General features: G+C 42.1%; 1 protein-coding gene across 2 annotated transcripts; it reads left to right on the top strand.

The window, feature by feature from the left end:
- Positions 1-38,907: 38,907 nt before the first annotated feature.
- On the top strand, positions 38,908-68,347 carry LOC124788015 (collagen alpha-1(XVI) chain-like). Of its 2 annotated transcripts, none has more exons than XM_047255067.1 (3): positions 38,908-39,080; positions 63,058-63,230; positions 66,990-68,347. In XM_047255067.1, the coding sequence occupies exons 1-3, from the start codon at positions 38,951-38,953 to the stop codon at positions 67,164-67,166; spliced, it is 480 nt and encodes a 159-aa protein (XP_047111023.1). In that variant the 5' UTR covers positions 38,908-38,950; the 3' UTR covers positions 67,167-68,347. The 2 variants fall into 2 exon arrangements, with proteins under 2 accessions (XP_047111023.1, XP_047111022.1); XM_047255066.1 differs by having other exon boundaries at positions 38,912-39,080; positions 63,058-63,245.
- The last annotated feature ends 3,742 nt before the right edge of the window (positions 68,348-72,089 follow it).

Below are 72,089 nucleotides of genomic sequence, written 5' to 3'. Positions count from 1 at the left end.
ACACTGCCCTCCAATACTATATTCGTTAACCTTTGATGCCTCAGAACATGTCCTACCAACCGATCACTTCTTCTAGTCAAGTTGTGCCACAAATTTCTCTTCTGCCCAATTCTATTCAGTATCTCCTCATTAGTTACGTGATCTACCCAACTAATCTTCAGCATTCTTCTGTAGCACCACATTTCGAAAGCTTGTATTCTCTTCTTGTCTAAACTATTTATCGGCCATGTTTCACTTCCATACATGGCTACACTCTATACAAATAATTTCAGAAACGACTTCTTGACACTTAAACCTATGCTCGATATTAACAAATCTCTCTTCTTCAGAAACGCTCTCTTTTGCCTTACCAATCTGCATTTTGTATCCTCTCTACTTTGACCATCATGTTATTTTGCTCCCCAAATAGCAAAACTCAGCAACTGCTTTAAGTGTCTCATTTACTAATCTAATTCTCTCAGCATCAACCGATTAAATTCGACTATATTCCATGATCCTCGTTTTGCTTTTGTTGATGTTCATCTTATATCCTCCTTGCAAGACAATGTCCATTCCGTTCAACTGCTCTTTCAGCTCCATTGCTGTCTCTGACGGAATTACAATGTCATCGGTAAACCTCAAAAGTTTTTATTTCTCCCCCATGGACTTTAATTCCTGCTCCGAATTTTTCTTTTGTTTGCTTTATTGCTTGCTCAGTATACAAACTGGATAACATCAGGGATAGTAAACAACGCTGTCTCTCCCTTCTCAACCACTGCTTCCCTTTCATTCCCCTTGGCTCTTGTAACTGCCATCTGGTTTTTGTACAAATTGTAAATACCCCTGCCACCTTCAGAATTACACTCCTGGAAATGGAAAAAAGAACACATTGACACCGGTGTGTCAGACCCACCATACTTGCTCCGGACACTGCGAGAGGGCTGTACAAGCAATGATCACACGCACGGCACAGCGGACACACCAGGAACCGCGGTGTTGGCCGTCGAATGGCGCTAGCTGCGCAGCATTTGTGCACCGCCGCCATCAGTGTCAGCCAGTTTGCCGTGGCATACGGAGCTCCATCGCAGTCTTTAACACTGGTAGCATGCCGCGACAACGTGGACGTGAACAGTATGTGCAGTTGACGGACTTTGAGCGAGGGCGTATAGTGGGCATGCGGGAGGCCGGGTGGACGTACCGCCGAATTGCTCAACACGTGGGGCGTGAGGTCTCCACAGTACATCGATGTTGTCGCCAGTGGTCGGTGGAAGGTGCACGTGCCCGTCGACCTGGGACCGGACCGCAGCGACGCACGGATGCACGCCAAGACCGTAGGATCCTACGCAGTGCCATAGGGGACCGCAGCGCCACTTCCCAGCAAATTAGGGACACTGTTGCTCCTGGGGTATCGGCGAGTACCATTCGCAACCGTCTCCATGAAGCTGGGCTACGGTCCCGCACACCGTTAGGCCGTCTTCCGCTCACGCCCCAACATCGTGCAGCCCGCCTCCAGTGGTGTCGCGACAGGTGTGAATGGAGGGACGAATGGAGACGTGTCGTCTTCAGCGATGAGTGTCGCTTCTGCCTTGGTGCCAATGATGGTCGTATGCGTGTTTGGCGCCGTGCAGGTGAGCGCCACAATCAGGACTGCATACGACCGAGGCACACAGGGCCAACACCCGGCATCATGGTGTGGGGAGCGATCTCCTACACTGGCCGTACACCACTGGTGATCGTCGAGGGGACACTGAATAGTGCACGGTACATCCAAACCGTCATGGAACCCATCGTTCTACCATTCCTAGACCGGCAAGGGAACTTGCTGTTCCAATAGGACAATGCACGTCCGTATGTATCCCGTGCCACCCAACGTGCTCTAGAAGGTGTAAGTCAACTACCCTGGCCAGCAAGATCTCCAGATCTGTCCCCCATTGAGCATGTTTGGGACTGGATGACGCGTCGTCTCACGCGGTCTGCACGTCCAGCACGAACGCTGGTCCAACTGAGGCGCCAGGTGGAAATGGCATGGCAAGCCGTTCCACAGGACTACATCCAGCATCTCTACGATCGTCTCCATGGGAGAATAGCTGCCTGCATTGCTGCGAAAGGTGGATATACACTGTACCAGTGCCGACATTGTGTATGCTCTGTTGCCTGTGTCTATGTGCCTGTGGTTCTGTCAGTGTGATCATGTGATGTATCTGACCCCAGGAATGTGTCAATAAAGTTTCCCCTTCCTGGGACAATGAATTCACGGTGTTGTTATTTCAATTTCCAGGAGTATAGAAAGAAAATATTACAGTCAACATTGTCAAAAGCTTTCTCTAAGTCTACAAATGGTAGAAACGAAGATTTGCTTTTCCTTAATCTATCTTCTAAGATAAGTCGTAGGGTCAGTATTGCCTCATGTGTTCCAACATTTCTATGGAATCCAAACTGATCTTCCCCGAGATCGGCTTCTACCACTTTTTCCATTCGTTTGTAAAGAACGTGTGTTAGTATTTTGCAGCTGTGACTTATTAAACTAATAGTTCGGTAATTTTCACATCTGTCAACACATGCTTTCTTTGGGATTGAATTTATTATATTCTTCTTGAAGTCTGAGGGTATTTCGCCTGCCTGATACATCTTGCTCACCAGATGGTGGAGTTCTGTCATGGCTGACCCTTCCAAGGTTATCAGTAGTTATAATGGAATGTTGTTTACTCCCAGGCCCTTGTTTCGAGTTATATCTTTCAGTGCTCTGTCAAACTCTTCACGCAGTATAATATCTCCCATTCCATCTTTATCTACGTCCTCTTCCATTTCTATAATATTTACCTGAAGTACATCGCCCTTGTGTAGACCCTCTATATACTCTTTCCACCTTTCTGCTTTCCCGTCTTTGAATAGAACTGGTTTTCTTGATATTCATACATGTGGTTCTGTTTTCTCCAAAGGTCTCTCTAATTTTCCTGAAGGCAGTATCTATCTTACCCTTAGTGATATATGCCTCTACATCCTTATATCTGTTCTCTAGCCATCCTTACTTGGCCAATTTGCACTTTCTTTCGATCTCATTTCTTAGACATTTGTATTGCTTTTATTTACTGCATTTTTCCCCTCATGAACCATGGACCTTGCCGTTGGTGGGGAGGCTTACGTGCCTCAGCGATACAGATGGCCGTACCGTAGGTGCAACCACAACGGAGGGGTATCTGTTGAGAGGCCAGACAAACATGTGGTTCCTGAAGAGGGGCAGCAGCCTTTTCAGTAGTTGCAGGGGCAACAGTCTGGATGATTGACTGATCTGGCCTTGTAACATTAACCAAAATGGCCTTGCTGTGCTGGTACTGTGAACGACTGAAAGCAAGGGGAAACTACAGCCGTAATTTTTCCCGAGGACGTGCAGCTTTACTGTATGATTAAATGATGATGGCGTCCTCTTGGGTAAAATATTCCGGAGGTAAAATAGTCCCCCATTCGGATCTCCAGGCGGGGACTACTCAAGAGAACGTCATTGTCAGGAGAAAGAAAACCGGCATTCTACGGATCGGAGCATGGAATGTCAGATCCATTAATTGGGCAGGTAGGTTAGAAAATTTAAAAAGGGAAATGGATAGGTTAAAGTTAGATATAGTGGGAATTAGTGAAGTTCGGTGGCAGGAGGAACAAGACTTTTGGTCAGGTGAATAGGGGTAATGCAGGAGTAGGTTTAATAATGAATAAAAAAAATAGGAGTGCGGGTTAGCTACTACAAACAGCATAGTGAACGCATTATTGTGGCTAAGATAGACACAAAGCCCATGCCTACTACAGTAGTACAAGTTTATATGCCAACTAGCTCTGCAGATGATGAAGAAATAGATGAAATGTATGGCGAGATAAAAGAAATTATTCAGGTAGTGAAGGGAGACGAAAATTTAATAGTCATGGGTGACTGGAATTCGTCAGTAGAAAAAGGGAGAGAAGGAAACATAGTACGTGAATATGGATTGGGGGGAAGGAATGAGAGAGGAAGCCGCCTTGTAGAATTTTGCACAGAGCATAACTTAATCATAGCTAACACTTGGTTCAAGAATCATAAAAGAAGGTTGTATACCTGGAAGAATCCTGGAGATACTAAAAGGTATCAGATAGATTATATAATGGTAAGACAGAGATTTAGGAACCAGGTTTTAAATTGTAAGACATTTCCTGGGGCAGATGTGGATTCTGACCACAATATATTGGTTATGAACTGCAGATTGAAACTGAAGAAACTGCAAAAAGGTGGGAATTTAAGGAGATGGGACCTGGATAAACTGAAAGAACCAGAGGTTGTAGAGAGTTTCAGGGAGAGCATAAGGGAACAATTGACAGGAATGGGGGAAAGAAATATAGTAGAAGAAGAATGGGTAGCTCTGACTGATGAAGTAGTGAAGGCAGCAGACGATCAAGTAGGTAAAAAGACGAGGGCTAATAGAAATCCTTGGGTAACAGAAGTAATATTGAATTTAATTGATGAAAGGAGAAAATATAAAAATGCAGTAAATGAAGCAGGCAAAAAGGAATACAAACGTCTCAAAAACGATATCGACAGGAAGTGCAAAATGGCTAAGCAGGGATGGCTAGAGGACAAATGTAAGGATGTAGAGGCTTGTCTCACTAGGGGTAAGATAGATACTGCCTACAGGAAAATTAAAGAGACCTTTGGAGAGAAGAGAACCACTTGTATGAATATCAAGAGCTCAGATGGCATCCCAGTTCTAAGCAAAGAAGGGAAGGCAGAAAGGTGGAAGGAGCATATAGAGGGTTTATACAAGGTCGATGTACTTGAGGACAATATTATGGAAATGGAAGAGGATGTAGATGAAAACGAAATGGGAGATAAGATACTGCGTGAAGAGTTTGACAGAGCACTGAAAGACCTGAGTCGAAACAAGGCCCCGAGAGCAGACAACATTCCATTAGAACTACTGATGGCCTCGGGAGAGCCAGTCATGACAAAACTCTACCATCTGATGAGCACGATGTATGAGACAGGTGAAATACCCTCAGACTTCAAGAAGAATATAATAATTCCAATCCCAAAGAAAGCAGGTGTTGACAGATGTGAAAATTAACGAACTATCAGTTTAATAAGTCACAGCTGCAAAATACTAACATGAATTCTTTACAGACGAATGGTAAAACTGGTAGAAGCCGACCTCGGGGAAGATCAGTTTGGATTCCGTAGAAATGTTGGAACACGTGAGGCAATACTGACATTACGACTTATCTTAGAAGAAAGATTAAGAAAAGGCAAACCTACGTTTCTAGCATTTGTAGACTTAGAGAAAGCTTTTGACAATGTTAACTGGAATACTCTCTTTCAAATTCTGAAGGTGGCAGGGGTAAAATACAGGGAGCGAAAGGCTATTTACAATTTGTACAGAAACCAAATGGCAGTTATACGGGTCGAGGGACATGAAAGGGAAGCAGTGGTTGGGAAAGGAGTGAGATAGGGTTGTAGCCTTTCCCTGATGTTATTCAATCTGTATATTGAGCAAGCAGTAAAGGAAACAAAAGAAAAATTCGGAGTAGGTATTAAAATTCATGGAGAAGAAATAAAAACTTTGAGGTTCGCCGATGACATTGTAATTCTGTCAGAGACAGCAAAGGACTTGGAAGAGCAGTTGAACGGAATGGACAGTATCTTGAAAGGAGGATATAAGATGAACATCAACAAAAGCAAAACGAGGATAATGGAATGTAATCAAATTAAGTCGGGTGATGCTGAGGGAATTAGATTAGGAAATGAGACACTTAAAGTAGTAAAGGAGTTTTGCTATTTAGGGAGTAAAATAACCGATGATGGTCGAAGTAGAGAGGATACAAAATGTAGACTGGCAATGGCAAGGAAATCGTTTCTGAAGAAGAGAAATTTGTTAACATCGAGTATAGATTTAAGTGTCAGAAAGTCGTTTCTGAAAGTATTTGTATGGAGTGTAGCCATGTATAGAAGTGAAACATGGACGATAAGTAGTTTGGACAAGAAGAGAATAGATGCTTTCGAAATGTGGTGCTACAGAAGAATGCTGAAGATAAGGTGGGTAGATCACGTAACTGATGAGGAGGTATTGAATAGGATTGGGGAGAAGAGAAGTTTGTGGCACAACTTGACTAGAAGAAGGGATCAGTTGGTAGGACATGTTTTGAGGCGTCAAGGGATCACAAATTTAGCATTGGAGGGCAGCGTGGAGGGTAAAAATAGTAGAGGGAGACCAAGAGATGAATACACTAAGCAGATTCAGAAGGATGTAGGTTGCAGTAGGTACTGGGAGACGAAGAATCTTGCACAAGATAGAGTAACATGGAGAACTGCATCAAACCAGTCTCAGGACTGAAGACCACAACAACAACAACAACAACAACAACAACAACTGCATTTTTATATTTTCTCCTTTCATCAATTACATTCAATATTTCTTCTGTTGCCCAAAGGATTTCTACCAGAAATATTTTCACCTACTCGATCCTCTGCTGCCTTCACTATTTCATCTCTCAAACGTATCCATTCTTCTTCTACTGTATTTCTTTCCCCCATTCTTGTCAATCGTTCCATAATGCTCTCTCTGAAAGTCTCTACAACCTCTGGTTCTTCAGTTTATACAGGTGTCATCTCCTTAAATTCCCACCTTTTTGCAGTTTCTTCAGTTTTAATGTACGGTTCATAACCAACAGATTGTCGTCAGAATCCACATCCCCTGGAAATGTCTTACAATTTAAAACCTGGTTCTTAAATCCCTGTCTTACCATTATATAATATATCTGAAACCTTCCAATATCTCCAGGCCTCTTCTATGTATACAACCTTCTTTCATAATTCTTGAACCAAGTGTTAGCTATGATTAAGTATGCTCTGTGCAAAATTCTACCAGGCGGATTCCTCTTTCAGTCCTTACCCACATTCCATATTCACTTACTACTTTTCCTTCTCTTCCTTTTTCTACTATCGAATTCCAGTCACCCACGACTATTAAATTTTCGTCTCTCTTCACTATCTCAATAATTTATTTTATCTCATCGTACATTTCTTCAATCTTTTTGTCATCTGCAGAGCTAGTTGGCATCTAAACTTGTACTACTGTGGTAGGCGTGGGCTTCGTGTCTACCTTGGCTATAATAATGCGTTCACTATGCTGTTTGTAGCAGCTTACCCACACTCCTATTTTTTATTCATTATTCAACCTACTCCTGCCTTACCCCTACTTGGGGGACTATTTTACCTCAGGAATATTTTATCCAAGACGACGCCATCATCATTTAACCATACAGTAAAGCTGCACCCCCTTCGGGAACAATTACGGCTCTAGTTTCCCCTTGCTTTCAGTCGTTCACTGTACCACCACAGCAAGGCAGTTTTGGTTAACGTTACAAAGTCACGTCAGTCGATCATCCAGACTGTTGTGCCTGCAACTACGGAAAAGGCTGCCGCCCCTCTTCAGGAACCACACATTTGTCTGGCTTCTCAACAAACACTCCTGCATTGTAGTTGCACCTACAGTACGTCTATGTGTATCGTTGAGGCAATCAAACATCCCCACCAAAGGCAAGGTCCATGGTTCATGAGAGTGTTATTGACATATTTTTCCAAAATAGTCGAAAAAGAAACATACGCAAGAGTAGTCTCACATTTAAGTAGGAACAATTTACTAAGCACATCAGAGTTTGGCTGCAAGAAGGGTTGCTCGACTGAGAATGTTATTTATACATTCACACATCAAATGTTAGAAGTCTTAATTAATAAAATATCGTCAGTTAGTATTTTTGTGATCTTTCCAAGGTTTTTTGTTGTGTAGGTCCTGTAACTTTCTTAGAAAAACTTAACTTTTATGGAATTAATGGCTTAACATGTAATGATTTGAATTGTGCTTAACAAACACAATACAAAAAGTAGTGCTGAATGATTTTAACAATGTTGAATGCAGAGGAATTGTTGCTCATTAGGGAGAAATCAGGAAATGAGTCCCATGGAGGTCAATTTTGGGTTCACTCCCGCTATGAGGATTTGGCTGAGCGTTTGCTATACCCATGAGACGCTACAGAATCTATTCCTGGTGACCTAAAGTGATAGACAGCTTCCTATAAGATCATGCAAATTAGAAGAAAACAAAATCGTACAAAGAAGACAGATAGTGTAATTAAATTCCCGGGGGTGGCCCACCATGAAATATGGATACCGGATCTCACATAAACATACTGGTAATGGGATCCAAGAAACTATCAAAAGAATCTAAGCGTCATTATAACAATCTGCTTTATTGCTAAAAGACTTAAAAATGTTTTATCCACTGGAGCAAGGATACAATTAACTACTGGGGGAACGAGGGCTTGGAAACATTTACAGTAGTCTTGGCACAGGTGGATGGGTACATGATAGAAACAACATAAAAACTCTGATCGTGAATATGGACAACGATTTTCTATGAAATTTCGGGAGAACTGCCGCATGTCTGTAACTTGCTGGTACGATATTTCGGTGAAGAGTCTTCTGGCCATCTTCAGGTGGATCGGCCATGTTTAAGATTCCACATGCACATGTGTGGTGTCTTAGTTGGCATTGTGCATGCCTTGTTGGAGCACATGTGCTTCTACTCTAAGTCTTTGCGCTGCTCTGCGCGTCTCCCGTGGTGAAAGTTCCCCTCTTCAGTATCAAAACGATTGTCTTTGCATGGTAAGATCGTAGGACGACGCTGATTATGCAGAGCACAAAGCTTTTTATATAATCGGGTCCCATACAGAATTTAATTGGAAACCGCCATCTTGATTGATAAGGGATTTAGACAGCTGTACGTCCACACTTCCTGAAAAAGTAATGTGTTGAACGGCAGCTTCACATATCTGCAAAAATAAAGTATAACACTATCTTCGTTATACGTCACTAGTCCATAACAACATAAACCCAAGTCCTGCCACATCAAAAGCCACGTATAACACTAGCCTATCGTGACATAATCTAATATTACCCTCTGAAAGGAGTTTAGAATTTTGACCGCGTGTTTGTCTAACGGATAAGGGTATGGGACTGTAAATTTGAATATATTGCAATTAACAGAAAAAACTAAACAGGCTTTAAAAAATGGTTCAAATGGCTCTCAGCATTATGGGACTTAACATCTGAGGTCATCAGTCCCCTAGAACTTAGAACTACTTAAACCTAACTAACCTAAGGACATCACACACATCCATGCCCGTGGCAGGATTCGAACCTGCGACCGTAGCCGTCGCGCGGTTCCAGACTGAAGCGCCTAGAACCGCTCGGCCACTCCGGCCGGAAACAGGCTTTAACTTTGGGGGTTAATGAAAGTAGTAAAATTCATATACGAACTAAAAAATGAACGGTCGCCAGCCCAATTAGGAACTTTGATCTGGAAATATAAGTTTAAGAAAATTGAATATTAGTTGTTGAAGTGACTTTCGTTAGGATTTCCCTTTGAATAGCTGACACAAACTGACACAGGGCACTCTGAGCTGTATGTAGCACCAGTCACCAATAATGTACGTACTAGTAATCATAGGAAGCAAAATCCTACCATACTCATACTAATAAGAACTACACTCAGTATTGTTACTTGGATCAGTACTGAAATGTTCCTGCAAGAAGTGCAGAAGTAAAATTGGCAAGGATGGGCCTCTGACACAACTAAAATATAAATACCACAACTAAAATAAATAATACCACAATCACATTTTTTATATTCCCACTTATAGAAATATATCAGACTTCCTTAGTAGTGATGATAGTCCATTTATCTTTTTAATATGTGAAGAATATGATGAGGACCCATAAATTAGTATGGTGTTACTAGTCAAGTTCTAAGATTACTTCAGTACAAAAACTAATTCAAACAAAATTAACTCTTAACTTCACTTGGAATAGTTTATGTTTTTACTTTTGAAGGGAAATTATTCAACATTGATCTCAATTAGCTTAAAAAATTCGTTAATGATAGTAATCAAAGCTAAATTAAGATTCAAATGAGCATAGATTATTTGCCTTTTTTCGTCACGTGTGAAGCAGGTAGTTTAGACAGTAACATTTACACAGTGTGGCACTGAATTTTTGCAAAACGATACTTTGCAATAAGCTGAGAGTACTTCAATAAAATTCTAACTAGCTTCACTTTTACGAGTCCTTGTACATCTGTCAAACATAAATAAACAATAATAGTGCATTTTTAACACGATACTCGGTTTAATAAACACTTAGGAGGGGATCCTGCATAGGTTTATGATCAGGATAAAAGATACGGTTCCAAACACTGATTTATAGCATTTGGATTATTATTAAAATCGCTCACACAAATAACTGGTCCATTCTCTGTTACATATCTGTGTGCATGGAGTTGGTGGAGCAGTGGCGAAGTTATGGTGTCAAGCGGCGTGGCGGCTAAACGTATTCACGTCTCTTGTTGTTTGAATGCTCTATATAACTTATTCTTGGCGACGGATTTTTAACTTGATAGAGCTATTCGTTATTGCCGAGAGTACCAAGCAACAGCCAGATCCAAATCCGAGGCAAATTTCCTTGCAAAATGGCTTCCAATTGCCTCCCTTGGCACTGTCGATGTGTACCGTGCAATGACCAGCCACTGACCGCCTACCGTTCACACCAAGGAGCTGTCCAGTTCGACCGCCAAAACCAACTTTTACATTGCGGCATGCCACTTCCGTTGTGGATAGTCTTCACTACATCTTTTACATTTTACAATACAAGTGTCCTAAACATGAACCAGCTTCCAATACACATTGTTTATCTTGTAAACTTACACATATTATAAAATTTCATTATTTTAAATAATCATTTATCTTTTCCCATATATAAATTACAAACTTTAAATTTCCTGTCACAAATCAATGACCTTAACTAACAAAGAGTAAAGACTTCATAGTTACAGACACAAAGTTACATAATATGAACCTGCTTCTAATCGATATAAGTGTTACAAAAGTATTAACAAAATGCCATTTTGGTTTTCAGAAAGGCTTTTCAACAGAAAATGCTATATATGGTTTCACTGATCAAATTTTAAATGCTCTGAATAATCGAGACATTACAAGTTTTGATTCTCTGTAACCTCTTAAAGGCTTTTGACTGTGCAAATAATGGAATTATCCTAGATAAGCTTGAGTATTGTGGTGTAAGTAGGATAGTGCACAAATGGTTTAATCCATATGTAACTGGAAGAATAAAGGTCGAAATTAATGGTTCATATAAAGCGAAAAAGTCAGTAGATGCCTCAAACTGGGGAGGTAGCAAGAATGGTGTCCCACAAGGTTCAATTCTGTGTCCATTATTGTTCTTGCTATATATTAATGGCTTGCCACTCTATAGTCATGAAGACGTGAAGCTAGTTCTTTGATACAAGTATAATAATCACGTACAACAAACAATAATTACCTGAGAATATTCTAAATAATGTCTCTCAGATAATTATTAAGGGACTCTCAGTAAATTTTGATGAAACACAACATATGCAGTTCTGTACAGCAGATGGCACACACCATAAATATATATAAAGATCGAACAGAAGTCTGCAGCTAATGTACAATATTTCAAATTCCTGGGTGTGTGCATTGATGGGAGATTGAATTTGTAGAAACATATTGATGATCTGTTGAAGTTTGAGTTTAGCTACTTATGCTACTGGTTATTGCAAATTTTGGCGATAAACATATAAATGAATTAGGTTACTATGCCTATTTTCATTCAATGCTTTATATGGCACCATATTTTGGGATAATTCATGATTAAGGAAATAAATATTATTTGCACAAAAGTCTGTAATCAGAATAATAGCTGGAGCCCAGCCAAGATTATTTTGGACACATTTATGTAAGGAACTGGGGATATTCACAGTAGTTTCGCAATATATATACGCACTTATGAAATTTGTTATAAACAACTCATCCCGATTCAAAAAAAACAGCAAAAACGTCAAACTTTTGGAGCCGAATCATCAATGAGTCAGTAGAAGTATGCCCATCTGAATCGCTTATGAATCTAGACGACGGTTTCCAATTAAATTCTGCATGGGACCTGATTATAGAAAAACTTCGTGCTCTACATAATCAGCGTCGTTCTGCAATCTTACGGTGCGAAGACAAAAGTTTTGATATCGAAGAGGCGAACTTTCATCAGGGAAGGCACACAGAGTAGCGCACAGACTTGCAGCAGAAGCGCATGCACTCAAGCAAATGCAATACATGCGCAATGCCCACTAGGACACCACACAAGTGCCGGTGGATTCTTAAGTAGGAGAGATCAGTGTATTGTTCGTTAGTATTCACCTGAAGAAGGCCGGAAAACTCTGCGCCGAAATATCGTGCCAGCATGTTACAGACATCCAGCAGTTCTCCCGAAATTTTATAGAACAGTCTGTATGCTGAGAAGGTTTAAATTCCTCATGAACAGTGATTCTTAAAAAAGTTAATCATCTGAAGAAAACTTCTGGAAAAGCATGAACAACCACCAGTACCATTGCCTAAGCACACTGCACTTGGTTTGTCTCGATGAATACAAATGCGGCCCACACATATCACTCTAGAGATGCACGAGTGCAGCTGATGGTTGCAGTAATGGCTGACAATTCTACATCTGAATTCTGTTCTAAGTTAGACACATCTCACTCTGCAGCTCTAAGAAGAGTGTACTGCCTCAGACCCTGTGGAGTTGTCTTCCCTTCGATGCCCTAAGTATAAGTATTTACTGTGACGCCCCAAGAACAAGTACTCTTTACTCTCCTCTACGAAACTTCTGGTTCTGCCAGCACTGGAATCTTGCTGGCCAATTGCAGAAGACCTAGCGAGTTCCTATAACCATAATGTAATAAACGTGATATAAAATTCCCTACTCTTTTGGATTCTGCTGCGGTTAATCAGTGTACGTACACAAACACAAGTTCGCTCCCCCTCTATCAAGCTAATTGCTTTGAGTTTTAAGGGTATTTTCGTTCTATCCTTACAACCACAGAGAATGCGTGTTTTTTTTTGTTTTTTTTTTTTTTTCACCGGACGCGTTTCGCTGTAATAAAGTAATTTTCATTCTGATTTGTTTTTAAGACCGAAATACAATTCGTTAACAATGTGTGGATTCTTACTTATGGTGATTCCCGCTTGATTTCTCGCCTACATCGGGAAATGCCGTCTGCTAGCACATCGTTGGTATTTTTCTTCGTTAGACATTGATAAATGCAATCTAATTTTTATTTGCACTTCAGAACAATGAATTTTTATGTTTTACGCAGCACACTTTTTCGCACACCGCTGTTTTCAGTTTATTTTTATACTTCTAAGTATGTATTGTGGTATTTGTTTTGTGGTGTTGCCAACACAACATTACCGCTAGTTTGACTTTGACCTATACTCTTTTTTCTTCTATTGTATTTGTATTGTATTTGTGTAATTCTATTTAATTATGTTGCTATGTTGCTGGGTATTTATATACTGTATAAGAGCAGTGAAGGAATAGTGATGGATTTTTTTTGGGGGGGGGGGGGAAGGAATGTAGAAGCCACGATGAATGGACGTAAGTGTATAGTAGTGTGAGTGTGATGAAGTGTGAGAGGAGAAGTTTAGGAGCAAGAAGTGAAATGAAAATGAAATTGGGAAGGAAGGGTGGGTTGTGGGGGGAGAGTGGAAGAGGGTGAAGAATGAAAAAGGCTCTTTTGTTTTTCGTCTAATTTCTTTATTTATTTTATGTGGTGTCTGGTTTCCAATATTTATTTGGTCATTGAGCAACTATTTACTTTGTATTAATGCTTTGTATATGTGGAAATTTTCCTAGAAAAAGAGGAGGTGCCTGTCGTTACTGATACTTATGGTGTTCATATCTTTTTCAATATTGCTTGGTCTATGGTGATCTTGCTTTAGATTAACTGCAAATGTTGTATGACTTGTACCATATATAAATGCTCTGACATGTTCCTTATATCTTGTATTAAATGTCCTGCAGTCATTCCAATGTATATCTTTTCACAGTCTCTGCAATTGAGGTGATAGATACCAGATTGTTGGTATCTGTCTGGTTTCGATTTCAGTTTTGGGACGTGCTTTTAAATTGTGTTTGTTGTATTGTAAGCAATGTTCATTCCTTGTTTTTTGAATACGTTACCTATTTTACGTGTGAATTTGTTTGATACGTCATTGTACGCCTTTTTTTGTTGTAAGGCATGTTGTATGTGTTGGTGTGGTTTGGTTAGTTTCCTTCATTATTTGTGTCTCTATTTCTGTGTTTAGTTTGTCTGTGATTGTTTCTTTGTGTCCATTTTTAATGCAATTTGTTTTACAATGGCCAGCTCTTTCTTGTAATCAGAAGTGGTTAGGGCTATCCTGTTCATTCTGTTTAACACGTATCTGACTGTAGCCAGTTTGTGAGTCTGCGTGTGGTCTGAGGTTGTATTTAAGATACTGTCACTTGTTGCGGGTTTTCTGTACATATCAAATGTGTGTTTGTTATTGTCTTTTCTTATGGTTACGTCTAGAAAGTTGAGCGAGTTTTCTTCTCCTTCTTCCATTGTGAACTTTATGTTTTTGTGTACAGTATTTATATCTTAGTGTAGTTACTGTATTCTGTTGTTAGGTTCGTCTACCGTGCATATTATATCATGCATATGCCTGTACCAGTAGATGATGTAGCTTTTCTTTCTTATTATGTCTGTAATTATTAATTTTTCTATGTTATTCGTGAAAATTTCGGCTAACGTTCTTGAAGTAGGTGAACCCAGGGGTAAACTGTCTTCTTGTATGTAGTATTCTTAATAGAATTCAAAATAATTTTGTTGTTTCATTAACTGTAATAATGTTATTGTTTTATCTGCGTGTTCATGAGATAGCTGGTTGTGTGTTTTTAGGTTTTCTTCAGCTATTTTTATGGTTTCGTTAAGAGTGATGCAACTGTACATACTTTCTACATCAAAGGAAAACAGCGTTGCTGTGCTATGGGTTTTTATGGCTCTTATTTGTCTTATTAGTGGAAAGGTATTTCTTGTTGTTCTATTATTTTCTAGTTTATAGTACTGGGTGAGCTGTGACTGTCATTTGTTTTGCTAGTGGATATGTAGGAGCTGCTCTGAAATTCACTAATGGATCTTCGATCTTAAAAACGAATCAATATGAAAATAAGTTAATTACAGGCCACTGATGATACCTCAATAAAGTGAATCGCGTCTGCTGAAAAAAAACACGCGTTTTTTGTAGTTGCAACGACAGAACGAAAATACCCTCAAAACTGCAGAGCAACGCAAATGGCCACACAAATGAAGAATTTAATTGCTATGAGTCAATCATGGACTTCCATACTAAATTTTGAACTAAAATTCTAGCTGGGCTCCTAGGGGCCTACAGGCTGATCCCATGTTAGCAGTGTCGTGTTTTCTCCTCTCCTTCAGATGTTATCTCTGCTAAGAAGCATTCTTTGTGCTTTGTGCCGTCTTTGCCTACCAGCCCCACGGTGTTCGTGTGGCAAAGCGTGCTTCTCTACATGTACGTGGCCAGAAACTTCTCGGCAGACGATTTTAGTGTTACGATAAATCCTATTAGAGAGAAAGCGACAGGAGAGATTTTCTGGCTGGATATAAAGAACATTTAGAAGACCTATTGAAAGGAATGGACGACATACTCAGCATGAAATATGGCTTAAGCGCAAACAGAGCCAAGTCGAACATTCGGAAACTCGCATATGGAGAAACTAGAAGCATTTGAGACACGGTGCTGTCGAAAAACGTTAAAAACTACGTAGACTATGACGGTATAGAGGGTATATGAACCCCTAGGATGAATCATGAGAGGTCCCTTTAGCGGAAATTTTTGATGACTGTTCCTCAAAAATATCATGTTAGAGCAACTTTAGAATTAAAAGCCTATAACGCAGCATTTAAGGATTAGTACTTAATTGCATAAAATTTACTGCACAGTTGCATGATTTTATGAATTGATGTGATTTCGAAACTTAAAAGACTGGAAAGTTGCAGAAGTAACTGCGATACCAAGAAAGGAAATACAACTAACCTTTTGAATTACCGACCCATATTAGTAGCGTTGATTTACAGTGGGATTTCGGAACATGTACTGTGTTCTGACATTATGAATCACCTCAAAGAAAACGATTTATTGACAAATAACCAATACGGATTCAGAAAACATCGCCCTTGTGAAACACAACTAGCTTTTATTCTCATGAAGTAGGAGTGCCATCGACAGGCGAGATCAAACTGATTCAATATGTTTAGATTTCCAGGAGGCTTTAGACACCGTTCCTCACAAGCGACCTCCAACCAAATTACTTGCCTGTGGAGTATCGTCTCAGTTGTCTAATGGGATTAGTGGTTGCCTGTCAGAAAGGTCACAATTCGTAGTAATTGACGGAAAGTATTCGAGTAAACCAGAAGTAATATTTGGCATTCTCCAAGGAAGTGTTGTAGGCTTTTTGCTGTTCCTGATCTGTATGAACGATTTAGAAGACAATCCGAGCAGCCCTCTTACATTGTTTGTAGATCATGGTGCAATTTACCATCTTGCAAAGACATCAGATGATCAAAACGAATTGCAGAATGATTTAGACAAGAAATCTGTATGATATGAAAAGTGGCACTTGACTCTAAATAATGAAAACTATGAAGTCATCCACATGAGTACTAAAAGAAACACCCTAATTTTCGGTTACATGATAAATCACTCAAATCTCGTAAATTCGTCTATTTACTTAGAGATTATTACGAATAACTTAAATTGGAACGATCACATGTTGTAGAGAAAGCGAACGAAAGACTGATTTATTGGCAGGACTGTTAGAAAATGTAACAGGTCTACTAAATACACTACTGGCCATTAAAATTGCTACACCAAGAAGATGACGTGCTACAGACGCGACATTTAACCGACAGGAAGAAGATGCTGTGATATACAAATGATTAGCTTTTCAAAGCATTTACACAAGGTTGGCGCCGGTGGCGACACCTACAACGTGCTGACATGAGGAAGGTTTCCAACCGATTTCTCATACACAAACAGCAGTTGACAGGTGTTGCCTGGTGAAACGTTGTTGTGATGCCTCGTGTAAGGAGGAGGAATGCGTACCAGCACGTTTCCGACTTTGATGACGGTCGGATTGTAGCCTATCGCGATTGCGGTTTATCATATCGTGACATTGCTGCTCGCATTGGTCGAGATCCAATGACTGTTAGCAGAATATGGAATCGGTGGGTTCAGGAGGGTAATACGGAACGCCGTGCTGGATCCCAATGGCCTCGTATCACTAGCAGTCGACATGACAGGCATCTTATCCGCATGGCTGTAACGAATCGTGCAGCCACGTCTCGATCCCTGAGTCAACATATGGGGACGTTAGCAAGACAACAATCATCTGCACGAACAGTTCGACGACGTTTGCAACAGTATGGACTATCAGCTCGGTGACCATGGCTGCGGTTACCCTTGACGCTGCGTCACAGACAGGAGCGCCTGCGATGGTGTACTCAACGACGAACCTGGGTGCACGAATGGCAAAACGTAATTTTTCGGATGAATCCAGGTTCTGTTTACAGCATCATGACGGTCGCATCTGTGTTTGGCGACTTCGCGGTGAACCCCCATTGGAAGCGTGTATTCGTCATCGCCATACTGGGGTATCACCCGGCGTGATGGTATGGGGTGCCATTGGTTACACGTCTCGGTCACCTCTTGTTCGCATTGATGGCACTTTGACAGTGGAGGTTACATTTCCAATGTGTTACGAAACGTGGCTCTAGCCTTCATTCGATCCCTACGAAACCCTATATTTGAGAAGGATAATGCACGACCGCAAGTTGCAGGTCCTGTACGGGCCTTTCTGGATACAGAAAATGTTCGACTGCTGCCCTGGCCAGCACATTCCCCATATTTCTCACCAACTCAAAACGTCTGGTCAGTGGTGGCCGAGCAACTGTCTCGTCACAATACGCCACTCACTACTGTTGATGAACTGTGGTATCGTGTTGAAGCAGCATGGGCAGCTGTACCTGTACACGCCATCCATGCTCTGTTTGACTCAATGCCCTGGGGAGTCAAGGCCGTTATTACGGCCAGAGGTGGTTGTTCTGGGTATTGATTTCTGAGGATCTTTGCACCCAAACTGCGTGAAAATGTAATCATATGTCAGTTGTAGTACAATATATTTGTCCAATGAATACCCGTTCATCATCTGCATTTCTTCTTGGTTTAGCAATTTTAATGGTCAGTAGTGTAGGAAGTTTACACTACACTTGTCCGCCTGTCTCTGGAGGATTGTTGTGTGGTGTGGGATCCACATCAGATAAGACTGACTGAGGACATCGAAAAAACTCAAAGAAGGCAGCTCGTTTTATATTATTTGCGAAACAGAGGAGTGAGTGCTAGGGATATAATACGTGAAATGGGGTGCCAATCATTAAAAGAAAGGCTACTTCGTTGCTGCAGGATCTTCACACGAAATTTCAACCACCAACTTACTCCTCAGAGTGTTAAAATATTTTTTTGGCGTCCACCTGCATAGTGAACAATGATCATCAATAAAAAAATAAAAGAAACCGGAGCTCGCACGGGAGGACATAAATGTTGGCTTTCATGCACGCTGTTCATGAGTGGAACGGTAGAGAAATAGTTTGAACGTGGTTCCATGATCCCTATGCCAGACGCTTAAAAGTGAACTACAGAGTAATCATGTAGATGCAGAAAAGAATTGAAATTTAGTGAGGTATTCAGCACAATGTATTAACCACACTGTGAACATGTATATACATTAATAAAACCGACAGACTGCAGGGACGGATTCCTGACTGGAAATGTAGGAAAGAAGGTCCTATGAACATGCGTCCTCGAAATGGACGGTGCGCGTGCAACGATAACAAACCGTCCCGGAGCACAGGACAGAACTGCATCTCATTGACGTCACAACAGATGTTCTCCATGGGATGTAATGCAAGCGTTCACGCGTCGCTTCATGGATTGTCGCACTCTTTCCCATAATTGTGACGGTCTGATGCAAAAACCACTGACGAAATCCTCCCCGTAGAGGCAAATCCGCTGCCGTTGATCCTTGCACTCGTTGCAGATGGTAGGGGTAGTAGCAGTTGCCATGCAGGATACATATAGTCGGACTTTGGCTTATACCGTGTTGGCGGGCCACTTGCTTGGAGCGTATGTTAGTATTTGTCTCAATAGCCTGTAGAACCCTGTCCTCTAAATCTGGTGTGGGCACAGTACGCCGCCTCCCTGCACGTTCGTCTGTCTGAAAGGACCAATGATCGCACAAACACCCAAAAAGGGCTTGAAGTGTTGTGTGATGTGATTGGTGTCTATGAGAGTACTTGTTTTGGTATAGCCGTGCTGTCTCTCGACCATTTCCATCTGCTTAGGCCTAATCAAATACCATCTCGGTTTTTTCCCGACATGAATATTAGACCATTCTGCTGCTCACAGTACACGTCTACCACATAGCCTACAACACGCAAGGAAGACACAGCACTTGGTCAGAGGAACTTTCACTCCTCAGCACCATCTACCATGGCACCCTTACATTTCCGGACACATGTTCGTGGGACCTTTTATCCTCCGTTACCAGTCAGAAATCCGTCCTTGTAGGTTTTCGTTTTTTTTAGTGTTCTATCTGTATATGTTTTTAAAATAACAGAATAATATCCATGCAAAATTAGTGTTTCAGTTTTAAAACAATGATGTATTATAATCTAAAGCAAGTGGTAGTAGTATAATTAGGGATACAAAAAATGTATTTTTTATAAACATAGCATCTAGAAATAGTACACACTGCGTGTAGTACCCACCACACAAAAACTGGTGGTTTTCCATTACACAACACAGGGTAAAATAGTTACTTCAGGCTAATGTTTAGCGACCAGCGTTGACTTTCATGTTGCAGAACCTGAATTCATTATTATACAGATTTATAAACACATCACGGGATGCGTGAAGGAAAGACACTTAAATTCATACGAATAACATAAAATAATGTAATTTGAAGGAACTTTAAATGAAGAAGCATCTTGTAAACTGAATGCCACTGAGAAATTGTCGATTCAATGGATACACTATATGATCAAAAGTATCTGGACACCCATCGGCGGTCATTAATGCCGGGTGTGTCCACTCTTCCCCTTCATGACGGCTTGAAATCTGCTGGGGATACATTCAGTGAGGTGACTTAATGTCTGTGGAGGAGCGGCAGCCCATTCTTCCTCGAGAGCCGAACTGAGAGAAGTAATGTTGGAGGCTGGTGTCCGGATCGAAGTGACATTCTAATTCCTCCCAAAGGTGTTCCATGGGGTTCAGTCAGGACTCTGGAGACCAGTCTTTTTCAAAAATATTTTTGCCCACAAACCATTGCCACAGAGATTCTGCTTTATAACGCGGGGTGCACTGTTATGCTGACACAAATACCGTATGATCAAAAAGTATAAATTTGAAAACTTAGTAAACCACGTAATAATGTAGATAGAGAGGTAAAAATTGACACACATGCTCAGAATGACACGACGTCTTATTAGAACAAAAAAAAGTATTGCTAGACGCGTGAAAGATCTCAGGCGCGCGTCGTTTGGTGATGATCGCGTGCTCAGCCGCCACTTTCGTCATGCTTGGGCTCCCAGGTCCCCAGACCTCAGTCCGTGCGATTACTGGCTTTGGGGTTACCCGAAGTCGCAAGTGTATCGCGATCGACCGACATCTTTCGGACATTTTTTGAACTTTTGTATTTTTTTTTTGTTCTAATCAAACCCCATGTCATTCCAAGCATGTGTGTCAATTTGTACCTCTCTATCTACATTATTCCGTGATTTATTCAGTTTTCAAATTTATACTGATTTTTTGATCACCCGGTAATCCTCGCCTCTGAACAGTTCTTCTTCTGCACGTGGCAGATGTGTTCATATCCCTCTGGATTTAGGGATTTCTTAAGGATAATGAGGGGACCACACCCTGACCACGAAGGAAGAAAGGAAGCAAGATTGAGTTTAACGTCTCATCGACGTCGAGGTCGTTATAGACGGAACACAAGCTCGGATTGTATCAAAGATGGCGAAGGAATTCGGCCGTGCGCTTTTGAAAGGAACCATCTCGGCATTCGCCTTGGGCGATATAGGGAAGTCAAGCAAAATCTAAATCTGGATGTCCAGACGCTGGTTTGAACCGTCGTCCTCCTTAATGCGAGTTCAGCGTGCTAGCCACTGCGCCACCTCGCTCGTTCGTAACCACGAAATGGATCCCCATACCGTAAAACCACCCCCACTCCCTCCCCCGGACCCCGTCACCATGCAGGATGGCAAGTAAGGTTCTTCTGGCATTCGCCTAACTCAAACCCTTCCATCGGACAGTCCCAGGGTGTAGCGTGGTTCATCTCTCCAAATCATTCGTTTCCAGTCATCCTCTACCCAGTGCATTCGCTCTTTACACCACCTCAAGCGTCGCTTAGCACTGACTACGGAAATGTGTGGCTTGTGAGGAGCTGTTCGGCCATTGCACCTCCTTCTTTGTAACTCATGTGTACAGTCAGTGTGTTAGCTGGAAATCACTAGTGATTGCCTCTGCTGATTTCATGCGATTTTGTTACAACCGGCCTCTACAATGCTACACAGTCCCTGTCCGTCAGTACGCGAGCTCTGCGTGGTCTAGGTTTAGCTGTCGTTGTTCACAGTCATATCAGCAACAGTCGACATGAGCAGCGTTACAAGGACTGAGAAGTCCTCGATCACCAAGTTAAAGTTGTCTGGCCTCTTCACAACTTTCACTGCTGAAATTATTTCTCGCGTTGTTAACTCACAGGTACACTGCAACGCTATAAATACTTTGCACAGAACTGTATTTGTCCGTAAGTGTAACTGCCTTCGGCGCGTTCAGTGAAGGTGGTCGGAAGACAATGAGGTTTTGGTTCCGCGGTTCAGTGAGATTCAAGAGCGGCGCGTGGCCGTACGGTGGACGGCGTGTTTGAAAAGGGCAAAGTGGTTAAGCATGGTAGGGTCGATCGGTGATGTGGGGCACTGTGATGTAAGATGCTTTATGGTTATGTAAAATTTGAGTGGAACTGAGATCAGAGTCGTAGATATCGGTCAGATAATGTGTGCCTGTTTTCTTGTCCGTATTACACAGTTTGGACTGGTGACTGTTACTATAATACCGGAAGATTAGAGCATGTTTACATGCTGCAATATTCCGCTTGTGCGTTTGTGAGGTGGGTGATCCTCGATGCATGGTACAGAACCTGGTTTTCGTTAATCAATATGACTAGTAGGGCTTTCAAACTCATCACATTCCCATTCGATGAGCTTCTTTCAATATTTTTCAAGATATACAGATTTTCCTTTGTACCTGTGTATCATGTGCTGCAGCCTTTGTACCACTTGAATGGTACATAAATGTTTTGCGTGGAGTAGTGGCTTAAGTACATTTTGGGAGCAATTATATGCTTTTCTAATCAAATATGTTCAAAGTCAATTATACTTGAATCATTTTTTTAATTCTGTTGATATTATACCGAGTTACAGCTTACAATTTGTGGTTGATCATTACATGTTACGCGCATTTTGCCTTCACCGAAGACAGACAATTTCTTGAGTTGCTTATACGATCAGCATTACGTTATTCAGTAAATACCATGAGAAATGCTATCTGCTTTCCTATTCATGCATTTTCAGGACCGAAGGTGAGTCAGTCGTTGCCAATGCTGGCGGAAATTATACATAAAGTGTCACCACCTTAAGTCTTGCATTTGTGAACTATGTTAACAAGCTGAGCACAGAAGTCCATTGCACAAAACTGAGCTATGAGCACAGTTCCTTACACGTAACTCATGTAAATTAAGGTGGTTATTGTGACTTGTCAGGTCCACACATATCAATTAATAACTGTATCCGTTAAAAATACGTTGCGCAAGGTAAGTCTCTCCTGTTCTGCGTCGTACTCCTTTAACGGTGCAGCTAGATCGCGTTGTTCTGTAAATTCATGGGTCTAAATTTTGTACACGATAGAGCATTTCAGTGCGGGGCATATTTAGGCTGTACATTTGCATGTAATCTGGGCTTCAGTACTGGGAGGGGGAACTGACAGGGTGACATCCAACGGGCACCGCACTCTGCGGTTACAGCTTCTCCACAGACAACACACTACTCCTTTCATACTAGCGGGTCCGCCTCTCCTGACATCTAGTGCTCAGTTCCGCATTACACAGTGTTTCTGGATCTTTTATTTATTTTTTCTTTATTGTCATTTTACACCTTACAAGGTGGGCTGGCAGCGGCAACAGTACGCCGCTCTTCAGCCACAGGCAGTACAAGAGAAAAAACAATGGAGACACAGAATGAACATGACATAACAGTAGACAAAGAACAATAGACTCAGTAACGAAAAAACACGAAGCCGTTCACATGCGAAGAAAACCAAAGAAACTGTTAGCACTGTACACGAACACTGATGATGGAGATGACACACATGAACGATGGAGCGTGGGCGGCGAAAACACTAAAGCACAAACACGACGCCACACACACAACAGATGCCAATGATCTCCGGCGCGCTAATGTCCTCTAAACGTGTGCGACTCCGGGGACCTGCCAGAAGGGGAAAAAGGTGGGGGAGGAGGGAGAGAGCAGAGATGCCAGTGGCAGAGGAGAGGGGGGAGGAAAGAAGGTATGGGGGGGGTAGGGGCAGCCCGCAGGGAGGAAGGGGGAGGAAAGGAGTAGGGAGAGAAGGGAGAGAGGGTGCCCTGAGGAAAAAACACAGGAAGTGGAAGAGGAGGATCAAAGTTGATAGGAGGGCATCATCAGGCAGGGGGAGCTTGCGGAAGCCACCTTGGGAGAGGGTAAGGAGAGTGGAGAGATGGAGAGCAGGTGGGACGTGGAAATACAGGTGTGGCAGCAGACGGGGGTGGGAGAGGATGGGAGAGACAAGTGGGTGAGGGAGATCTATTTTATGGGAGATGTACAGGATCCGTATCCATTCGAGGAAAAGGAGGAGGTGTGGGAACAGAATAAGGTCATACAGGATCCTCGTGAGGGAGGGGAGACGGATGCGATAGGCAAGGTGAGGATTTGAAGGGATTTGTAAAAGGTAGGAGGGGCGGAGATCCAGGTAGGGCGGGCGTAGCAGAGGATAGAGTGGATGAGTGATTTATAGGTGTGGAGGATGGTGGAGGGGTCCAGACCCCATGTGCAGCCAGAAAGGAGCTTGAGGAGACGGAGTCAAGAGCGTGCCTTGGCTTGGATTGTCTGGAGATGGGAGGTCCAGGAGAGGCAACGGTCAAGGGTGACGCCAAGGTACTTAAGGGTGGGGGTGAGGGCGATAGGACAGCCATAGATGGTGACATAGAATTCAAGGATACGGAAGGAAGGGGTGGTTTTGCCTACAATGATCGTCTGGGTCTTGGTCTGGATCTTTTAGTCAGATAGACTATTATAAAGTAGCGACCTGCCACGACTTACAACGGGTACATACAGCTGGACGACTTGTCTGGCGTAGTAGTAATAATTTGGATTGAAATTCAGTCTGAAAGAATGTCAGTGCTAACAGTCGCTAATCACGCTGCTATTCTCTTTGAAGGTGAGGAAGAATCACAAGATCTTTTCATTGGAATTAACAGTTTTCTATCCTCAGCTTATTAATTGATATTAAACCAAACAAAGAGGGAAAGGAGGAGGAGACAAAAATGAGATTAGCGACAAACTTAACATCAAAGTTTGGGAGGATGTTGTAGACGAAATGAAGGAATCTCTGCTACTTCAGAAGAAAACTGACACATGACGGACCAAACAGAAAGGGCATGAAAAGCCAACTAGCAAAGGCGAAAACAACATTCCTGCACGTTGTCTTATTTGTTTTTAGGCCCTCCCCAAAACAAATCTACTAGTATTAAACATAGGCATTGACATGATATCTAAATTTCCGACTTACGCTATAGGAAATGACGCAACCAGCTACAAGTTTTGCTGAAATGGTTTTGTTATACCATTACTAACTTCGGGACTGAGCCCGTCGTCACATGGTAGCATTGAATTCTTTGCAAGTTTTACATTGGTATCTACCTGAAAAAACATGCAAAGAAGTCAACGCTACCATCTGACGACGGGCTCAGGCCCGAAGTTAGTAATGGTATAACAAAATCATTTCAGCAAAACTTGTAGCTGGTCACAGTATTTGCTGTAGTTTAATTTTATGAAAACAGCTGCGGCGTTCTCCAACCAAAATGGATAAAATAAATTTCCAAGCATTTAACCCGAACATCCTCAACTTGATTGTGGGAAAACTGAAAAATAATGTTAGCGTGTCCTGTTGGATTTGTTAAACTAAAAGTAAATGTGCGACAGTGTTGTAATAAATTTTCTCCTATTGTGTCTGTAAGTGGGGTAGGGGGGGGGGGGAGCACACTCCCACACTAAACCCTGCTATATTTGTTTCATGGCAGATAATTTCTCAGAAACAGTTAAATTTAATAACTGCTTTTAATAAACGAGCTAGTCACCAGGTACTGAAGGACCAAGGGATGTCTGCCGGCCGCCGTGTCATCCCCTGGCTTGGCGGCGTCATGCGAATGCGGTATGGAGGGGCATGTGGTCAGTACACCGGTCTCACGGCCGTTTTGCAGACTTTCCAGACTGTGGAGGCGCTACTCTGAGTGCACACTGTAGCAGTCCTCCCATCGAGTAAAAATTCTTGGCACCACCGGGAGTCGAACCCAGGCCTCCCGTATCTACATTGACCTCTCAGCTAAGGTGTCGGACAACTGCTTTTAATAGTATCTTTGTTGGTCCATCATGGACAGGGTTAAGTAATTGTCAGTGCCAATGACATTCACCAACAGCCGTGTAACTTAAGATCTTATTTTATTCTACAGTATTTTGAAGGCTACAATTTCTGTATTTCGATATGCCATCTTCAGAGGCCATAATCATCTCTCCAAAGAAACGAAAATTTCATATAGAGCCGTAAATCTCCGGGTGTCGTGAATTCAGTCGTTACACTAGTGCTTCATTCGAAGACTTGATAGAATGTGACAAAATTCATTGAATGAAAGGTAATTCTTAATTGAATTAATATGTGATGTTTATTTAATAAGCATCAGAAAGTAAATGAATGGTATCCGTTACAAGTTCACGTGTGCGGAAGAGAATCGCGCTTCGAATACCACAAGTGAATCACCGTGCCGTAGAGTTCAATATTTTGGATCAAGTGGAGAATTTATATTCTTAATTCACATGACAATCGTATAAATACAAAGTCCCAATCTCTCTTAACGTAATAAAAACAATCGAGGTGAAATTCCGCTAAATAATCCTGAGGCCGTATAATGGAAAGAAATAAAAATTCAAGTTTCAAATCTGCTGAATATGTCCTGCAGCCATATAATGAAAAGAAATAAAAGTTCAAGTTTCAAAGCATCGAGAAAATTCTAATTCCCAAAGACTATAAAATTACGTAAGAGTCGTCCAAAGTTAGTCTGAAACTCATGCGAAATTTTGCTTCAACGAATGTAACAGTAAATTCGGGAAAGTTCGAAACACACGGAAATATTTTTATCAGTCAAAACTGTGCGGCCTCGAACCGTGCCCCGCGGACCGTTCGTATACTGAACGTTACAGCGACTGACCGACCGATACTGACCCAACGATAAAGACTGACCTCGTGTACCAGTTTCCCACTGCTTACGTACACACGTTTCTCTCCGACGTTTCGCGGATAACAACTTTCGGACGCCGTGTAATTTTCACACACCAAAACGTACACGTAATTAATCTCAATAAAAGTATCTTTCGTCGCGGGTCACTCTCCAGCGTTTCAGATCTACATAACATGCATGGTGTTTTTTAAAAAAAGTGTTTATCTTAGGACATCGCGAAAGATACGAAAACGCGAATTCGAAATCAAATGAAATTATTGCGAGAAACACTGCCTGACAAGAAAAGTAAAGCATCCAGAAGACGTGATGGGATGTCAATGTAACTTCCCATAGGTAGGTTTGTAAGTATTTAAAAGTTGGGATTTTCTGTGACGGATAGAACGGCCACCAGAGTGCATTAATGTTGTTCGTGTTTAGTGTTGTTATCAAGCGTGGTACATAGGTGTTCGTAAATTCCCTTTACCAACTTCTGAGACTTGTAGAAGGAAGTGAGTAGATAATACACTACTGGCCATTAAAATTGCTACACAAAGAAGAACTGCAGATGATAAACGGGTATTCATTGGACAAATATATTATACTAGAACTGACATATGATTACATTTTCACGCAATTTTGGTGCATAGGTCCTGAGAAATCAGTACCCAGAACAACCACCTCTGACCGTAATAACGACTTGATACGCCTGGGCATAGAGTCAAACAGAGCTTGGATGGCGTGTACATGTACAGCTGCCGATGCAGCTTCAACACGATACCACATTTCATCAAGAGTAGTGACTGGCGTATTGTGACGAGCCAGTTGCTCAGCCACCATTGACCAGACGTTTTCAGTTGGAGAGAGATATGGAGAATGTGCTGCCCAGGGCAGCAGTCGAATATTTTCTGTATCCAGAAAGGCCCGTACAGGACCTGCAACATGCGGTCGTGCATTATCCTGCTTAAATGTAGGGTTTCGCAGGGATCGAATGAAGGGTAGAGCCACGCGTCGTAACACATCTGAAATGTAGCGTCCACTGTTCAAAGTGCCCTCAGTGCGAACAAGAGGTGACCGAGACGTGTAACCAACCGCACCCGATACCATCACGCCGGGTGATACGCCAGTATGGCGATGACGAATACACGCTTCCAATGTGCCTTCTCCGCGATGTCGCCAACCACGGATGCGACCATCATGATGCTGTAAACAGAACCTGGATTCATCCGAAAAAATAACGTTTTGCCATTCGTGCACCCAGGTTCGTCGTTGAGTACACCAACACAGTCGCTCCTGTCTGTGATGCAGCGTCAAGGGTAACCGCAGCCATGGTCTCAGAGCTGATAGTCCATGCTACTGCAAACGTCGCCGAACTGTTCGTGTAGATGGTTGTTGTCTTGCAAACGTCCCCATCTGTTGACTCAGGGATCGAGACGAGGCTGCACGATCCGTTACAGCCATGTGGATAAGATGCCTGTCATGTCAACTGCTAGTGATACGAGGCCGTTGGGATCCAGCACGGCGTTCCGTATTACCATCCTGAACCCACCGATTCCATATTCTGCTAACAGTCATTGGATCTCGACCAACGCGACCAGCAATGTCGCGATACGATAAACCGCAACCGCGATAGGAAACAATCAAAGTCGGAAACGTGATGGTACGCATTTCTCCTCCTTACACGAGGCACCACAACAACGTTTCACCAGGCAACGCCGGTCACCTGCTGTTTGTGTATGAGAAATCGGTTGGAAACTTTCCTCATGTCAGCACGTTGTAGGTGTCGCCACCGGCGCCAACCTTGTGTGAATGCTCTGAAAAGCTAATCATTTGCAAATCACAGCATCTTCTTCCTGTCGGTTAAATTTCGCGTCTGTAGTACGTCGTCTTCGTGGTGTAGCAATTTTAATGGCCAGTAGTGTATCTTGAACTGTAAGCTATGTCCGGCAAGTAACGTTTCCGTGCTATAACCTTTTGAAAAATGTTGGCAACGCGATCACTTTTACAGGTAATTGATTAGGGGTCACTCAGTACATCGTTTGATCGTTTGTTTTACAATTCCACTCATTAATAGCCAAAGGAATTGCTCTTGTTGATGGGTTCTCGTAAACGTGATGCGGTACGGCCTCTTCCCATGCGGGTGTGCGGCGTCTCTTTGGAGCACCGCAGTGACGCCTGCTGCCGGTGAAGCTACCCGTTTCTCGAAGCCTTTGTGTAATTGTGGGGAAAAGGGTATGCGGTGGAGTTTGACGTTGTGCAGAACGATCTTGATAAAGCCCGCGAGCAGCTCTTCCATTACCGTGAGCTTCGCCATTCAGAAGGATCGTGTCGGTGTAGTTTGCAAACGTGCACTCAGCCACGTTGCTCTGACACCCACAGACGTGTGAATGAGGCTCGGACCAGGCCAGAGAGGTAGCACAGACGTCAAATGACGTCAGCTGACCCGACGTAACCACCCACTGCCACGAGTTCCCTGTTGCATACTTACCTAGCAAACATGTTTTCAAACCGCTGTATCACGGAAGCGGTATTCAAAATATTATGTATTCACTCCCCTCTACAAGTCCTAGAAGTTTATAACGAGAATTTCCGAACACCCTGTTGGTTGGTTTGGTTGCTTTGCGGGAGGAGACCAGCAAGCGAGGTCATCGGTCTCATCGGATTAAGGAAGAACGGGGAGGGAAGTCGACCGTACCCTTTCGAAGGAACCATCCCGGCATTTGCCTGGAGCGAATTAGGGTAATCACGGAAACCTAAATCAGGATAGCCGGACGCGGGATTGAACCGTCGTCCTCCCGAATGCGAACACCCTGTATAAAGGTTGAATCCGCGATGGTGTCGCAAGCTTTCAAGAATGATGGATAAATTTATCAATTTGAGGTAAGGGTTCCGGTATCGGAAACGAACGAGTCGAAAGTTATACGTGAAAACGACTCTGATACCTCTGACAGTGGAATACATGTACTGGTGTACTGGCCGCGCGGCGTGGCCGCATTGTTAAAGGCGCCATGTCACGGATTGCGTTGCCACTCCCACCGGAGGTTCGAGACCTTCCTCGGGAATGTGTGTGTGTGTGTGTGTGTGTGTGTGTGTGTGTGTGTGTGTGTGTGTGTGTGTGTGTGTTCTTAGTTTAAGTTAGTTTCAGTAGTGTGTAAGTGTAGGGACCGATGATCTCAGCAGTTTGGTCCCTTAGGAATTCACACACATTTAAATATGTAACGGTACTGTTGTTGCTCAGATTGTAGGATATGTAGTATAGACAAAAACGAGAAAAATGTCTAGTAAACAAGGGCTTTAAAATGCGAACCGTAAGAGCTATGAGCACTTGTGCGTTAGAGAAGACGTGTTTCACACTAGTGAAGATGAACAAGATCTTATAGCAGGTTACCTTCCATTCGGAAAGCGGGTGCACTCAGCTTGTGTTATATTGACTTGTAAATTATAGATTGCAGCAATGAGTCGTCCTTTTTAAATTTTATTGCGCAAATCTAGATTTCGGCTAGAAGCTATCCAACTGTGGGTGAAGCCCGATCAACAGGGACTTGCATGTATTGAGCGAAAATATTAGTGCATTGAAAATGGCTAGCTTCTAGCCGAAATCTAGATCTGCATAATAAAATTTAAAAAGGACGACTGATTGCTGCAATCTATAATTTATAAGATCTTATAGCTCGTCAGGTATGTCTTTTAGATCTCATGTTTAGTAGACATTTTTTCCTTTTTTCGGTCCATACTGCCATCCCTGAAAGTTGTATACCCTACATTCTTAATAACAACGGTACTGGTACACGTATTTCACTGTCAGAGATATCCGAATGATTTTCGCTTGTAACTTTCGACTCGATCGTTTCCAAACAGGGACCCTTACGCCAGATTGATACATTAATCCGTCTCCATTATCTTTAAGAGTTTGTTATATGATCACAGAATCACACTGTACATTAACAGGCACCGGGGCCTATAACTTTGACGCTCTGTAGTATAGTCAGATGACGTTTCCGGACATTGCTTCCTATTCAGAATATTGTGTAGTCACCCTCCACCCCCCCCCCCCCACCCCTACAACTCCTAAAAGTTTTTAACGGGAATTTCGGAACACCTTGTACAAGGGACATGAACAGCGTCAGCGTATGCAGTAGTGTCATCAGCACCTGTCATAGTTTGAAATGGGTCTCATTGTTCCTCTTCATTTGGCTGGATGGACGATTCGTGCAGTGTCCACATTTGTGAGGCATTAGAATGTGACGGTGGTCCAATGCTGGACTACATGGAAAAGTAAGAGATGGCATATTAGTCGTGAAGGTTCTGATCGATCAAATCCAACCACCACAAAAGAGGATCGCCCTATTGTGCAGCAAGCACGTAATACCCATCGCACTCCATTGATCGGAGACTAGTAGCAGTCAGACTAGAGAGTTTCCGTCCCATGTGTGGGCTGCACTTAAAACCTCACAAAAGCTGAGTCTGGAATGGAGACGAGACCGGAAAGCATTGACTGCTGATGAAAAGCGTCGCATTCTGTACTGCGATTAATCGCAGTTCTGGACTATTCTGGATGACTATCGTCGGTGAATATGGCGGCGACCTGGGGAGAAGTGCCATTCTTACAAAGTTTTGGAGACGCGTAGCAGTGATAGTGCTGGCGTCATGGTGTGCGGAGCCATTGGGTACGACTCTGTGTCACGACTAGTAGTGGTCGAGGGAATTCTGACAGCAAGACGTTAAGTTACGAGCATCCCGCGTTCTCATGTGCTACCTCTCTTACCAAAGCATCCTGGTGCCATTTTTTAACAGCACAATGCTCGTCCACACATAACGCGTGTGTGTATACGGTGAACTTGTCTGCTTGATATTGAGGTACTCCCACGACCCCAGCATGTGTGAACGTGTGTGGGACCACCTTGACGTCAACTGCGTCCAGTATCAGTATCCCAGATATCAAACACCGTTTACCATAGTTGTGGACCAGCTTGCCGCAGCTGAGGTAACGACGGTTTCAGGACACCCTTCCCAACCGAATCGGTGTATACATTCAGGCCAGACGGGGAGGGACATCATAATGGTAAGTTAACTGCCAAGTTATTAGTAAATTTAGCTCGATTTTGTAACCACTGAAATAATTTTACTACTCCAGAATGAGATTTTCACTCTGCAGCGGAGTGTGCGCTGATATGAAACTTCCTGGCAGATTAAAACTGTGTGCCCGACCGAGACTCGAACTCGGGACCTTTGCCTTTCGCGGGCAAGTGCTCTACCAACTGAGCTCTGAGATCTGAGTTCTGAGTTCTGCAAGTTTCGCAGGAGAGCTTCTGTAAAGTTTGGAAGGTAGGAGACGAGGTACTGGCAGAAGTAAAGCTGCGAGTACCGGGCGTGAGTCGTGCTTCGGTAACTCAGTTGGTAGAGCACTTGCCCGCGAAAGGCAAAGGTCCCGAGTTCGAGTCTCGGTCGGGCACACAGTTTTAATCTGCCAGGAAGTTTCATATCAGCGCACACTCCGCTGCAGAGTGAAAATCTCATTCTGGAAACATCCCCCAGGCTGTGGCTAAGCCATGTCTCCGCAATATCCTTTCTTTCAGGAGTGCTAGTTCTGCAAGTTTCGCAGGAGAGCTTCTGTATAGTTTGGAAGGTAGGAGACGAGGTACTGGCAGAAGTAAAGCTGTGAGTACCGGCCGTGAGTCGTGCTTCGGTAGCTCAGTTGGTAGAGCACTTGCCCGCGAAAGGCAAAGGTCCCGAGTTCGAGTCTCGGTCGGGCACACAGTTTTAATCTGCCAGGAAGTTTCAATTTTACTACTCTCTCAATCCGCGAAGTTTCATTTTCTCCTCTCCTGCTGGGTGCTTCACTTTTTTTGTCAGGCAATGTGTATAGCCACCTCAGCTTGTATGTCTCTCTAAGCCGCACCAATTCTTGTTATCAGTTATTTTGTAAGTGGCATCAAATTTTAACACTAGGCCAATTACTTGAGCGTTCATTTCATAAAGCTTATTAACCTACAGAGGTACTACACTGAGATAACGGAAGTCATGGGATAGCGATATGCACATATACAAATGGCAGTAGTATTGCGTACAGAAGATATAAAAGGTCAGTGCATTGGCGGAACTCTCATTTGTCGTCAGGTGTTTCATGCGAAAAGCTTTCAGACGTGATTATGGCCGCACCATAGGAATTAACATTCTCTGAACGCGGAATGTTAGTTGGAGCTAGACGCATGGGACTTTCCATTTCGGAAGTGTTTAGGTGATTCAGTATTCCGAGACCCACAGTGTCGAGAGAGAGCTGAGAATACCAAGTTTCAGGCATTACCTCTCACCACGGACAACGCAGTGGCCGACGACCTTCACCTAACAACCTAGAGCAGTGGCATTTGCGTAGAGTTGCCACTGCCAACAGACGAGCAACACTGCATGCAATAACTGCAGAAATCAGTGTGGAATGAACGACGAACGTATCCATTAGGACAGTGCGGCGCAATTTAGCGTTAATGGTCTACAGCGGTACACGACCGACGCAAGTGCCTTTGCTATCAGCACGACATCGTCTGCGGTGCCTTTCCTGGACTCGTGAACATGTCGGTTGGACCCTAGTCGACTGGAAAACCTGGCTTGATGAGGTGAGTCCCGGTTTCAGTTGGTAAGAGCTGATGGGACAGTTCGAGTGTCGTGCAGACCGCACAAAGCTAAGGTCCTAGGGTGTCAACAAGACACTGTGCAAACTGGTGTTAGCTCCATTGTGGTGTGAGCTGTGCTTGAATGGAATGCGCTGGGTCCTCTAGTCCAGCTGAATTGATCATTGACTCGAATTGGTTATGTTCGTCTACTTGTAGACCATTTGCAGCCATTCATAGACTTCTGTTCCCAAACAACAATGGAATTGTCACTGGGCCACAGTTGTTTGTAGTTGATTTGAAGAACATTCTGGACAATTCGAGCGAATGATTTGGCCATTCATATCGACATGAATTCCATCGAACATTTATGGGAGATAATCGTGAGGTCAGTTCGTGCACAAAACTCTGCACCGGCAACACTTTCACAATTATGGACGGCTATAGAGGCAGCATAGCTCAATATTTCTACAAGGGACTTCCAACGACTTGTTGAGTCCACGGCAAGTCGAACTCCTGCACTTCGCCGGCCAAAAGGAGGTCCGATTCGGTATTAAAAGTTATCCCATGACTTCCGAGTTCGCAGCTCGTGGACGTGCGGTAGCGTTCTCGCTTCCCACGCCCGTGTTCCAGGGTTCGATTCCCGGCGGGGTCAGGGATTTTCTCTGCCTCGTGATGACTGGGTGTTGTGTGATGTCCTTAGGTTAGTTAGGTGTAAGTAGTTCTAAGTTCTAGGGGACTGATGACCATAGATGTTAAGTCCCATAGTGCTCAGAGCCATTTGAACCATTTTTGAACTTCCGTCTCCTCAGTGTGTATCGATATGTGAGGATGAAGATTAGACATAGGCCGATAAAAATTTGCTTCATAATACGTGTTGGTCACTGTACAAGTGTTTTCTAGCTTGATTAATAGATTCTGTGTTAATTAAAATGGGTTTCACGCCGAAAACAGACATGATACAAGAATGCGACTTTTTCTAGCCACTGCTGCAACTGTCTGCTACCTATCACCGTTTAGGTCTTGTTTGGAGCTGTAGATATTTGTGCACAGCAGTGCTTCAGTTTTCGTTGCGTAATTTCAGGAATCATAGTCTACGTTTCACAATATTGGTCATGAGATCGAATTCGAAGCAATGAATTCATTTCGCAAGTACGAAGTGTTTTGCAGTCTGCACATGCCATTTGGTGGGAGGTCCCAGCGAGACAGTCGGCAGCTAATTGGTTCAAATGGCTCTGAGCACTATGGGACTTAGCTTCTGAGGTCATCAGTCCCCTAGATCTTAGAACTACTTAAACCTAACTAACCTAAGGACATCACACACATCAATGCCCGAGGGGAGGATTCGAGCCTGCGACCGTAGCGGTGGCGCGGTTCCAGACTGTAAGGCAGCTAATCTCAAGCCCATGGAACCAGCTGGACATTTAGAGTACACCTGCAAAAAAATTTGACACGTCTTTACAAGTTTCCACAGCCTTCATCTCACTTTAGCTGACCCCACGGACAGCTTAACGGGCACACGAAGCAGCGACTGACAACCGGCCAAATGGGCGTAACCTTACAGGAAGAGAACAGAAGCATTTCAGGTGTGATGTCACTAAAAGATGCTGAGCGTAAGTTAGTTTAAGTTATTTTAAGTAGTATGTAAGCCTAGGGACCGATGATCTAAGCAGTTTGGTCCTATAGGAACTTACCACGAAAGGACAACGGGGAGAGGATTGAGGACACGTGGTTAAAGTCCAAAAATAGCTCCCATGCTACTGCAGGGAGTCGTAGAACGCAAAACATGCGCCTGTAGGGGAACACGGACACTGAAATATGAAGAACAAAACAGTGAAGGACATGACTCTAAGTGCTACTCTGGCATGAAGAGATTGGTATAGAAATAAAATCATGATGGGACGCATCAAACCAGTTGGAAGACTGACGTTAAGAAAAAGATAAGGCTTGGAAAGTCTTTGTCAGTACGTATTTCACACATCTTTTGTCTCGTAATTATATCTTTCTAGTTCTAATTTGTAATCCCAGTCAGTAATGTGTGTGTGTTTCCGCTCATATTCTCAATGCTTGTCGATTATCTGTTGCATGCTGAGTGCAGCACTGACAGAGGAACGACACTTGTGGAAACCATTTTGATATTCGTTCAAGAGGACCTGTGGAAATTTTCAGAATTTTGTTGTGATTATTATGGCATAGATCCTAAATCACTTATTGAAATGTGAATGCATTTGTTTTTTCAAACTTGTATTTTTGGAATGGTTGGGTACCATCGTGCAACGTTTTCTATCTCTTGCTAATCTTTTCATCTCTTTGGAACTTTTGCATCCAAAAACTGCCTACAATCTATTTTGCATATTCTAATCTTCGTGTACCGTACTATTTTCCCCCTCTACTGTTCCACTTATAGCCACCTTAGCTATTATGGATGCCTTAGCAGATGTCCCACTAACTACTCCTTCCGTAAGGTCCTGTCATCACCAATTCTTTTTAGTAGTGCTTCATTCTGCACTTTATCTGCCTGCTTAATTTTTAACGTTCTTCGATAGCACCACATTTCATAAGCTTCAAGTTTCTTCTACTCCATATTACCAATGGTCCCTGTTCCGCTTCCATACAATGCTCTGCTCAAGGCGAACACTTTTAGGTACTCCTCCCTCATTTCCATATCAATACAACTCCTCTACCGAAGAAAACTTTATTCTCCTGAATCCACGTGTGATGTTTCTCTGGCTTCGGCCAGTTGTGTAACAGCATTCGTGTACAGTAGGTAGGATAATTCTCTCACTTCTCCCACAGCAGTGTAAATCAGTTGTCAGTTCTCAAAAATGTGTGTGAAATCTTATGGGACTTAACTGCTAAGGTCATCAGTCCCTAAGCTTACACACTACTTAACCTAAATTATCCTAAGGACAAACACACACACACCCATGCCCGAGGGAGGACTCGAACCTCCGCCGGGACCAGCCGCGCAGTCCATGTCTGCAGCGCGTTAGACCGCTCGGCTAATCCCGCGCGGCAGTTGTCAGTTCTAAAGTTACGCAAGCCGTTATTCTCCTTTCTGTCACTCATCGCCGTCGTCTTCGCTTCGTTTATCCTAAAGTCATGTCGTACGCCAAGTATACTGTTCACTCCTTTCCACAAATCTTCTGCTTCTTCTTTACATCCGTTTAGAAAGATGCGTCACCTGCGATCCCCAGCATTGAAATTATTGTGTGTTTCCCTTCTGAAATTTCCTTCCACTTCCTTCGTTCTTTTTTCCTACCTTAATCATTAATCTCATTTTTTGCATTAACTTCTTGTAGCGCCCGCTTGGCTTTTGTAGGTGTTGAAGCCAAGTTTGTATATTGCTGATTTTAATAATGTTCGGAGGAGAAGATAAATAAATTAAAGACTTTCTGAATGAAGTTCGGCATGGTTTAGCGAAGGGAAAGCGTACCAGTGAAGAAGTTCCGGCATCGATCTTAGAAATGGAAGGCTGCCGAGGTAAAATAACGATATCTTGCTAGCATTTGTGGACCTAGATAAAGAATTACGGATCCTCATTTATAACTACACATACATACACACTCTGGAAACCACTGTCAAGTGCACGGAAGAAGTTACTTGACATTGTATCACTTGTTAGGGTATCTTCCAGATCTAATGGAATATATACTGAGATGACAGAAGTCAGAGAATAGCGATATGCACATATACATAGCGATAATATCGCGTACACAAAGTACGAAAGGGCATTGCGTTGGCGGGGCTATCATTTGTACTCAGGGTACGTGAATTAACGTGAATTAACAGACTTTGAGCTAGACACATGGAACATTCCATTTTGGAAATCATTAACGGATTTAATATTCCGAGATCCACAGTGCCAAGAGAGCGACGAGAATACAAAATTTGAGGCATTACCACTCACCAACATGAACAACGCAGTGGCCGACAGCCTTCACTTAACGACCGAGAGCAACGGCGTTTGCGTAGCGTTGACAGTGCTAATAGACAAGCAACACTGTGTGAAACAGCCGCAGGAATCAATGTGGGACGTACGACAATCCGTTACGACAATACGGCGAAATTTGGCGTTAAAGAGCTATGGCAGCAGGCGACCGATGCTAGTGCCTTTGCTAACAGCACGACATCGCCAGCAGCGTTCCTCCTGGGCTCGTGATCATGTCGGTTGGACACTAGACGACTGGAAAACGTGGCCTGGTCAGATAAATCCCGATTTAAGTTGGTAAGAACTGATGGTACGGTTCGTAAGTGGCACAGACACAGCGAAACCATGGACCCAAGTTGTCAACAAGGCACTGTGTAAGCTGGTAGTGGTTCCATAACGGTGTGGGTTGTCTTCGCATGGAATAGACTGGGTCCTCTGCAAGGCAGTGGTGGCCTCACAATGGTGTCGGCTGTGTTTGCGTGGAATGGACTGAGTCGTCTGGTCCGACTGAACCGCTCATTGATTGGAAACTTATGTTGGTTATTTGGAGACCATTTGCAGCCACTCACGGACTTGATGTTCCAAAACAAGAGTGAAGTTTTTATGGATGATTATTCGGCTTGTCATCAGACCACAGTTGTTCGAAATTTGTTTGAAGAACATTCTGGACAATTCGAGCGAATGATTTGCCCAATCACGTAACCCGACGTGAATCCCGTCGAACATTTATGGCAAATATTCGAGAGGTCAGTTCGTGCACAAAATCCTGCATCGGCAACACTTTCGCAATTGGCGGTTCAATATTCCTGCAAGGGGTATCTAACGACATGTTGACTCTATGCCTTCGAGTTGCTGCGCTACGCCGAACAAAAGGAGTTCCCACACGATATTAAGATGTATGAAGATAGTATATATGAAGATAGTAACTGTTCTCGAAAGAACAGATGCCATTGATGACGGTGCAGCTTCTCTAGAATAAATAATAATTAATTGAAACCCTCAGCTGCCGACAGGTGTTGTTGATATACCTATATCCATTAGGAACATTACGTATGTAGATTGTGGACAGTTGGGAATGTGGGTCTCACGGGAAGCGTGCAAGGGATAAGTCCCTGTAGTCGCGCTATTCATCTGTGTCCTCGGTGGCTCAGTTGGATGCCGGCACGGTAGCTCAGCGTGTTCCGTCAGAGTGCTGTGTGCTCTCTGGAATAAAAAAAACTGAGTCAAGGAATCAACGATCAACTTGAACGGATGTTATGTGACGTCCTCCCTGGCCAAACGCAACGAACTATATCGAAAAAACAGATGGGTGGAGCGCCTGCCATGTAAGCAGGAGATCCCGGGTTCGAGTCCTGGTCAGTGCACACATGTTCAGCTGTCCCCATCGTGGTACATCAACAACACCTGTCGGCAGATGAGGGTTTCAATTAATTATCATTTATTGACATTAAGATGTATTCCATGAATTTTGTCACCTTAGTGTATATTGATACAAATTTTTTAAAATCATATTCATGGTCTTCTTCCGTGACAGTATCCTTTCAATTTATGAAACTCTGACACCTGATATTTGCATTGCTATTTTACTTTCGACGATGCATGGAGAAATAAGATATTGGCAATCCTTAAAGGAGATACGAATAATGAGTACAACTGCAACGCCAAACTTTTAAGTAGAGACGAATAGATCAGACGGAGCAGTGTCTATCAGAGTGTTATCTGCGGCAAGCTGTGACGTCACGGATCGCGCTGTCTTCACTGGTGAGTCACCGGCAGAGCTCTGCGCTCTGCTGGCCAGGCACGAAGAGAGCCAGATGAGGCGCCATGCATTCGGCGACCAGACCGTTCCGCACCCTAGCGGTGCTGATGTTGATCTCGGTGTCTGTGCTGGGGGGTGCAACTTCTACTCCGCAACCAGGAACGACCACCGAGGGACTGGACATCTCCAACGAAGGTATGATCTCATTGTTCCCACCACGAATCGCACGTAGTCACTAATAGTGAGACATAAGAACATCACAGAGGTAAGGAGCTGGAAGTGAAAGTCTTAAATAACATAGTTTGAATAGACTCTACATCTACACTGTACGTGGAAGAAAGCACTTTTGACGGTACCGTAGCAGGTGTGTGAAAACAGCAATGGGACTGACAACGTTGCGAGCGGTCTGGTGAAGCTGTGTTGTTCTACTCGTGTAGACTGGTGAGCTTATCCCTTCCAGATGTTCAGTCCGCGTTTCATCTCCGTACGGCCATCAAGTGATTTTTGAGAGCGCCATCTGAAAAGTTGTGATTTTGTTGCGTGTTACGAAAATGGGATAGTGGAGTTTAGAGCAACGTTATTCCTTCAAGTTTTTTTGTTAAACTTGGAGAATCGGCGAGTGTGACCTCTCAAAAGTTGAAACAGGTCTATGGGGTACATTGCTTATCCAGAGCACGAGTTTTTTGCTGACACAAATCCTTTTGGGAGGCCAAAACATTGAAGATGAACCTCGCGCAGAGAGACATTCAACTTCAAAATCAGGTGAGACCAGACTGGCGTTTAATAACAAGGGTGATGGGTGACTTGTTAAACACTTTCACGGTACGTAAAATTATGACTGGAATTTTGCACATGCGGAAGGTTTATGCCTAAACGGTGCCGAAAAACGTTACCACACGGCCACTTTCATCACGGAATTTTTTACCTCAAAAGGCATATCTGTTTTTTTCCGCGGCCCCTCTATTCACCTGATCTGAGGCATTTCTTTTCCAGAAATTGAAAAATGTCTTAAAAGGACCTCATTTTGGGACTCTGGAGAACGTGGAAAAGAATGTGACCGACATGTTAAAGGCCCTACCAGGTGAAGGCATTCTGCGCTGCTACCAACACTGGGGATAACGAGTCCACCAATGTATAGCTGCTGAAGGGAACTACTTTGAAGGGGACAATGTTGTAGTTTGGAAAGAAAATAAAAAGTTTGGTAATTAAAGAACCAGTCTCATTACTTTTCTCACACACCTCATATATTCAGGTTTCCCACTTGCTCGACTAATGAAGAAACAGAAATCGTACCCTTCTGTGGGACCTCTTACTTGGCTAATTTTATCTATGAGTTATATATGGGATAGGCAACAGTTAGCTGCAACTTTCAGCTACTTCTCTCCACAGTCGTCAGCCGCAAGAGGTATCCTCGAGGTCTATAGCGCCTTGCCACCGTTTCCGCGGCTCCCCCCGTCGGAGGTTCGAGTCCTCCCTCTGGCTTGGGTGTGCATGTTGCCCTTAGCGTAAGTTAGCTTAAGTTAGATTGAGTAGTGTGTAAGCCTAGGGTCAGGTAACCTATGCAGTTTTGTCCCATAGGTACCTACTACAATTTCCCATTTGTCGTAGCGTTGTTCCAACATACCAATATACTCGTCATAGAAGGCACCCGCCTCTGCTTTCCGCGATTTCTCTACGCTCGTCTACAGCTCGCTGTCTGTGCGAAAATGTGCTCTTCACAGCCAGCGGTTCATGTGAGCAGAATGGAGCTGACGGGGAACTAATGACGGGGACAGTTGTGGGTGATCTGGCACTTCCTATCGAAAACGCCCCTGCAGATTGCGGTCGAGAATTGTTATGAAGAAGGAAACGCGTGACAGTTGTGTTATGTGGCCTGTGTGACAGCAGGCGAAATCTCTCACCAAGCCCTCACACCTGGCGGGAGACTATTTTCTAGGCGCCTTTAAGGGTTTACTGTGCGCTCAGAACTGAAAAGAACGATGTGACGTGATCGAGGGGCTTACTAGAGACACTACCCAACACATCTGTGCAAAGCTTCATAGTATTTTCACTGTGGTTTCCACTTCACACCTAATCGATCTTTACTTTCCGAACATTCCACGTTTTTACTACAGGTAATCATAGAGTTTCAATTATCACCTGAAAAACAATGCGAGGTTAATGTTTTGTTTACTTCTTTGCAGGTACATGTCACAATATCGTGGCACGCTGATGGAGGAGTTAAAACAAAATTCTGCAACCCACTGATAAAGTGGAGGAGATGGTCTGCGCCATTTTGCTTGACTCCTCTAAAGGCCTGCTGTGCTACTGGGTTGCTTGGGTTTCAGTGTTTACAAGGACTGCAGACATCTATCTGGCAACAACTGAAACAAAACATTAGTTATGTGCTACATTTTTCGATGTGATAATTTAAACTTAATGACTACCGTTTCGCACTCTCTTATACATACCTGACATGGCTTGCCCCAATGGCGACCCATTAATCGTGCGATCAAAGGCTATGAGGCTCTCGCGTTTCGTGTGAAGCGTACTTTTCATTTCCCTGCATTAAGAGCAAGTTGCCAGTATTTGTGAAAGGTTGATATTTTGTCGATGTCTAACTGCATATTGCTGCTTTTTTACGGGATAAAATTTCCTCATAGACAATTGCGCCAACTGTAAAATGTCTGACATTTTAGCTAATACTATCTGCTAAGTCATTAATGTAAAACATAAACAGCAATAGTTCTACTGCACTCCCGTGGTTCACATCAGATATTTCTTCAATGTGTGTGGATGACTCTCCATCCAGGACAGCATGCGGCGACCATCATAGAAGGAAAATTTTTGTCCGGTTGCAATGCCCACTTAAATATCCCGTAGGAACGTAGATCAGATGTAGATAATTCGAGTTGCTCATTGTCAAAACGGTTCAAATGGCTCTGAGCACTATGGGTCTTACATCTGAGGTCATCAGTCCCCTAGAACTTAGAACTACTTAAACCGAACTAACCTAAGGACATCATACACATCAATGCCCGAGGCCGGATTCGAACCTGCGACCGTAGCGGTCGCGCGGTTCCAGACTGAAGCGCCTAGAACCTCTCGTCCCCAGCGGCCGGCTCTCATTGTCAATGTCTACGGTTCTTGTACTGGTTTCAGTGGAGCAGGCTATTTTGGGCGTGGTATGTCATAATGTTTGAAGTGAGAACACAATGTTTTTGCTAGATACGAATGTTACTAAACACAGCAATAGTTCTGTGGATAAATTCTTTCTCTCATCATTATTTCCGTTTTGCGTTGTTCCTTAGCTGCTTCATAATTCACTGAGGTATGCCCAGTCTTAGCGGTTAAATGAGAGACAGTTTGTTTTTGCCAGACGGGTTTCTTTTATTTATGAAGCATTTTCAGTGGCCTGTATTACATATTTGTTTTTATACTTATAATAAGTGCTTTATGTAGCAGTTACAAGCTCTTGCAGTAATTGATGGAACTAATTTAATGATAGCACTGTTTCATAGGTCTAATAAGAGATGACCGAGTGAAACTACGGGTAAAAAGTACTTGTAGATGCTACATAATGCGTTTATTATATATGTAGAAACAAACATGTAACACAGGCACTGAAAATGCTTCATAAATAAAAGAACAGAAATACATATGGCAAAAAACAAACTGCCTTTCATTTAGTTGCAAAGACAGAATGTACCTCCATGAGTTCATTTTATGTTTTTGTAGATGCCTGCGACCTGTATTCTTCTCCAATCAGTGGGAATATTTCTCCTGTCAAAATATCTATGGTACATCGTGGTGAGGAGTAGGGCTAACACACTTGAAAGCTTTGGCAGAGAGCATCTTACTGAGTTTTCAGCGATGTAAGCTGCACACTCATCTCGGTAACGATAGGGTTGTTGCGTAATTGTACCGACGGAAGATACAAACCAGTAAATTTATTTGCAAGTGAACTTTGATTTGTTTAGGCTCCACAGTGGCGGTTATTGATGCCATGAATTTAGTGATAACACTGTTTCATACGTCTAGTAAGAGATGACCGAACAAAAATACCAGATAACGTTTGTTGGAAGGTATACATTTATAGTGCGTTTTTTGCAGATGATTTCCGCTATCGAATTAAATCACAAATCTTTTATAATTTACTAGTGTTTTTACAAATGAAGAACTGAGTAACAGGAAATAAGTATGTAGACAAAATCAAGAAACTGCGCTAGGGGCGGTAGAATTGTTTCAAACGTTGCACCAAATTTAGTAGTTCTTGCTGTAAGAGTGAGAAGAGGTTTGTGTCAGTCAAACAAATGAATATTAACCTTTATTCTGTTAGTTATATTGCTTCTAGATACAATCATAGAACTGGTTTTTAACCATGACAGGTTTCGGCCGTAATTGACCGACTTCAGAAACGTAAGTCTTAGGCAACATATGGTAAATAAGTGTCAAGACATTGGTTGTGTGCTTTGTCTTGTTCAGTACTGAAAGCATGCTAGTCACTTTTGTGTCCTTTTATTGTATAAAGCGAGCGAGGTGGCACAATAGTTAGCACATTGGACTCAAATTCGGGCGGACACCGGTTCCAGTCAGCGTCCGACCCCATCCTGATTTACGTTTTCCGTCATACCGCTAAATCCCTCCAGGCAGTTGCTGAGACGAATCCTTTGCAAGGACACTGCCGATTTCATTTTCTAATCTTTCAATTCGAGCTTGCGCTCTGCCTCCAATGAATTCCATGTCTACGGGACGTTAAACATCAGTATTCCTTTCTTTTTCCTATACCGCTTACCCCACAATATGCTACATCATGTCCCATTCGCATGTACAGTGATGAAAAAATACTGCATGTATATTTAGTAAATTCTCTTCAATAAATGATATGTAACCTGCGCTTTCTCCCTTCTTCTTCTTCTTCTTCTTATTTCGTTAGAGGCCAGGTAAGGACAAAAGTTTAGCTAGGTTTACGCTTTCGCCGATACACTGTCATCTGTTCACTTTTTTTCTCCTCTCTTCTGCTGTCCCGCTTCTTTCGCTCCCTTCTTCAACTATTTTGTCTTGGGAACCATATCACCTTTTAACTTTATTTCTGTGTTTTGTTCTGTCTTCAATTTCTTGATTGTTTATGCTGATTTCTCGTACTACGCTATTTTATCGAAAACTCACATTTTGAGAGCGTAGCTGTGCACAACATATAGGTTGATTCTGTCAAAGAAGGAAACAGCAACAGTCACTATTGCTAATGGTATTTATTTACGTAAATAGCATCACTTACGTTAATAGCGTTATTTACGTAAATAAAGTTCATTATAAACAGTAACTTCTTCGAAAGAATTAACGTTTTCTTATTGATATTCATGCACTTTCTCAAGACGACTGGACTCGCGCCCATATGTTTCCCACGTGGAGAGACACCATATGTGTTTATCAGTTTTATTTACGTATTTAATTTTTATTCCGTCGGATCTCTTCACACACCCACCCACCCACCCACACACACACACACAAATGATGGAATTTCATTGTTTATGGTTCCTAGTACACCTGTTTATGACAATGACAGTTACAGGTCTTCCAAGTCATAAGAAAGCTGAAAACGCAATATGACAGACTACAAGCAGATAATGTGTTACTAAAGAAACATATAAAGCAACTTAGTGTACGACACAAAAGAACAATATTGCAGTTAGTATCTTGACTTGCCAGTTTGAAAAAAGTCTATGTATTTCAGTTTCTTATACGTTAAATAATGATAACGTAACGGACCTGTTGAAGGAGCTTTTGGAACTTCAAGCTAGTTATAATGTATCACAACATTCTCAGAAAATAAGGAAATAGACTCTGACCATACATTTTTATTCTGCTAAGTCATATAGTTTGTGAAGTTGTCTCACCCAAGAACACTTCGCTGCAACTGACGAGAAGGTACTTATTTATAAACTTTGACCATATTTTTACAACAATTTAATTTGGAAGGAAAGCGCATTATGTGTAAAAAAAACTTCCCCTCAAGCATTATTTTATCTTCAGAATAAATCACTGACATAAATCTTGTGAGCTGACAGGTAAAGTTGCAGGACAACTGGATACTAAGCTTATTTTATTTAAAGCTCAATGACAACATTACAGAAACAGCATGTGAGTGAAGGCACTGAAACAATGAAATGCTAATGAAAACATTGTGGAAATGAAATGACGATAGAACACTATAAACATGTAGCGGCAGTAAATCATTTTATTATATTGTAAGTCATTATTATTGTTATTGAATACTTGTGTTAACTACAATTATTTTTAAAATATTCTCGTCCATAGTATTCTGATTTTTGAGGCTTTGACTGTGCTGAAAATACAAACAAAATACAAAATTTCTGCGCCAGCTCACTACAATTCGTTTCGAAGCTTACTGCATAATATTCAGAGTACCTACTGAAATTACATTGAGTTATATTCAGTTTGCGAGCAACAAGAAGTTATCGTGGATAGACGAGTGTGTTTTGAGTCATGTTGCAGTCTTAGATGAATCGAAAAGTTTATCCATATGTCGATTATAACTTTACTTGATGCTGCCGTAATTTCAAGGGGGGTTAATAAAGCAGAAGACGCTCTTTAATACAGAAGAAATGGCGGACGGGTATTAAATTTGCTTCAAACATGACGGCCGTACAGCCACCCTAAGAAATTTAAACTCATTAGAGTCATACGGCATGACGTCATGAGCACTTCTGCCTAGCTTTACCCACATTTCGATGCAGTGGAAAGAATAACATGTGTCTTTGGATGCTTGAACGTGTCCGACTCAGCTAGCATCGACTGGGGACGGTGGCATGGAACTGGAGCTTTGGTAATCCATTTCCAAGTTTAGCTGCAATCAAATAAAGCAGTTTACGGTGTGTTAAACTTAAGTCACACTATACAAGCGATGTTACCGCAGTTAGCCGCGAGGGATTGGCCGAGCGGTCTCAGGCGCTGCAGTCATGGGCTGTGCGGCTGGTCCCGGCGGAGGTTCGAGTCCTCCCTCGGGCATGGGTGTGTGTGTTTGTCCTTAGGATAATTTAGATTAAGTAGTGTGTAAGCTTAGGGACTGATGACCTTAGCAGTTAAGTCCCATAAGATTTCACACACAGTTGAACAGTTACCGCAGTTAAATCTGTTGCCATGTATTATGAGCGATATGAATGACGATTAAGTGCAACATCATTGCATGGTGTCGCTGGGAATATTTTATGTTTCAAACCCAGACGAGAGATATGCTTAAACTTAACTCTAGCGTTCATCAGTTCATGTGTGGCATGCCACTGTAAGATCAGTTGTGATTCGTTTTGGCCCTATCTGCAGCGTCAACGCTGTTCCGAATATCAATGCAGTGTGCCTGCCTCGCCGTGTTCTCTCGCTTGTTTCGTTTCTTGTCATTACACAGGTTTTTTGAGTGATGGAATGATCCTGAAATGGATGTCGTGGGCAGTGTATAATGAACCTTTGTCCACTCATAGAGTATAATTGTGTATGGAGTGAGATTCATATGCGCAGAACGGGAATTCTGTCCGCAACATCGCCTGCAGCTTAAGTCACGTGATATTGGGACGGTGCATTTTAGCCCGTGTAGCCCTCAGAACATTTTGAGCGTTATTGCTTCACTGCTACAAATAGGTCACCTTTAGATGTACCGTGAAACTACGTATAATCGTTTTACAGACATCTTAACAGTTTGAGACGAGGAACTTAAGTAGGCCTTAAGATGTGAAGAGCAATGGTATTGTACTTCTTTGCCACAGAATCATAGTTTAGATTCCACTTTACTTACGTTTATTTCGTAACGGGATAAGAAGTGACAGCCAACAATATTTTACGTTTTGTATTGCTCTTATTCGTATTGTCGGATCTCTGTTCTAATTATTTACGTTACAGTGACACTGTAGACGGTACCAAAGTGTCACGAGAAGCAACACATTTGACACTATGAAACTGTTGCAGTTGAATATGGTAAGCGATTTGCACCACCTTCTTATCCATTATTATTTTCAATTTTTCTGTATTTGCGCTTCTGCTTTTGAGAGACAAGCAAAATATCTATAGCATTTTTTTGCCATTTCATCAGAAAAGTAAAACCGTACACTGGCACACATCGATGCTCGAATTTTGGAGTAATAAAGTAAATGACAGCCAACAATATTTTATTAGGTTTCTTATGGCGCTGATTCATATTGTCGAATCTATTCTAATTAATTAAGCTCTAAAGACACTATAGGAAACTGCCTCATTTGGAAACAGTAAGATACACACAACTGTTTGATAACCTCCATAAATTGAAGGAAATTAATATGATTGTCAAGTATAAATTTAATCTGCATAGAACACAGCACCAGTGTGCATACATTGACTAAGAGTTTACTTAAATAAATTTGCGAATTTATCTAGTACTTGTCTCGTAAACAAATGGCCATAAAATCGCAGAAATTCTACTTTATAATAACGTGTCTCGATATTTTTTAACATATAAAGTGCCTCATATCAATGTGACATTTACACTTATCCATTTGTTGTACGTACCTATGAAACATAACTGGTCCTCCTTTCACACACTGATCTTTACGTCCATAGCAAGAGTACCGCACAATAGCTGTTAGTAAACCTCACAGAAACCTATACAAAACAAGGTGAATGCATATAATATTCAAGTTTCGCTATTACAAAAAAATGTAGAAAGCAGCATCGTCCCGAAATTACGCGAGTAGCCCAATTTGATGTTGAAGTCCATGCAATGTTTTTAGTGTGTTCCCTAGTATTGGTTATGGAGCACCCTTTGTATATAATGTTTCCTGTTTTTTTTTAACTTGCGTATTAAATATGTGTGAGCATTTAGCTTCCTCTGTTATCCTTATGACAGTTGAAGTGTCCCGGCTTGGGGAACTTTTACAGTAAGTCATTGCTTACACTTACAAATTAATTTATTGACACAATCAGTCTATGTTCACAAACCTAAATTCTGTGCTCTGTTAGCAGTTCAAAACAAATAAGAAAAATCCTTCTTGGAAAAATAAAGAATGACTTCTTTGACAACTAAAAGATCTTAGAAAGTAAATAATTCTTTGTGTGAGACTATTCTCTGAAAAGTTCTCTTGCAAACGAAAATGACTATCTTCTCAGACAAGCACAATAGGTAGAAAGCTAAAGCTCATCTCAGGAGCAATACAAGGAGTTCCAGTCTCAGAGTCCACAGCCGAAACAATAGGTTGCCATGTGCGGCGATCCCAGGTGGCAAGGGCGACATCGAGTCTGGGTGTCGGTGTAGTGCTGGCGAACTTCTGCTTCTGCTGGTGGAGATGGAACTGCGTGCAGCTCGCTGGGTGAGGACAGTTATACCCATATGTCAGATGACTACTGGACAGTTATTGGTCTAGTGATGTGGCCTCGGATTGGCTGCATAAAAAGAATTCAACCAGTGCGCCTGCAGATCTGGAATGATAACCCGCATAGCGATGCAATGTTGCTGGTTGGTGGCGTTGCTGGAGAACACGGAAACACGCCATATCTTACCTCCCTTCCCCGAGAAAGACCGAGGAGAGGTGGAGGCAGCAGTAGGAGTCAAGGGCGGCGTCGCTGCCGGAAGCATCACCTCAGGGCCAGGCAGGGGATGCTGGTGGGTAGATGTCCATTGAATTGGTGGGTGGAGGGGTCGACAAGCAGAAGCAACGCATCGGTTGGGCATGCAGCGAGACATTTGCAGTTCTGTGTGTCTGGAGCTGAGTTGCGGAGTCCACCTCAGATGGGGAACCACGATGGGGCTGGAGATGGTAGTTATGCTTGCAGGATTTGGAGCCAATGAGGAGTGTGATGAGAAGCACAGCTCGGCCCAGGAGATGGGCCACTGACAAAATTCATAGCCCAGAAAGGGTCTCCAGGATAAAAACGATGCTGGAGGGAAGAAGGGGGGAGAAGTGGAACAGTTTGGTGGATGGAGAATGGACAGAGAGGGAAGGAGAGGCCGACCATGGAGCTGTTCTGCTAGAGAGAAGCCCTCCATTGGAGTGGCTCTGTATGACGTAAGAAAAAAGGTGAAGAGCCTCCTCAAGGGAGGGCCTAGTGCTGGAGGTGGCAGGCTGTGTAGGTGGGGACAGATGCGAAAGCCCAGAGCAGGGGCAGCAGGAGCTTGCGGTATGTATAGAGGGCAAATGGATGCCCATAGAGATATTCATGGAACTTTTTGAGCCCAAAAATAATGCCAAATGCTTCTTTCCGACTTGGCTGTATTTATGCTGAGCGGAATTAAGAGCTTTAGAGACAAATGCAATTGGCTGCTCCACTGCATGTGGGAGAGAACAGCTTTCAAGAACAGCTCTCATACCATAATCGGAGGCGTCTGCGACGAGTGTGAGCGGCTGGGAGGGATCATAGGTCATCAAGTAGGTAGGCTTGAGGAGCGCCTGTTTTAATAGGTGGAACACCCTTCACTTCGGGGAGAGGAAATATGGAGGGGCAACGCAACGGCAGGTGCACGGGGAGTGAAATGGTGATAGCAGTTCAACTGATCTAAGACAGATTTAAGTTTAGCGTTATTGCAAGGCACAAGGAGCTTTTGGATGGCCTCAACGAACTATGGGACTGGGCGGATGTTAGAAGCACTAACGTCGTGGCCAAAATATTCCACTTGTTTCACAAACAAGTCACACTTGTCCATGTTACAACAGAGACCCACACGATCAAACACTGCAAACTAAACGTCCAGATTGTGGGCGAGGTCACTGGGGACCGAGATATCGTCCAAGTAGCTGGCAGCGTGGGGAACACCCCGCAAAAATTGTTCAACATAACGCTGGAAAATCGCTGGTGCACTGGCGATACCTGAAAGGGAGCAAATTGAATTGAAAAAGGCCAAATGGGGTACTGATAACCAAAATGTCCCTGGATACTGCGTCCAAAGGAAGTTGGAGCTAGATGTCACGAAGATCAATTTTTGCAAAAATCTTGCTGGCACCCATTTAGAGGAAATCTCTTCAACTTTGGGAATAAGGTAAGAGTTCACCACTGACTGGGAGTTGACTGTAACACTGAAATCGCTGCAGATGCATAAGGCATCATTAGCCTTGTTGACAAGAACTGGGATATCCGAGCTACTGTTGGAGAAGGGAGTGAGGATACTAGCGTCCTGTAAACGACAGAGTTCCTGTCAGGGTCAGTCTTAGAGTGCAAAGGGAATGGTCTGGGCTTTGTAAAACTTAGGAACCATTGATGGAAGAAGTGTGACATCGGCCTCAAAGTCCTTGAGGCCAGAAGAAGGTGCTTAGGAGGCGTAGGATCCGGCCTCCACCCAACTGACATGAGGACTGGCATCAAGAATCTGCAGCCCCAGAGTGGTGAAAAGTTCCAAGCCGAGAAGGTTAGAGGCGAGAGGAACTTCAACCACCAGAATGCGTCCCATGAGAGGTGTGTCCTCGTATTGAATGCAGACTGAGAGGGCACACTTGACAGAAATGAGGTTGTCGCTAAAATTGTGTAGCTGGGTGTGGATGGGCTGCAGGGTGGGGGATCCCAGGGCCTTATAAGTTGGCTGGTCGATGACAGTGGTAGAGGACCCGGTATCAATTTCGAGAGAAACTGGGACAATCTTATGCAGGACAGGGAGAGACATTGATTCGTGGGAGGAAGGGAGCACCTTGTGGATCAAAAGAACGTACGGCAGAGCATCGCTGTCCCTGGAGTCGTCAGTGTCGGGAGGGGAAGGAGACAGTCAATCGACAGACATCACCAAGGAACCAAACTTCGGAATGGTAGCTGGGCGTTCCACATGCTGAACATTTGGCATGGCAAAAATGACATTGCTGCCCATGATGGCTAATGAAATATTGACTGCACTGGGGAAGAGGATGCAGCCAATGTTCACCCTGCTGGCCTGTGTCTTGGGGAGGTTTGGAAGAGGCAGAAGGCTTCCGAGGCGGCTTAGAGGCAAAGACCAACGCCAGATTCTGCAGGGACACCGAAGAGCGCTGAGATTGATCGTACACCCAAATAATGGGAAGGCAAGACTCAAGGGAGGGATCCTTAAGCATGAGCAAATCGTGATGGAGGGCCTCATCTGGGGATGCACTTGAACCATGTCACCCACACCAGGAAGGAGGCATATGGGCGTTTGCACTGGTCCTTAGCATACTGGAAACAACCGTCCTGAGAGAGTCCTAAGATTTATGAGAAAGTTTTTGACAAATGAAGAAACAGAGGCGGTCTACGGCGACATGAACGCTGGAATCAAAGTAGTCAGAGAGGCCAGACTTCAGAAGTTCACAGGAAACAGTCTTGATCAGCCTCAGGATGCAGGTGTTGGATGAGATGCTACACAATGGGGCCGGCATTGGCCAAAAGATAAGTGCGCCACTGGGTGTAACCTGTCAACTTGTGCACCAGGAAATGTTCATCTGCGCTATGTTGCACGACCACGTCTCAATTTTCTGGTCGAACGCACGGGAGGGAGCCGGTGGCTGCTGGAAGCTCCATCTGGGGGTGGGGATTGTGTCCCCGTGCTCCGAAACCTCAGGGGTCTGGTGCGCTGGATCCGCGAGTTTCGCCAGAAGAGCCTCGTTGCCCACTGTGTCTGTTGTAGAAGAAGGAGGATCAGATGAGTAAGGTCCATAAGCACGTCTGCCGAAGCCATGGTGACTCAAACACAGGCGCCCTATCTGGAACAGTCACGTGAAATTCTTGAAACATCTCTTCGCGAACTGAAGCGTTCCAGCGTGGGGCTCTTTTACAGCAAGTCTGTGACTACACTTGCAAATCAGTTTACTGACACAATCAGTTTATGTTCACAATCTGTGCTCTGTTGGCAGTTAAAAACAAAAAAAAACAAAAATCCTAAAGAAATTCTTTACCTAGGTTTCGACAAATATAAATTTGTCTTCTTCAGAAGGTAACCTAAGGGCAATGAACATCATAGGTTACATTAGAAAAGTATGAAACTTGTAAGCCGAAAATAAATTTAAAAAAAATTAGAGAACTCTTGCATTACAGAAGTATGATAGCGACGACTGGTACCTACAATTTTACATTAGTAAGGACTAATGTACCATTGCCGTTTTTACAATTGTCGGCATAGATCCATGTGTCAAAACTAAAATATAGCCCTAGAATTAGGGTTTGTCACGTTAATATAAAATAGCTCATGGATCTTGCAGATTTCCTCTGCCTTGTGATGACTGGCTGTTGTGTGATGTCCTTAGGTTAGTTAGGTTTAAGTAGTTCTAAGTTCTAGGGGACTGATGACCATAGATGTTAAGTCTCATAGTGCTCAGAGCCATTTGAACCATTTTTTTTGATCTTGCAGAGCTCACAACCGACTGAGTGCAATCGGCGAGCGTAGTTACTCTGAAAACAGGGTAGGTGGCGCTCGTGCCGAGAAATATGTGCCAGTTGGCGTACAAAGGCAACGTGTAAATTATCAGTATTAATAACGTCCTTGGGTAGAGTAACAATAAAAAAGGAAGGAAATTAACACTCCCGTTACAACAGTATGGGAACATTGGTACAAATAATGTAGTTATACATCAAAAAAGGCAGGTGGCGCTTACGCGAGAAACTTTCGCCCAGTGGCATATACAGCTAAAATATAAAAAATTACATTACTATATTAGTGAAGCCCACAAACGGTATACATGTCAGAACTTTAAAATTGACAATAATGGCTCTTGTCAAGAAAGAATTACGAACACTGGTACACGATCCTGTTAATATACATTCACAGGAAAAACAAAATTTTAGAACCAGGCAAAATCTCATAAGGGCCGATGTAGTAGCAAACATACATCGTGACAAAACCACCATTACATAAGGGGTAGTGAGCTTAAAGCACTGAAGGTGCATCATAGCTTCCTGAGGAAATAAACCACTAAGGTTACCAGCATTAAAGTTATACCATGAACAGTACAGGTTTAAAGCCTTCGAAAAATTGTCTACAAGCTAGGTTCAACTGGTCGTTCAGTATATTACCGTACTTGAGCTCAAGATGTTTGAAAATTTGTAACTGTTCTCAGAGATCTAATCTACGCCCTTTGTTTTCTCTGTGTAGGACAACAGTGTCTTCTAAATGTTTTGGCGTATGACTGGCTATCAGGAGATGTTCAGCAAAAGTAGAATTGTGTATATTCGCTCCTTTTTTACCTAATAGGTGTTCTTTGTATCTTGTTTTCACAGCTCTGCCTGTTTCACCAATATAATATCAAGAACAGTTGTTACAGGTTAGTTTGTAAATCCCTGAATTGGAAAACCAATCGCCAGCGATCTGTACTGAATGCACAAGATTTCTCCTTAAACTGTTATCTGTAGAGAAGGAGACGTTACAGTTATATTTTTTCATTAGAAGACGTTTTATCCTATATATTGCCTAAGAAAGGAATAGAAAGAAATTTTTTAGCTTCTTTGCTATCAGTGGGGGGGCAGGGGGGGGTGGGGGGGGGGGGAGAGGGGGTGTTGCTCAAAGTCGAACAGTTTTTTTGGGAAGTTTTCTTACTGAACATGTAATCGATCATATTCTGATTGTACCCATTATTAACCGCAATCGCTTTGATGACATTCAATTATTTTTGTTGATCGGCAGGTGATAAAGGAGTAGTTACTATACTGTGAATGGCAGAATGAAAAAACGCCAGTTTATGAGCTTTTGGATGAGTTGAGTCAGCAGGGATGACATTATCTGAATACGTTTCCTTACGGAAAATGTTGAAATTGAAGGAACTATTCTGTATAGAAATTGTTAAATCAAGAACGTTAAGTTCACCTTTTTGGTTCTGAAGTTCTTTTGTGAAGGAAATTTTTTCATGTAAACCATTGAAAGTATTGAAGAGAAGCTCTAACTCATGATCAGTACCGTCAAAAGCAATGATAATGTCGTCAACATAACGTGCATAATAACGGATTTTGTGGCGTAATTCTGAACTTGAATTGAAGAACGTTATTTCCAAAGCGTTAATGAAAACATCTGCCAAAATACCAGCGAGGGGACTACCCATTGCTAAACCATCTGGTTGTATATACATTTTCCCATTGAACGTGAAGTAATTGTATTTCAAAACGACTGTAAGCGAACTAATCAGTTCTGCAATCTGAATTTCATTTAGTGTTTTATGTTTTAGTAAATTCTTTTTTACAAGGGCTATGGTTACATCGATAGGGACATTTGTATAAAGACTGACGATGTCAAAGGAAACCAGTCTAGTGTCAGGTGTACATCATACAGTTTGAATATTGTTGATCAATTCCTTGCTGTTTTTCACCGACAAATTATTTTCAAATATGAAAGCATCTTTAATTTTGAAATGGAGGCGCCTAGCGAGTGTGTGATGTGGGCTACCTATTCCATTCACTAAAGTGCGAATCGGGTGATTTTGTTTGTGCAGTTTAAACTGACTTCTGGTTTCGGGTTCATATTTATAAGCCATTTCTTTTGGAAGTTATTGAACAAGCTGACAGAACTAGCTAAAGTGCGCCGGATTTCTTTTTGCAATTACGCGGTTGGATCTACGGTAAACCAGCGATGTCATTGTCCTCAAAAAACTTTACCGTCTTTTCAATATATTCATTTTTATAAGCCACGACAGCAGTGTTCCCTTTGTCACTCTTAGAGACTAAGGCGTCTTGTTCTCTCAGTTTACGATAAATGTTTTTTACTATTCTATATTCACCCGACTGAACATTAGAATATAGTTTAATTTCTTTGTCTATTACGTTATTACATGCGTAGACACATTTGACTTGCTTGGTTTCCTCTAATGTAAGGGATTCTAAACCGATTTTAAGATCTACAATAAGATTACAGATAATTGGATCTTTATCGAGTTGAGTAGGCAAATTATATTTAAGGCCTTTACATAACAAGTCATTTTCAACCTGCGTAAAAGTAATGTTAGTTTTATTCAATATTCTTTCGTAAAACTGATGTTTGACACTATTGTCTGCTATATTAACATTTTTGCTTGTGGCCCTATTACGGAACTTCAACAACTTTCTTTCATGTCTGGCCCTAATTTCTTCTTTGCGATTATAAAGCCATTCATTAATATTATTCCACAGGCGGTCAATTTGGAATTAAAAAGATCTTTAAAGGCTTTTGTTAAAAATAGGTGTATATAGTAAGCTTCACTGTTAAGATCATCTTTTTTCTTGTACAAGTTTACTGTGCTGTCAGAAATGACTAAATGTACCAATTTCTTTTTAACAGAAGGTACTTTATTACACTGTTTCAAATTTAAGTACGCCTTCACATAATCAGGGGTGATGTCTGTATCTAGGCACTGTTGATTAAAATCAATAGCCGTACCTGCTTTCACAGTTTTTAATTTGATGTCCATGTACCTGGATGCAGCTTTTGATACCTCGGCAGGCAGGAACTTCAATATTTTAAACATAGCTGCACAACAGCAACGGTTTCACGTAATAAAATTATAAACAGCCGACCAGTTGCAATGGATAAAGAAATTCTTTACCTAGGTTTCGACAAATATAAGTTTCATACTTTTCTAATGTAAGCTATGATGTTCATTGCCCTTAGGTTACCTTCTGAAGAAGACAAATTTATATTTGTCGAAACTTAGGTAAAGAATTTCTTTATCCGTTGCAACTGGTCGGCTGTTTATAATTTTATTATGTGAAACCGTTGCTGTTGTGCAGCTATGTTTAAAATGTTGAATAAAAAATCCTTTTTGAAAATAAATTAATAACTTCTTTGGCAACTAAAAGTTCTTAGAAAACAAGACAAACAAATCTTTGTGTGAGACTATCCTCTGAAAAGTTCTATTGCAAACGAGAACGACTATCTTCTTAGATATGCGCGCGAGGCAGAAAATTAAAGTCCCATCTCACGAGCAATACAAGGAGTTCCACCCTCAGAGCCCATAGTCGGAGTAGCGGGTCGCCGGTGGTGTGGATGGCAGGGGCGAGGCGACATCGAGTGTGGGCGGCGGCGTGGTGCTGGCGAACTTCTGCTTCTGCTGACAGAGATGGAAGTGCCTGCTGCTTGCCGGGCGAGAGCAGTTGTACCAACATGGCGGATGACTGCTAGACAACTATTGGTCTAGCGATGTGGGCTCGGATTGGCTGAGGAAAAATGACGTAGCGGATGCACCAAAAGTTCCATATATGTGGCGGCATCTATTGCTCCCGTGTGCGCCCTCGGAACTAGCCTGCTTTCTTCCTGCCAGCTGACTTCGCCCGGTGCTCCTGCGGAACTGAAACGGTGCGACATTGCAGGTGGGTGGCGATATACGAGTAGGAGATCCCGAAAACAAGCAAACAAACTGTTCATTCGATTGACATCAGCCTTAAACTGTCGGCTGCTGGTACCAGACGCCTTGTAAATCAAGTTTATATGCGAAGCGGGTTGAAAAGATGTTAGTTAAATTTAAAATATGTAAACAAATGAGGGTCAGGGCCCAAGACTTTCATTTTGACAATCCTCGGGCTTTCCCGATGCCCAACCACTCAGACTTCCTTTGTGGTCAAGCACGCTATAGCATGGTGAATCTGCAGGAAGTGAGGAGAAAAACAATCAGGCTTCTACTGTATCAGTTACGCATATGATTGCCATTATTACGTATGAATACAAATTTTAATAAGGAAAATAGGTGCACAGTTACTTTTGAGTTGGATCTAGGAACTTTTTGCTTTGGTTGTTGGAGACACTTTTTTTATGGGCACAGACCCTGTAGGTAATTAAATTCATTTGTCACAAGCACTTATTTATTTAACATATACACATGTGTAACTGTCAATCTCACAGTCAGCCTAGTAACAGTCTGACTTACGCAACTGACTGTACTGCGATATATCTATAGGGTGAAGAAAATAGCCGGCCGCTGTGCCCGAGCGGTTTTAGGCGCTTCGGTCAGGAACCGCGCTGTTGCTACTGTCACAGGTTCGAGTCCTGCCTCGGGCATGGATGTGTGTGACGACCTTAGGTTAGTTAGGTTTAGATAGTTCTAGGTGACCGATGATCTCAGATGTTAAGTCCCATACTGCTCAGAGCCATTTGAACCATTTGAAGAAAATACGCCGGACTTCATCTACATCTACATCATGCTGCGCAAGCCACGTAATGGTGTGTGGCGGAGGCTTAGTTTTGTACCAGTGACTGTGCCCTCCAACCCTGTTTCACTCGCGAATAGCGCGTGGGAGGAATTATTGTCGGCAAGCCTATTTATTGGCTCTAATTACTCCAGTGTCCCCTTCTCGGTCATTAAGCGAGACCTGTGTGTGGGGAAGGGGAGTAATATGTTGTCCCACTCTTCCCGGAAAGTGCTCTCTCGAAATTTCAAAGTAAATCTCTCCGTATTGCACAACGCGTCTCTTGTAACGCCTGCCATTTCCGTAACGCTCTAGCGCCGGCTAAACGATCCCGTGACGAAACGTGCCAGGCTTTGTTGGATCTTCTCTATCTCTTCTATCAGTCCTACCTGGTACAGATCTAAGAGTTATGAACACTTGGCGGTCGGCATCCCGAACCAAGACAAAAGTGTGTATAGCAAAACATAGTCCCGCCAATAGGATTAACAGAAATGCCATTTAAAAAATGAGGCTTTGGCAACGCTATAAATGCGAGTAGTGTGACCGAGATCTCTACGTTGTGCCGGAGCTGTCCAATTAGCCCAGTGAGAGGAGGCCATGCCGTGAGAAACACATAGGAAGACTCGCCTATGTTCGAACGGCGTTCGCGCCAAAACTATTTTTCAGTGAGTGAATCAAATTGTATCCAGTTTACACCTCGCATTGCGGTATTTTGTGTATTTATTTCTATTTCTGCTACTTCATTGAAACGTCAAGATTTAACATGAGTTTTTTGCAGGTGTAAGTGGCCGCCTTGTTTCGTCCGTAACACAAATAAAGGCAGTATAAAATAATAGAGAGTACAGTAACATCGTCTGCATCCAGTGAAGTACAAAACACACAATAGGTAGGCTAAACTAGGTTGCTCATTACGCTACGCACAATAATTCCGTTCTGTACGTTTGACGTCCAGGCTTAACACCACAGTGCCAGTACGTACACGTACGAGTAACGTTCACTGTAGAAAAGATGCTCAAAGCGATCACCCTGCATTCGCAAACACTTCGTCACGCGCTGGATCAAACTTTGCTGAAGTCTGCGCAAGACAGCTGCATCCAGCCGCGGGTGATTAGCCGAGCGGTCTAAGGCGCTGCAGTCATGGACTGTGCGGCTGGTCCCGGCGGTGGTTCGAGTCCTCCCTCGGGCATGGGAGTGTGTGTTTGTCCTTAGGATAATTTAGGTTAAGTAGTGTGTAAGCTTAGGGACTGATGACCTTAGCAGTTAAGTCCCATAAGATTTCACACACATTTGAACATTTTTGAGCTGCATCCAACATTGGCGAAGCGGCATGTACGCGAGCTATTAGGTCGTATACATCTATGGGTAGGGCCCTATGAACTTATTCCTTTACGTGTCCCCACAAATAAAATTCTAATGGATTAATGTCCGCGAAATGTGGAGGTCAGCACATTGGACCTCCGTGACCAATCTATTTCCCTGGAAACGCCTCATTCAAATAGTTATGTACATTTATTCCGAAGTGTGGCGGTGCACAATAATACTGAAGCCATAGCTGCTGCTAAACAACAAGCAGATCGTTTCCTATAGGGTCAAACAAAGTATTGCAAAGAAACGTACGATATATTGGCGCATTCAACTAGGTCCGGCTATAAGCAAGGCCCCAAACCACTCCTCTCACGATTCCAGCTCACAGGTTTATGCCAAATCATGCGGAAAGCTCCGTTCACGGATGACACGTGTGTTGTATTTCGACCAATAATAGCTGTCGTGGAGGTTGAAAATACCTTCACGAGTGAACCTAGATTCGTCAATCCATATCATGTTATTTATAAAATGTTCTTTATCTTCCACTTAGTGTAAAAGCCATCCATAAAAGTGTATACGTCGAAAGGCTACTAGTGTTGAGTTAACGTGTAATGATATGGATGTAGTTCTTCATCGTGCAACACTTCAACGACCAGTCTTTGTGATATCTGGAACTGTCTTAGAATATCACTGGTACCTGGCCGAGGTGACTGGTGAAGTGTTTCAAGAATCACGTGCTCACTTTGTGGAGTACGTCTAGTTCTTGGACAGCCTCTGTACATTACTTGCAGACGAAGATTATCGGTCTCCCGAGGGCGTTGCACCAAGCGACGAGAAACATTCCTATCGGGATGGCGCCTTTGAGGGTGCCGAGCAGCATACGCCGAGCAGCAGGAGCAACAGCTTGGTTATCGGATGCACCCAGCACCGAAACCACGTATTCATAGTTTGTGTACTCCACCCTACATGAATATGATCAGTTATAGTTGTGTACTGCGCGGTTAGTAGACAGATGCATGCAGTTTAATGGATCCCACAGTTACGTGATAGGCTCCTGTCATGTGACAAAATGATGTCCTGCTTACAAACGACGACAAGTAGCGAATGGACGTCAAAAAAATAAGAAAAGGAAACTTTCACGCTCCAATATTTTTTCTGTACACTGGTTTACTTTGGTTACCTGTATGCTATGAACAAGTGAGATTAATTATTATTATACTGGAACTGGCTTCTTATTAAATGAACAGTTTTGTTACTGAAACTCAATAGAATGCACAACATATCTGTTGTGTACATAGTTCCATGTAGTCAGCGCGTACACAACTTTCCCACTATAGCGCGCCCCCGCTAAGCACAACAGCGCAGGCACAGCGCTCGTCCATCTCTGCACTACGAGATGGCGCTGCCTTAGAGATGGACCAAATTCTGCTTCCGCCGATCCGCGTATTAATATGTAAGGCAGCCAATGAGATTGCTGCTAACGTAGAACCTTTTCTCCTCGCGGATCACACTCGCGCAGTGATACCTGAACGCTCGAGCTATTGTAACGAGTGTACAGACCTCCGATTAGTCAGTCTGCATTAGTCTCCATCAACCTGCATTAGTCTGCATCAGTCTGCATTAGTCTGCATTAGTCTGCATTTGTCTGTAGTCAAGTTTCAGTCTGCGCCTAACGAGATTATCATATTCATGTACATAGCCATGAAGAGCAATGTATAGACACTTTGTCAAGTATCAGAGATATGTGAGAATAAGATTAACGTACCAAGACCAAAGGAACTTCAGATTGTCAATTGTAAACAGCATCCAGAATCAAGTTAAGTAATTTCTATGCTTTTTATTATTTTAATAAATGTGTGTGAAAATTAATCAAGTTCTGTTTAAAGTTGGTCACCGTCAATCTGCTACTCTAAGCGTGCAAGTGGCATTTCTGTTGTCTGACCTAGCGGCAGAAGATAAACACGCCACGATAAGACCATGAGACATATTGCTGACACTCGCCTACTTCGTTAGAGCGACAAGTCAAATAATCTGACGGTTTGTGTACCGAAGGTCTTACAGTACGCACATCACAATATCCATCTCTGCTACAACTATCATAAAAACTTTCTGAAATTATTTCTGTTACAAAAAATAATGAAGTTACCATACGCAATGCTTAAAGAACCTCAAACCTTGCAGTGGATTTTTCGTCAACGTTAATTATTAATCAGTGCCACGGCTACCACTAGAGCATGAGACTATCATTATTAATCAGAAAATGATTTTTCTATAACTTTTACGAGTCCATAATTTTTGCTTAGCAAGATTTCCTTTTGAAACATGAAAGTATTTTAACTTTGGCACTGTTAAAGTTTACAATATTAGCAGCCCACGTCCGCCTGTGAAACGCAACGTAAAATCTGCTGCTTTGTACTTCGATCTCGAACTGCTGTAAGAAATAATTTTAAATGCACTTTTTGCCTGACCGCTTATTGCCGTGTGATTGCCCTTATTATCAGAGTTGAATCTGCCGCGGCGGCGGCTCGTTCTGCCATGTCGCAGCTTTTCACCACGAACACTACTTAAAAAGCTGAAAATGTCTTAAATAAATGGCTAAAATACCAGGCAAGCTTTCTAATAATACCATACGAGTTCTCATTAAATAATTATATTTTAAACTAGAATAATAACAAGTTCACACACCTCTCTTTATAATCAGCGACTAATGGCGTCTTGCTTACAATCTTGACAAAAGAAAGCTACCTATGTGTTAAACATAGCGTCACAGGTTCCTCCTCTCTACGTGACTCCAAGAAGACGACCACGACATTATTATTCTTACACTACTATTATACAATGGCTGATTGTCATGAAATCTCTTGAGTTTTTCTTCACTAATTCTTTTCTGTGGCGGTTTCAGAACTCGCCGACACAGATATCATTTCACAAATCGAGTACTTAATCCTTTAAAATACAAAATATAACCTAATTGTCTATATTCTATTATTATTCAGAGTCCACAGACGTAATCAGTGCCTATGTATATATAAATAAAATTGTAATTGCATAGCTATAAAGCTTGTTTTATAAGGAAACGTTATAGAACCTGACGAGGATTCGAATTATAGCTCCATGGTGGATGACAAACTGCCTACTGGCTTCTGTCTCGGGTTCTTCGGGCGCTCTTTGATCCTGAGCATAAACGACATTGCAGGTTGGGGCAGGTGGAGAAATCGGCCGTGGCAGAGCACGCACTGAATGAGACCGACCACGTAATAAAATTCGCCGACACGGAAGTTCTGGCTGTAGAGAAGCAGTATCACACGCGCTTGTTCAGAGAAGCTGTGGAAATACAAAAACACGCGAATAGTTTGAACAAGAAAGCCTTAAGGTAAACGGATCCTGGCTTCCCGTACTGCAGCGAACGACCGTCGCAGGTAGCAAGAGGAGAACCGCACCGGAAATGACCGCGGAGAATCCCTCGGACGTTGGCGCGCCAGGTACATACAGTCTGCGCCCGCGAGCTCGGCTCCAGTTCACCACCGGCAATGGGGGCTGAAGCTTTGACAATGCCAGCCACTCGTGCTGGCGAAACGTCAGAAAAATCATTAGATGAACGTCGGCCGAAGAACCCGAGACAGAAGCCAGTATGCAGTTTGTCAACAAGTGGCCACGAAAGCCTCAACAATTTTCCATGGTGGATGTTGGTCTGATGTCCCAGTAGTATACTCCACTAGCTGCAACTGCTGGTATGGTAGTATGGGGAGATCTCATGGTTCTCTGAACATTACGATGCGCTGCACGATGTGACAGTGTTGCCAGCTCCTCGTTTTCACAAAGCACCAGATCTAATTTTACTAGAGAAGCTTTTGACTTGAATCTGGATGTGGAATCGCATGCCGACCTCCAATTGCTGCCTTTTTTTAGCTCTGTATGCGCTATAGGCTATTAAAACCGCAATAGCATGAAGGTGACATACAGCCAAAGTCAAACTGGCGAGATATGTACTACCTGCTTGGCTAGACAAACTATTAGCTTTTCAGTGAGACCCCCACAAAAAAGGTAGGAGTATATTCTGTATGTAACGAAAAATTATACAGCTAGTTCTCATTCAGAGATCGCATTGGATGTTGTTTGTTTGTGAGAAGTTGGTGTTGTACCTCTTGTAAGAAGGGAAATGTCTACCAGCATCTGACTCAATCATTCCATGATACTGCTGCTCACAGGGTCGAGATGCCCCGACTCGCAAGCATATATGGGAGTATGGGTTCAGGAGGGGTATATTCAACGTCATGCACTGACTCAACAACCCCACGAGACTAGCGCCTGAGAGGAGAGACAGTGTTCTCTTAGTCGTGAAGGATCGTATTGTCATGTAACATACCTTTAGTCAAGAAATAGGCTAGTTTACTGCAAGAATAATATCTACACGCACCGTTTGACGACGCCTACAGCACCACTGTCAGCAGAGCTATCATTATAACGGCTTTCCTTGAAGCGGTAGCAGGGAGAGTCACGCCCAAAAGTGATGCGGTCAGTGAAAGCACCAAACACAGGAGTGGTACCATGTCGTCTTCACAGGCGAGTCCTGACGTATCCATGTGCTGTTGAACATGCATTGTCTGCATGAAGAAGTGATGTTTCATGCAAAAGTTGTACCCAAGTCGCAAAATATTCCCAATGATAATAATCACTAATTTATTCCTTCCAGCATATCACTTGTCAAGGTAAATATATAAGTTACAGATAACGTGTTTTAATACTTAGGCATTCATATTTTCCAACTTCTGTGCTGTACCTGAAGGTTGTTTCTTCTCTATGACAGTTTCACTTATTTCTATTGTTATTACTAAAATAGACTGCGCTCCCGGCCCGCCCGGTAAACCTGGTCCACCTGGAGGTCCTGGGTATTTCGGGCAGCCGGGGAGGAAGGGGGATCCTGGGCTGCCTGGCGCACCTGGAATTCCTGGCCCAATTGGACCTCCCGGACCACGCGGCAGTCCTGGACCGGCACTGGATGCTGCTTCAGCGGTGAAATCTGCGGCGGTTGGTTTTCTTATTGTCTATACTTGTCCCAGCTAGTTGGTCATCGAAAGAGTCTTAGACAATTCACAGAACAGTGACAAAATATTTCAAAATTAAAAACCTCTACAAAGAATTAGAGAAACAAGAAGTTAAAGGTTGGCACAGTATGTAAATATGAGTAATAAAGTAGAGTGGAAGGATCTAAAATTGTGTGAGAACTCCAGTACAGAATAACATTTGCTTGCCACAGGAAAGCCTTTTAATATCGACTTGAAAATCAAGGTCTATAGGCCAAATTTTTCATTTATAAACTTACAGAAAATTTGAACTGAAGAACAGAGCATACGTTCTTTCCGGTCTTTCAAGGAATTTTTTGACGAATGTTTTGCTGGGTGAATAATGAACTAGTGATGAATGTTCTGGCAAATTGCTGCGAGGCAACTGCATCCTCTTAGATTTTCAGAACTGAACAGCAACATCAGTTGCTTCATAAATTAGCAAGTCCACTACATTAGTAAGAAGATGTAACGAAATTAATCATGAGTTAGTTGTTCTCCTCGGTCCTTGTCATTTGTCATCATCATTTGTATATAAATCCTTATTATATCTTGCGGATTTCATGGTTAAGCATTGGGTCGTACCTGTGGTACGTCCTCAGATGTAGGCATGCCTCAGAGCCATCCATCCCACCTTCTGGAATAAATGGTTTGCCCAGATGACGGAGCTTGCTGGTATAACGGTGCCTTATCGGCTGCGCTAATGTGACTGTGCTTACTAACTCTCACACAGTTTAACTTATTCCTCAAGCATATAAAACATTTTGCGCACCAACCCCGATGTGTTTCATTCAGTTCTACATGTGTGTGTGTGTGTGGTTTAGTAAATTAGTTGTACGTTCCACAGATAATTTACACGATTTGCATCGGCTTGGTGTTGAAGGAGTCCATACATATATTTTTTTTTGTGAATATGGCTATATTCTATCCATTAACAAGTTACTAAATAGTGCACTAGCTTCAGTTTAATGAAAATGTACGTTTTAATCTTTGATACTATTTGTTTTGGTACTGATACATTTAAAGGTAGTTACTTTTCCTTTCTTATGCTAGATATTCCATCAGGTTTTAATTACGTATTCGTCTACGAAATAGAAGTAATTGTGCAGAAGTAATGACTTGAGAATAAAATCAAAATTTCTTTGCCATTGAACAGACATTTTATGCTGCTAGGCATATGAGCGAAAATTTTTGAGGCTGAATGTAGTACTCCTTTCTGAGCTACTGACAACATTTGGGATGAGTAATAAAGCAATTTTTTTCATCTAGTATTCTAACCCTGAACATTACTATTCTTCTAAAATTGCAAGGGACTATTTACGACGAATTTACTTAGCGCACATACATCTTGTGAAGGAGCACTTAAAATGAATAACTCTTGGGAAGACGTGTCTACAAGCTGTTTTTTGTTGAACTCTACATTTAATACTCATCGTCTGCTTATGTGGAATCAATAGTTATTTCTAAGTGATGTGTCATCCAATAACTAAGCTAAGAGACATCAATGAGAAGAAATGTGTAAATATTTTAAGACGTTGATTTGCTTGTTTCCAAAACAAGTTGTTATAGGATGCGGAAATTTTGCTGAATTTCGTCGTTTGAGCAAATGAGTAACATGTTTTTTTTCACCAAGATTTACACTAAACGAACTGTAACACTTTCCCATTGTTACAACTCCTTCTTATATGCTACAATAATTGTTGTTGATTGTGTTCTATTTGCTGGACTGCTGCGTACTTTCTTTTCAAAACTAAGATTGTGTCAATTTTCAGAGAGACACTTAATGATTCTTTCAAAAATATTATGAGAAACGTCCCCCCCTTTAATTTCCCCAAAACATGTTTAATTCTAACGCTATTGTTGCCTGCAAAAGTACAACTCTGCATTCACAAAATTGCTCAAAAAAGGGTTTGCACCATCCTCATGCATTGCATAGTTTATGATTTTTGATAGCAAGCCTCTATCTAGACGTTCTTTTGATCACGGGAAATAGCTATATACAGATTCTTGTGTAAAGACGGTAAAATTTAACCTGCATTTTCAGTGCAGATGACTGTAGCCCTACGTGTTTCCAGTTATGAGCGGGACAACGTGGCTTGTGTGTACTGTTGAGTCTACGAAGATGCCTCGAAGGATCATTTCAACCTTAGACTTTGAGCACAAGCTTAGTCTTCAGCACTGGAAGTCGCTTGGAAACACTCAGCCTCTCTCGTCAGACACAAAACACCAAAGATCTGCCTCGTAGTGATCGTCTGCGGCCAAAATCGCTGCTCGTGACGGGTGCCTACAAACTATGGCTCTTAGCTACTCGGAACAGAATGCCATAGGCTGTGTGCTACCTTTTTCGGAGGCAACTTGAAAGATTGCGCCGATCCATACAACCTATGATCATTTCGACAAGATCAAGGTACTCTCTAGGCAGCCAGTGCGAGCAACAATAAAAAATTCTCAGCATCATGGTACGTGAAGAAGACTAGCAAGTGAACGTCTGGAAACGAACCAAGATTCCATTCTCCAATGAGTGAAGGAAGTAACTGACGCCTAACGAGCGTCATAAAAGGGCTTTTAGCTGACGAGCTAACAATAAGCATCTAAGGCAAGCAGTCCATCATGTATGGATGTGAGACGTGCTTTCTGCTATAAAGACTGATTTGAGGCTTGTGCAGCACCGGAACAGAACCCTCCACAACTACAGACAAATGTTCTGTTATGGGTTTGTCTTTCAGACAATAATGTACGAGCCCACTTCGCCAATCTCGTGAACGCCTTTCTTCAGGAGGCATTAATCAACCGAACGAAATGACGTGCTGTATTTGTCTGAGACCAGCTGAAACCTTCCTCTGACAGCAGATAACTTCAGGATGCCCGCCATCGATGAGATGGACAGGTTTAAGCAGTAACATCTCTATCACATAATCATCGAAACAGAAGAAATGAATTAAAATTTGTGCTGCGGCCAGGACTCGAACCCGGGTCTTCTATTACACCACCACTGCACGATGGTCAACATTGCTACACGAACTACCCAAGCTGAATGCCCTTCCCAACACAAACTTCAATTCATTTCTTCAGCTTATTTTCCCTTCATTATCACTGCTGCCCTGGTAGGGCTGCAGCACAAATTTTAATTCATATCTTCTACTTCGATCACTATCGTAGATAAAGAAGAGACTTAAATGTCCCAGGGAAACATTTAATTACATCTCTGTCACATGGTGAACGACCCATCGAGGTAGGTCCTAGCATATGACAATTCTTGGAGTGGAGCTACGCGATATCAAACGTCACCCATCAACAGATTTTGAGTGCACAGGTGTGCTGAGCTGTTCACTTTTGAATACACTGCCTTTATTTTAGCTATTAGTTTATTTTGATGTACCAATAAAGTTACATTTTTCCTGTTATATAAGGTCTATTGTTTGTTCCACCGCACTCTTTGAATCCTAGCACACATGCATTCGCAGATATGCAGAAGGTGGTGCAAAACTTTTGTTGGGCAGTTTATATAAGACTCTGAAGAATTCCCTTGCTGATAACTTCCCAATCACCAAGTTTTTCTCTCCTACACCCATTATCCCTTGTGTGTGTGTGTGTGGGGTGGGGGGGGGGGGATGGAGGAGCGTTGTTTGTACCTGAAGTTGTCTTAACCATTAACCAATCTTGACTGTGGTGTTTCGTCATTGTAAATCCTGTTTATGTTTGTTGGCAGTGCAACCAGAGTGAAGACTTGCAGAATCTGGAACAGATTCTTTACGAGCTGCGAGTGCAACAAGAGAAGTCACTCCCCCAGCTTCGTCTAACATATGAGAAGGTACTGCATCAGGTGAGGGGCGCCTTCATAGGCTGCAAGTGCAGTTGCCAACGGCATGTGCTCCCACCACAGTGAACTTGGTAGTTTGGATTGCTGCCTGCACATCCTGGATGCAGCAACTCGATGTGCACTGTCCTGTAGCCTTTCTTTGTATCTCCGTTATATATATAGGGTATTTGACTATTATAGGTACAATAGAAAGGGACGAGTAGACAACAATGAAACAAGGAAATAATCATAATAAATAAAGATCGAGATACCAATGGGTTTCTCAGTACGATGTATGTACAGGCTGTCATACTAATGTTACAGCACTGTTAACATTCAAGGCTACGTTTATTACGAAACACCGCAAATGCGGCGTAAATTACAAAGTTATTATCTTCCCTCGTTTGATTTTATCATCAGTCCAGATACCGAAGAACTGGTAAATAGCGTTTCAACGACAAATGTATCGGTAGTGGTTTGCCAACATATTTGACCTTCATGGTCACCTGACTTGAATCGGTTGAATATTTTTCTGGGGGAATATTTATAAGCTTCGGTTTTTTGCAGCCCTGTAGACGGTGGTGATGTGTTGCCAGAGCGTCTTGTGGTTGGTTGTCAGTGCATTCGGAAAACGACTGGGATCTTTGGATGCGTACAGGCTGTGATGGGGAGACTTGTTGGGGCCTGCCTTCAAAAGGACGGTGGTCACGAGGAGAATTTGTTGTAAAGTGGAGGTTATTATTTGCAAATTTGTAGTTTGGTTCTGGTTCAAGTACTCAGTTGTAATACGTCTTATAGGGAACTGGTTGATTTCCAGACCTATGTTTACTTTGACTATTTGCATATTTTACTACCCTTTACTTGCGCCTTTCGTTTGTATCTATAACACTAGCTAAATACCCAATTTTTTTCGCTTACTTATTGACCCCAGTCAATAAGAAGAGGAGTAAAATCAGTCCATAATGTAAAGTCACATTTGTTATATAAATAAAACTCATTTTCTTGCGGTAGAATTGGTGTTTAATTTCCCAGATGTGTTCCGACTTTTAAACTGAAGATTTCAATGGATGCTCTGTAATAATGTAATTATTGATTTAATAAAATTTCACATCCTATTTGTCGTAAAACTAAATCATACTTAAGTTAATTTTTGCCTTTTCTGACAATAACTTTGCTTCCTGTGGGTTTTATTTGTAATTTGATATTTAATAGTGGTATAAATCATTTTGTCACAAGCTAATAAACAATTTTATTTCTGTTTGATAACACCCATGTTGTTATTATTAAATGAAGAGTTTTGTACAGTATCGACTAGCATGGAATGCCGCGTCAAACCGGTCTTCATGCAGAAGATCAAAACCAACAGCATACAGTTTGTCTTGTTATGTGGCTTACCAACCATCTGTAACGGATTCTGACGGATTTCAATCAACTGCCCCCCCCCCCCTCCTCCCACACCTCTCTTCCCCTTGCTCTAAAATTGTTTGGGTTTCGTTTTTTACTGCCGCTTACTGTTACATAGGCATTGAATTTGATGTCACATTCAAAGGTTCATAGTCTGTTACTTCATAATTTTTTACTGTATTAGGTTTCTCTGAAAATATCTTTTACTTCGTGCTAACATTCTAAAGAGATCTATTTTCTTTTGCTCTGTTGCTCCTTGTATCTAATCAATCCCATTGTATGAAAATCGGATATTAGACAGTTTCTCCTCTGATTGTACTGTTTCGTCTAACAAATCAGACTTTGATTCATTCCTTTGGTCTTATTCATCATCTCTACTACTTACTGAATTTCTACCTTCTCAGTGCTGTGCTTTCAACTGCCCTATCTCTTTGCTGTTTTGAAACTTAATAACAAACTCCCTAGCCCGTAAATTGACCAATTTCGCTCCCTCCTCCTTACACTTGGATATGATGCCGTAAGACATTACCGAAAGGAAGCAGGAAAACGAAGTATACTCCTCCTTAGCCGAGTGACCAGCTCATCTAACTACCATACAGAGGTCCCAGGTTCGATTCCTGGCCGGGCCGAAGATTTTCTCCGTTCACCATCCTGTCATCATCCTTGGCGCGCAACTCTCCCAACGTGGCGTCATCTAAAAATAAAAAGACTTACAACACGATGGCTGAACTTCCCCAGGTGGGGACTGCCGGCTCTCAATGCCATACGATCATTTCATTTAAAAGGAAGTCAACTTTTTGACGTCCTCATTTCCAGAATCTGATATTTTGCGTAATGCAATAGTTCTAGATCTTAGACATTTATGAAGATTTTCAACATGTGACTTCGAGATTAGTTCTTGCCAATATAAAACATAATAATTTAATATATTCCATTTAATTTATTGATTTACCATCCAGCATTATTGATAATGCCGTGGTCAGGCCATGTGTAATATTAAACTGCATGTATAGTGTTTTCTCTAAATTCGGTGACACTCGGTTTGCAGAGAACCAGTAACTTATTTTCAAGAAAATATTTACTTTTTCAAGTGTTAACGTTACCCCATTAGATTTGATTATAATACTTGCATCATCAGCAAAGAGATTTATTTCGGTTTTTAGCACGTATGATGGAAGGCCATTTATAGATAACAATACCAAGAGCAGATCAAATATCGATCTCTGTGGTACACCTAATAATTATTCCCCTTTCTGAAAATCCTGATCCATTTAACACATTCCATGGCTTTCTTTAGGAAACACTCGCAATTTAGTTAGGTATGACCAAAACCAAATGCTAATGAGATCTCTGATATCATTATATGTGAGCTTCTGTAGAAGAACACTACGAAATGAATTATGAAATACTTTTGCTAAGTCACACAAAATACTGGTTGGCAATTTTTTTTCATTTAAATATCGTAGAATCTTGTTTGTGAATTGAAAAATAACTTTTCTGTGGAGATAATGTTCTTGAAATCTAACATTCTTGTAGACGATTTCCAACTGTGTAACGTATTTTTTTGTATTATATGACAGAGAGCTGTATTAATAATTTTATTAGAACCAATTTTGGTCAAGTACAACCATCTCTGTTCCTCTAACAACCAAAACTAAGCCCAAAAAACTATATTAATATTCTTAAGACGTCATATCAAATACTGACATGAAAAATCATCTTCAATTACTTACATACAGAAAGGCAATAATAACTTTAACACAGAACAGAGTGTGACCCATGAGAACAGCAGATAACTGGTCATCATGTAGTATACACATTATAAAGGAAGTACCAAAGATGGGTGATACAAGAAATCAACAAAGCAGAGATACTAAGTCAGGCTATAGCTGTGTACAAGTTCATTGTATGTACAAGCACTGCTTATCTCAATATCGTATTATAAATATTGATATCAAATTAATTGCCATTACAAAGATTGTCATCATAGAACAAGAAATGTGTACGTAACACAGAAGAAGCACAATATGACACCATAAAACCAATAACACATTGCTCAAATATAGAAGTTACTTCTAAAAAATAAACTTTATCTTATGGAAGGTTAGATATATTATGTAACTACAAAATGTGGCTACAACGGGTAGTTCTAGATCAAATAGATAGACCTTTACTGCAACTATATAGTACAAGAATAAGTAATCATGTAGCATCATATATTATGATCTTAGCCATACAAAGTTATATGAAACTAAGGAACAAAACTCTAAAATAACGTAATGGGTTATTTAAAAGCCATGAAAACCATGCATACATAGACAAAACTTTTAAAATTTTCTTACAAATCTATTGATGGGATAAAAACTATGTAAGATCAATGAAAAATATAATAAACAAAGAAATAATTCTGGAAAAAAGAAATAATTGCAAAGGACCATATCAAAAATTTCTTAAAGATGACTAAGTAAAAATAAAGAGCTAAAATTTGTGACCTACTGATACAGAAAATACCATTCATCTGTCAAAATCCTTCACAGAGACTGGAGGTTTTAACAAAGGCAATCACATGACAAAAAAAGTATATTATTGCACATTCAAGTTCTTCATTAGACCTAAGACTGCATGCTGAGGCCGTAGTATGCTCCACCAGCAATAATCACTATACAATATACATAGTATATGACAATTAATATCTCAAGTATAAGCACAATCTCACAGCATTTTACACAAAAAGTAGGTGATATAATTTTCACAACTATCCCTAAGTCAGATATCAAGTACAATATATAACGAACAATAACAAGAAAAAGTAGGCATAACACATCTCTTGTTATAGCTATAAATATATGAAGTTACAAGAATTAAGGAAACAGTACAACAAATAATAACAAGGTCTTTTTCAATCCCCTGAAGGCGATATATGCCTCTGCGTGGGCAAAGCATATGACATATCAAAAGGTAGTGTAAGTAACGAGTTGGATTCCATGTGTGTGAGAAGCTAAAGGCAACCTACTCCCATACAATATAAACTTAACCCCAGACAGGGCACCTTGGGTAAAGGCTGGAGGCATTCACCATTTGCGACCGTATAACACATTTAAAGTTTAGCTTAACACAATTTTTGCATAAAATACAAGAAACAATGCTAAGACTATCACCAACATCATCGGTAACAATCACTATACCAAGGCCATTACTACTACCATCACAAATTTAAGTAACAAGTCCTACTTGTTAACCCTCTGCCAAATAGTAAAGAGAGTATTTACAGTTAGTGACAATAATAGGTAAGCATTTCACATCATTTGTTATGATCATAAGCGTATAAAGTTACAAGCTTTAATGAAAAAGAAATAGTAAAATAAAATCGTTTTTTTTTTTTTTTTTTTTTTTTTTTTTTTTGAAAACAGTGGATACAACAACTTGAGGGTGAAACCTACGAAATTCTTAAATCAAATTCGTGAGAAAGATGAGAAATGTACAAAATCAACGAATCAATATAAGAATGTCTGTTGGAAAGTACCCATCACTTATTTCTGTGAGTGAAGGGTTGCCATTAATAAGTATAAGTTAACGCTGTGAACTAGGATTAGCAACTTACTCAAA

This window comes from Schistocerca piceifrons, chromosome 3, assembly GCF_021461385.2.
Source record: "Schistocerca piceifrons isolate TAMUIC-IGC-003096 chromosome 3, iqSchPice1.1, whole genome shotgun sequence".
Lineage (NCBI taxonomy): Eukaryota > Metazoa > Arthropoda > Insecta > Orthoptera > Acrididae > Schistocerca > Schistocerca piceifrons.
This window is presented reverse-complemented; position numbering and strand designations above follow the sequence as displayed.

Excerpts from the sequence above, each read along its gene's own strand:
- LOC124788015 (XM_047255066.1), top strand. The coding sequence starts at position 38,951 with ATGCATTCGGCGACCAGACCGTTCCGCACCCTAGCGGTGCTGATGTTG. Across the intron at positions 39,081-63,057 it reads ACTGGACATCTCCAACGAAG|ACTGCGCTCCCGGCCCGCCC; the intron begins GTATGATCTCAT and ends TTACTAAAATAG. Across the intron at positions 63,246-66,989 it reads CAGCGGTGAAATCTGCGGCG|TGCAACCAGAGTGAAGACTT; the intron begins GTTGGTTTTCTT and ends GTTTGTTGGCAG.